This window comes from Mesoplodon mirus (assembly GCF_964341445.2).
Source record: "Mesoplodon mirus genome assembly, chromosome: 2".
NCBI classification, from domain to species: domain Eukaryota; kingdom Metazoa; phylum Chordata; class Mammalia; order Artiodactyla; family Ziphiidae; genus Mesoplodon; species Mesoplodon mirus.
Genome location: NC_138977.1, coordinates 123,799,709 through 123,869,554, shown reverse-complemented (window position 1 = coordinate 123,869,554; position 69,846 = coordinate 123,799,709). Strand labels below are relative to the sequence as shown.

Genomic DNA, 69,846 nt, shown 5'->3' with positions numbered 1-69,846 from the left:
CAGACTGCGGCCTAAGGTCCCAGCAGCTGACCCGCTGGCCAGGGAGTGTCTGGGGGCTCTGCGGCCCGACAGGGTCGCACTCCCAGGCGGGCAAGACAGGGCTCCCAAGGGACTTTTCCACCCGAATTGGAGGTCGAGAGGCTGAGTCTCATGCCGCCACCGGCCGATCTGTCCTGCACGGTCACTGGCCTCAGCTCTGGGCACCTGCTCCTGGGACAGAGGCATTCCCACCACACAGTGCCCCACCCTGAGCCGTGCCCAGGGGGACCCCGTTTCCCCTGGCGGGAGGTCTGCATAAGCCTCAGAGAAGAGGAGACGCCCAGCAAGGGCTGCAGGGCCTCAGAGGGGGCCGGTCGGGGCTGCACTGGACATGCAGGCGGATGTGGAGGGCACCTCCTGATCTGTGTGCAGTTAAGCCCAAGGTGAAGAGGGCTTGGCCAGCACTGGGGTTCTCAGGAGGATACCCAGGGACAGCCCCCTCAGCCAATACCCAGGGGTCCAGAGCAGGAGAGTCAGAGTGGAAGAGAGGAGAGGTGGGCAGGAGGGGTAGGTAATGCCTCGGGACCGAGGTTCTACTTGACCGAGAAGCCGCCGGCTTCGATTGATTCTGAGGCATCAATTCTCTGCAGCAGCGGGTGGTCTGGGAGCCGCTAGTGTTTCTCCCTGTGCAGCAAAGTGCTGCCTTCGGGTCAAGGCCGAGGTCAATGGGCCCTAAACTGCCCTCAGGCACCAGGCCAGGCCTGAGTGTGCACGCTTGGCAGGTCAGAGCCTGTGCCCCACTCTGTCCTCCTCAGGGCCCTGCTGGGTGTGAGCAGCCTTCTGGCTGGGCTGCCAGGACCGTCTGATGGTGGGGGTCCAGGTGCTCTGGGGTATCCGTGCTGACATGGCCCTGGGTCAGGCTGGGCCCAACTCAGCGGCTGCATTCCCTGGGGGCTCCTGCTGCCCCCCTTTGTGACTGCGGCCGTGCGCTTGGCTTTCTCCCATCACCCCCGCACCCCCCACCCCCCCAGCCCTCTCCTGTCTCCTGTCTCCTGCACACTTCCTAGGCAGGCCTTCTTCCTGGGCTCCAGGCCCGTCCACCCACTGCCCACTGGGGCCCAGCCCCACCCACCAACAGACCCCTGAGCCCACAGACACCCCTGAGCACAGCCCTGTTCACCAGAGGGCCCAGGACCTGGCTTTACACACCAGTGCACCACCCTGGGACCAGCCTTACCCACCAGTGGGCAAGCACCAATCCCAGGATTTCCTGGATCCTAGCACTGCCCACCAGCAGGACAACACCAGCTCTGGGACACATTGGGCCCTCGGCCTGCCACTACGGAAAGACCCACACAGCCCACATAGGGGGCACCCCTAGAGCATATATCTCTAGTGATCAGAGGCGAGGGTCCTGTTGAACCCCAGAGGAATCTCCTACAAAAGGCCACTCTTCCAAGGTTGGGAAATGAACCAACCTACCAAATACATAGAAATAAAAAGAGCAAATTAGGCAAAATGAGGCAACAGAGGAACATGTTCCAAATGAAAGAACAGATAAAACCCCAGAAGAAAAACTAAGTGAATTGGAGATAAGCAATCTACCTAAGAAAAAATTCAAGGTAATTGTTGTAAAGATGCTCAAAGAACTTGGGAGAAGATTGGATGAATAGAGTGAGAAGATAGAAGTTTTTAACAAAGAGTTAGAAAATAGAAGAACCAAACAGAGATGAAGAATAAAATAACTAAAATAAAAAATACACTAGAAGGAACCAACAGTAGATTAGATGATACAGAGGAATAGATCAGTGAGCTGGAAGACAGAGTAGTGGAAATCACTGAGGCAAACAGAAAAAAGAAAAAATAATAATAAATGAGGACAGTTTAAAATACCTCTGGGACAACATCAAGTGTACTAATATTTGCATTATAGGAGGAGAGAGAAAGGGACAGAGAACGTATTTGAAGGCATAATATCAGAAAACTTCCCTAACCTGGGAAAGAAAACAGACATCCAAGTCCAGGAAGCACAGAGAGTCCCAAACAAGATGAACACAAACACATTCACACCAAGACACATTGTAGTTAAAATGACAAAACTTAACAATAAAGAGAGAATATTAAAAGCAGCAAGGGAGGGGCTTCCCTGGTGGCGCAGTGGTTGAGAGTCCGCCTGCCGATGCAGGGGACACGGGTTCGTGCCCCGGTCTGGGAGGATCCCACATGCCGCGGAGCGGCTTGGCCCATGAGCCATGGCCGTTGAGCCTGCGTGTCCGGAGCCTGTGCTCCGCAGCGGGAGAGGCCACAACAGTGAGAGGCCCACATACCGCAAAAAAAAAAAAAAAAAAAAAAAAAAAAAAGCAGCAAGGGAAAAGCAACAAGTTACATACAAGGGAACTCCCATTAGGCTATAAGCTGACTTTTCAGCTGAAACTCTGCAGAACAGAAAGGAGTGACATAATATATTTAAAGTGATGAAAGGGAAAACATACAACCAAGAATATTCTACCTGGCAGGCTTTCACTCAGACTTGATGGAGAGATGAAAAGTTTTACAGATAAGCAAAAGTTAAAGAGTTCAGTACCATAAAACCAGCTTTACAAGAAATGTTAATGGGACTTCTCTAAGCAGAAAAGAAAAAGCCACAATTAGAAATATGAAAGTTATGAAAGGAAAAATCTCATTGGTAAAGGCAAATATACAGTAAAAGCAATAGATCAACCAGTTACAAAGCTAGTAAGAAGGTTAAAAGACAAAAGCAGTAAAAATCATCTATATCCACAACAAGTAGTTAAGGGATACATAAAATAAAATAATGTAAAATATGATGTAAAAACATTAAATGGGTGGGGGGAGTAAAAATTATATATATATATATAATTATTTTTTGTTCCTTTTTTCTTTTGCTCTCTGCCTTTGTGATTTGATGACTATCATTAGTTTTATGTTTGGACTCCTTTTTTTCTTTTTTGTGTGTATATCTATTATAGACTTTTGGTTTGTGGTTTCCATGAGGTGTATATATATATATATATATATATATATATATCCAACATAGGAGCACCTAAATACATAAAGCAAATACTAACAAATATGAAGGGAGAAATTGACAGTAACACAATAAGAATAGTGGACTTTTACTTCCCACTTACATCAATGGACAGATCATCCACACAGAAAATCTATAAGGAAACACTGGCCTTAAATGTCACATTAGATTAAATGAACTTAATAGAGATATACAAAACATTCCATCCAAAGCAGCAGAATACACTTTTTTTTTTTTTTTTTTTTTTGTGGTACGCGGGCCTCTCACTGTTGTGGCCTCTCCCGTTGCGGAGCACAAGCTCCAAACGCTCAGCGGCCATGGCTCACAGGCCCAGCTGCTCCGCGGCATGTGGAATCCTCCCAGACCGGGGCATGAACCCGTGTCCCCTGCATTGGCAGGCGGACCCTCAACCACTGCGCCACCAGGGAAGCCCGAATACATATTCTTTTTAAGCACACATGGAACATTCTCTAGGACACATCACATCGTAGGCCACAAAACAAATCTCAACAAATTTAAGAAGACTGAAATCATAGCAATCATATCAAATCATATATTTTCTGACCACAATGCTATGAGACTAGAAATCGACTCCAGGAGGAAAAAAAACCAACAAAAACACAAGCACGTGGAGGTTAAACAACATGCTAGTAAACAACAAGTGGATCACTGAAGAAATCAGAGAAGAAATAAAAAATACCTGGAGACAAATGAAAACCAAAACACAACGATCCAAAATCTGGAATTCCCTGGTGGTCCAGTAGTTAGGACTCTTTGCTTCCACTGCAGGGGGCACAGGTTTGATCCCTGGTTGGGGAACTAAGATCCCACATGTTGTGTGGCATGGCCAAAAATAACCCCCAAAAAACAAAAAGCAAAAATAAAATCTAAGGGCATGGCAAAAGCAGTTCAATGAGGGAAGTTTATAGTAATAAAATCTCACCTCAGGAAATAAGAAAAATCTCAAATAAACAACCTAATCTTACACCTAAAGGAACTAGAAAGAGAATAAGCAAAACCCAAAGTTAGTAGAAGGAAAGAAATCATAAAGATCAGGGCAGAAATAAATGAAATAAAGACTACAAAATATAGAAAAGGTCAATGAAATGAAGAGCTGTTTCTTGAAAAGATAAACAAAATTGATAAATCTTTAGCTAGACTCATTAAGAGAAAAATAGGGCTCAAATCAATAAAATCAGAAATGAAAAGGGAGGTACTTCCCTGGCGGTACAGTGGTTAAGACTTCACACTTCCAGTGCAGGTGGTGTGGGTTCGATTGATCCCTGGTCAGGGAAGTAGGATCTCACAAGCCGTGCAGCACAGCCAAGAAAAAGAAGTTACAATTAACACCGCAGAAATACAGAGGATCATAAAAGATTACTATGAACAATTATATGTCAATGAAATGGACAGCCAAGAAGAAATGGACAAATTCCTAGAAACGCACAATCTCCCAAGACTGAACAGGAAGAAATAGAAAACATGAAAAGACTAATTACCAGTAATGAAACTGAATCAGTAGTTTTTTGTTTTTGTTTTTGTTTTTTTTTGCGGTATGCGGGCCTCTCACTGTTGTGGCCTCTCCCATTGCGGAGCACAGGCTCCGGACGCGCAGGCTCAGTGGCCATAGCTCACGGGCCCAGCCGCTTCGCGGCATGTGGGATCTTCCCGCACTGGGGCACGAACCCGTGTCCCCTGCATCGGCAGGCAGACTCTCAACCGCTGCGCCACCAGGGAAGCCCTGAATCAGTAGTTTTTAAAAAATTCCAACAAACAAAAGTTTAGGACAAAATGGCTTCACAGGTGAATTATACAATCATTTAGAGAAGAGTTAGTACCTGTACTTCTCAAACTATTCCAAAACACTGCACAGGATGGAATGCTTCCAAACTCATTCTATGACTAGCATCACCCTGCTACCAAAATCAGACAAAGATATCAAAAAAAGAAAATTACAGGCCAATACCACTGATGAACATAGATGCCAAAATCCTCAACAAAATATTAGCAATCCAAATTCAACAATGTATTAAAAGGATCACATTCCATGATCAAGTGGGATATATCCCAGGGATGTAAGGATTGTTCAATATCAATCAGTGTGATACACCACATTAACAAATAAGGGAATAAGAATCGCATGATAATCTCAATAGATGCAGAAAAAGCTTTTGAAAAAAATTCAACATTCATTTATGATTTTAAAAAACCTCTCAAAAAAGTGGTTATAGAGGGAACATACCTCAACATAATAAAGATCACATGGAGGGCTTCCCTGGTGGCGCAGTGGTTGAGGTTCTGCCTGCCAATGCAGGGGACACGGGTTCGAACCCTGGTCTGGGAGGATCCCACATGCCGCGGAGCGGCTAGGCCCGTGTGCCACAACTACTGAGCCTGCGCGTCTGGAGCCTGTGCTCCACAACAAGAGAGGCCGCGACAGTGAGAGGCCCACACACTGCGATGAAGAGTGGCCCCCACTCGCTGCAACTAGAGAAAGCCCACATACAGAAACGAAGACCCATCACAGCCATAAATAAATAAATAAATAAATAAATAAATAAATAAATAAATAAATAAATAAAAAAGATCCCATGGAAACAGTAATGAAGAAAGCTGAAGTGGCTATAATAATTTTAGATGAAGGAAAACTATTAGGGGTAAATAGAAATATTACATAATGATAAAAGGACCAATTAATCAAGAAGACATAAAAGCCTAAATGTGTATTCACTTAACAACATAACCAACATGACCTTCAAAACACATGAAGCAAAAACTCACAGAACTGGAAGGAGAAATTGCAAACCCATAACTATGCAGGGACGTCAACGGTCCTCTTTCAGTATCAGTGGAACAAGCAGACAGATCATCAGCAAGGAAGTAGAAGAACTGAACAACACCATCAACCAATGTTCCTAAATGACATTATAGAACAACACTCCATCCAGCGACATGAGAATACATATTCTTTTTAAGTGCACATGGAACACTCTCCAGAGATACCACATCCTGGGCTATGAAACCAACCTAAGAGATTTGAAAGAATTCAACTTACATAAAAATATGTTCTTGACCACAATGGAATTAAACTAGATATCAATAACAGTAAGATATCTTTAAAACCCCAGATGCTTAGTGGTTAACAAACTTCTAAATAATTCATGGATCAGAGAAGAAGTCTCAGGGGAAATTAGAAAACATTTTTGAACTAAATGAAAAAGAAAAATTTTAAGTATCAAAATTATTTGTGGATTGCAGTTAAAGCAGTGCTTAGAGGAAAAGTTATAGTATTAAGTGTTTCTATTGGAAAAGAGGAAGACTGCATCAATGATCTAAGTTTCCCTCTTATAAAACTAGAAAAATAAGAGCAAAAGAAACCCAAAGCAACCAGAAGAAAGGAAATAATAAAGATGAAGCCCAGATCATTGAAATTAAAAACAGAGAAACTTTAGATAAAATCAATGAAATCAACAATTGGTTCTTTGGAAAAGTCAATTAAATTGATTAATCTTTAGCTAGACTGAAAAGGAAAAAAAGAAAAAGAGAGAGAGAAGATACAAACTACCAATAACAGGGGTAAAAGACAGCCATCACTACGGAGCCCACAGACATTAAAAGGACGATTAGAGATGACTCCACACACTCAGATTCAACAGTTTCAATGAATGGACCAATTTCTTGAAATCCACAAACCATCAAAACTTACCCAAGAACTAATAACCTGAATATCCCTCTATCTACTAAAGCAATTGAATCCGTAGCTAATGACCTTTCAAAAGAGAAAACTCCAAACCCAGATAGTTTCACTGGCAAATTCTACACAATATCTAAAGATAAAAGTAACCCCAATTCTACCTAATCTCTTTGAGAAATAGAAGAGATAACACTTTCCCATTTTATGAGGCCAGCATTATCCCAAATCCAACAGCGGACAGAGACAGAACCAGATAAGAAGCTACAGAACAATACCTCTCATGAACAACCATGCAAAAATCTTCAGCAAAATACTAGCAAGTCAAGTCTAGCAGCATATAAAAAGAACAAAAATGTTATGACCAAGTGGGGTTTATCCCAAGAATGCAAGACTGGTTCAACATTGCAACACCAATTATCACCATTGACCACAGGAACAGACCAAAGAAACCACATGATCACATCAGTAGATGCAGAAAAGCATTTGATAAAATGCAACATCCATTCATGATAAAAACTCAGAAAACTAGGAATAGGAAGGAACTCCTAAGCCCATGGTTATCGTAAATTTTTTAAATTTCAGTTTCCAGTGGTCGATTGCTAGTAGATAGAAATGTGATTGACTTTTTGAGGTCATATCTTCTGAGCCTCCTAGTTTCTGAGTCCCGGGAAGTCAGTCTTTGGGATTTTCTGTGTGGGTAATGGTGTCATCTGTACGTGGGGTAGTTTCGTTTTTCCTTCCCAATCTGGATACCCTGTTTTGGCTTGTTTTTCTTGCCTGAAATATTTACAGGTGAAGGGACTTGATATCTGATACACTTTAAAATATTCCAGAAAGAAAAGTGTGGCTGTGAATGGATGAACTCACAGTGACAAAATGTCGATAATTGTTGAATCTGAGTGACAGTACAGGGGAGCTGATTGTACTCTTCTCTGTTTTTCTGCATGTGTTTGAAATATTTTATAATACAGGATTTTTTAAAATCTATTACAACACAATAACCCCAACAGCTGAACAAATAGAAAAAGGCAAAAGGCAGTTCATGAAAGACGAACACAGGACCAGTGTCCTCACCAGCGTCCGCAGAACAAAAATCACAGCAAGACAGCAGATCTGCCCGCCTCAAGCCTGGGAGCTCCGGCCAAGTGGGGCCTTGCTGGAGGCATCGTCCAGTTCCTTCCCTTTAACCCAGCAGCTCGTGTCTGTTTCCTCTTACAGAGGGGATCACCTAAACCAGGGCCCCCACCACCGTGCACAGAGCACCCCGAGGCGACCCAGTGATGACGAACTCTGGCCTTGGGATGGAGTGGGCCCGGCAGTGGCTGCAGATGGTGCCGTCTTGGCTTGTGATGTAATGTGGGGTAGAAGAGCGGCTGCCACAGCTGGACACACAGCACCAACGTGTGTGTTTCCAAAAAGCAGAAAACAGGATAAGAGAGAAACAGGTGAGATGTGAGCGGGGCCACGGCTGTGCTGTGGGATCATGGGAGACGTTTTGGCTTTTCTGCACTGTTGTCAGCACGTGTTCCCTCTACAGTCAGAGAAGAACGCGGCAAGGCCAGGCTGGGTCAGCAGGGAGCCATGGGGCTCCCTTCTTCAGCTGGGAGCCGTGGCCCCCAAACCATCGCTCCTGGCCCTTGGTCCCCACTGGCCTCCACCTTGCAGGCCTGGGTATGCCACCTACCCCCTTCTCTGCTTACAGTGCCCTGAGCTGTTCCCACATCTGCAGCATCAAGGGTGGCGGGAGGGGACCCAAACGCTCACCTGTGCCATGGGTGCGGTGACAGAGGGCGCCTGGAAGAGGTGCGGGGAGGAGTCCCGGGGGGCACAACAGGGGCATCTGCCCTGGGGCTCAAAGAGGCAGCCACCGGGCTCCACCTCTAGTACTGGGTGGGCCAGAAAGCTCATTCGGGTTTTTCCGTTAAGATATCACAGAAAAACCCAAATGAAGTTTTTGGCTAACCCAATATTTGAGACCAGGAGCACGTGGACAGAGCTCTTTCCAGCAATCCTTGGGAAACGAAGCAACCAACAGACAGTAAATGCCGATGGTGAGAATTTTCTTTTATTGAATTTTTTATATCGTCGGTAAGAAATTAACCAATTTAATACTACCATGCAAAAAAGGAAAAGGTAATGGGTTGGTACTTTTAGATCATATTAACGTATTTAGTAAACTGTTAATCTGGGAATAATTTTAGGTCCAAAGAAGAGTTGCAAAGTAGGGCAAAGAGCTCTGATTTCCTCCTACTCACCCCCCGGGGTCAGCACCTCCCCGCCGCCCACTGCATGCCTGTCCCTGGAGACATCAGGGCTGGGAACCTATTAAGGAAAACCCAGATGGGGTTTCATCAACTTTCTCCCACTGACGTCCTTTCCCTGCTCCAGGATCTGGGCCAGGACATCACCCGGCACCAGAGGGCGCCGTGGGGTCCGCTCCAGGAGCCGTGGGGATGGCGCCTAGAAAGACATAGTGAGGTCACCACGTCCTGCATCTCCGTCTCTGTGTCTTTTTATTTGTGGCCTGCTGTTTACACGTGGTCACGGGTAGAACACAAGGATGGAGACAGGCGTGGCCTGAAGCAAGGTGGTGCTCAGTCCTGGCCAGTCTGGGGCCTGGAGACCCTGGATTCCTAACTGGCTTCGTGTGAGATGATGCTTACAAAGCGCAAGGTGATAATGTGGAGTCGGAGGGTTACAGGCATCCCTACAAGCTGTACAGTTGCCGCAGCTGCTGTCTAGAACTTGGGCCGACAAAACACTTTTTTCTGGGTAGGAGTATTTATCACTGACATTGTTCAGAATCACTGCGCTGGTGACAGCAGGAAGAGGACAGCCTGCTAGCTGGCTTTATTTGTGTTTTAAAATCCCTGCAGACGGTGCCCTCCTCCCACCATCCCACACAGCAGCAGTCCAGCAGTGAGGAAGGGGCAGGAGAGGGCCAGCTGGGCAGAGGCCTGGGGGCTGACAGGGAAGGGGAGGCCCCAGCCGTGAAGGGTAACAGCGTTGCAGAGGTCCTTGCCCCCTCAGGGCATCCACAGAGGGTCCGGTCCCCGGGCTCCTCTGAGGCCCAGGGCCGCCCCGCCCCTCCAGCGGCCCATCCTCTTGGGGCCCGACTCCTGAGAAGCAGCTGACACCACAGTTTTAGGGGAGGATCCCAGGGAGAGCAGGGTGGCCTCCTGCAGCGGGAGGATGGGCCAGGGAAGGAGCAGCATCGCTGAGCACACCTGTGGGCGATGCACCTGCACGTGGCCCTCGTCCAGACCGCTGTGTCCTGGTTTTGCTCAAGGACAACTGTGCTCACCGAAGGCCACCCCGCTCAGAGGCAGCAGCACCAGCCCGTCGTCCCTCCGTCCACCAGCGCACAAAGAACCATCATTTTGGGCAGACACGGCGCAGTAGCTGAGACAGGGCCTTCAGGCAGGGGCCACTCGACATGAGTGTCAACGAGAAGATGGGGGGCTGGGCGACGGAACAAGGGAACAGCCAGTGCAAAGACCCTGGAGCAGCAGCAGGAAGGCCTCCTGGCAGGGGTGTGGGAGCCCACGGAAGGGAGACGAGAGGGGGTGGGCTGGGCAGGTGGAGCAGGCCCCTCAGACCAAGGTAGCAGGCTTGGGTTTTGTTCTCTGTGCTGGGAAGAGGTTGGCTGAGCATGAGGTGAGGCCCGCGAGCCGTGCTCCGAGCACCTCGGTGGCAGGAGCCCTCTGGTCCAGGCTGTCACTTCCGGAGAGAGATGGGGAAGCAGTGGGGGTGGGCGGGGACCAGGACATCCCTGCAGGGCCTGCAGACCCTCCCTCTCCCCCAGCTGCTCAGAGGCAGAGACCCTCTTCACAGCAGCCCCACAGCCCGTGACCCCGCAGACACCTGGTTCGAGGGAGCCAGCTGTGTTGGGCTGGGTTCGGGGCCCGGGCAGCCGGGGGAGGCCAGCGCGGCGGGCGGCAGTGTCCTCGGCCTGCACGCGGCCCTCCTGCACCTGTCCCCAGATTAGATTCCTCCTTTCTCATTACCACCGTAATAGGTCCTTCAGACCTCATTCCAGCCCGAGATATTATCTGACCCGTATAATTAATTAATTATAGCCCAAATATTATAGATTATTAAAAATAGCATAACTAATAGTGTAATATCTCAAGCTGTCGACTTTAATAGTCAACATTGTCTTGGCGGCGCTTATCAGCCCGGGACACCCGGTGAGAATATTGATTCCGGGTAATTTTAGCCGTCATCTGCCATCCTGACAGCGAATTGTCAGGTCCTCACCCAAGCCGGCGCTCATTTGAAATCGTTAAACCACTGTGCGGCTCACAGTGGATCTTAATGTTTCCTTTTTCTCCCCCTTCAATATGTTTCAGCAACAGAGGAAAATAAATAGAGAAGTGGAGAGAGAGGGAGAGAGAGGGCGGGGGAGGGGGGAGGGAGGGGGAGGGCGCTCTCAGGACAGGGAGGGAGGACCGATTTGTCTCTTCCCCTGGGGACCCCTGGCTCCCCCCACCCTTCCCCAGCACATCTTCTCAGGGATTCTCCTGGCTGAGCTGTGCAGGGGGAGGGGGCTGAAGGACAGGGCTGAGGGGTTAGAATCAAACACACGGACAAGACGTGCTGCAGCTTGGCCTGGAGAGGGAGAGCCCACCAGGGCCCCTCAGGGTGGCCTCCGCCTGGTCTGCACCCCAAAGAGCTCCCCAAACCCACACAGGTTACAGAGATGGAGAGTCAGACCCACACCACACACACGTATACACCCAGACACACACACACACACACACACACACACACAGATCCACTCTGGGCACATACACATAGTCACACAACATGGATGGACACACACAAACACGTGGACACCCAAACACACACACGCAGAGCCACACGTGTGAATGGACACACTGGCACCGGTGCGTGGACCACAGGGACACATCCTCAACCGTGTCGACTCACTGCGGGCCCTCTGGCCTCCTGGGAGCGGACACAGAATGGAGGGAGGGATGAATCTCACCCGTGAGGGGACCGTGGAGGGGGGAGGGGAGGGGGGCCTCGGGAGAGGAGGGATGGAGAAGCGTGAGCTCCTCCCGGCCTGTCACCCCGAAGCCTCCCCCTCCCCCCTCGCCGGCTTCGGGCCAGGAGGGCAGCTGCGCGTGGGGAAGCCGAAGGCGGGGCCGCGGGGGCCCCTTCTCCCCAGCCCCCCCCCACCCGCGTCTCCGGTCCCGTCCTGCGGCTCAGCGGCCCAGGGGCGCGCACGTAGTCCTGTGGTGATCGCGCAGCCGTCCTCGGACACACGCCCATCCCACCCCCGCAGACAAGGTTCCCCAGCCCGCGGACACTTCCTCTTGGGCGCGCAGTCTCCCCTCCTCCCCGGCCGGCCGCCAACAACTCCCCACGTGCACACGCCCCTCCTCACCGCGGACCCCGGCCCCGGGACTCCAGGAGGCCGCTGCGCAGCGCCAGAGTCGCTGCTCTGAGGCTTCCCGGAGCCTTACTCAAACTTCTAATTATGATTCATGCGTGTGATAATAATAATTTAATAATCAGGGAGCCTCGCAGGGGGCATTAACCTCAATTAAGCTCATTACGCCGCCTAACTGCCCCCCCCCCACGTGCCCTCCTGACCCGGGGCCGCAGGCCCCGTGAGTGTGGTAGGGCCGCTGGGCACCTACGACTCCTGTGCATTCATTTCCTGAGCGCCTCCTATGTATCCGGCCTTCGCGCCCTCCCCGCACCCTCAGACCCCGCTGGACGCTCCCTACCCACCCCACCCCTTCCTCCCAGCACCCACCCAGCTCCCTGCTCCTCTTCTCTGGGCCAGAAAGGGCACCTTCTCACCTCCCTGACCTTCACCTCCCACCCTCCCTCCCTCAGGTGGTGTCGGGTGGGTGGTCTCCACCTGCCCTCCCCCCTGGTGGCTGGGTGACTGCCCAGGCTCCTCGAGGACAGACCTGCCCATCTTGCTCTCTGCTGCCTCCAGACCCAGCCAGGACTCACCCTGTCAGGCCTGTGGGGAGTGCAGAAGCATGGGCATACGGGAGGGACACACTGTGACCGTGGTGGCTGAGCCAGCTGGTGGACAGGTGGAGGTCTGGTCACAGAGGGAGAAATGGATGGGAGAGCCACGTGAGCCGGGAACCGAACAGACAAGTGAGTGGGTGCTGACAAGGCCACGTTTTCTCAGCCCTGCTGCGTGGACTGTATCAGTCAGGGTTCTGCTGCAATCCTGCTGTGTAACAAACGGCCCCAAAGCTCTCAGTGGTCTATAGCAATGGTCATTCCTTTCCTGTTGGCCGACCAGGATCAGTTGCCAATTGGCACCCCCTCCCCTGCCGGATTCATCAGGTGGGGTTCAGGCAGCCTCCACACCTTCATTCCCATTCCCAGCTGAGGGACTATCAGCGCTCTGGAGCAGGTTCTGATGGAAGAGATTGGAAGCTGCAAGGGGCAGAAACTCAGAGGCCCCTGAAGGCCTGAATGTAGAAGACCTGGTCACTCCTGCCCGTGCAGGTCACGTGGTCAAGCCCAGCTTCAGCAGGTGGGAAGCATCCTTTCCCCGTTGGAAGGCCTTGGCGGGGAGGGACAATGAAGGGAAGGGAAAGCTGGGGCTAAATTATCCAATCGATGACATTTCTGATTTAACTGGAGCTTTTCCAGTTGCATGGGGCTGGGGGTAGGGGAGACGTATTACTGTAAATGTCCACACACGCATTCGGCACAGCAGGGGTGGAATTCCTCCCTGTACAAAGACTCCCCAGGTCGGTCTCCTGACCACTGACCCCCGGGGAGGCCCGAGCAGAGCCAGCGGCAGCGATTCAGGCGCCGGGGATTCACTGAGGCAGGAGAAATCCAGGAGGGAGTGCAGGAAAGGCAGGGACAGAACAGAGCAAGGATGCCCTCTTGTAGCCCTGCCCCTGGAGGAAGGGTGGTCCCTGCGGACAGGTACCGCCTGTTAGCCAGGGCCAGTTCTCCCAAGCAGCTCATGGTGTGAGCTTGACCCACCATACTCAGCAGCTAAAACTGGGGGTCTGGGCAGGGCACCACCTGCATCCACTGCACCAGGCAGAAAACTGATCAGTGCCAGGTCACACTGTCAGTGGAGGACAGAGCCAAGGTGGCTAGGGCAGGACAGACAGACAAGGGAGTCAGAGCGCTACGGTGGTGGACATGCGATGCACGGCCACAGGCTCCGCCCCCTACGTCCCTCCTCCGATCTTCCTCATCAGTGTAAACATGCTTTTGCATTCTGCATCCTGCATCTGCTTTGATGGGGGACACGGAGTTGAGTGAGACACACACATAATGTCCAAGAGCCCACAGTCTGGGTCCAGAGCCAAAAGTGAACACATAAAGCTCTCACGACATGTTAAGACATGACGGAGTGAAGCTCGGGGTTTGGATGGGCACCCAAGATGGTGCCTCCCTCCATGTGGTGCTGCCACCAAGGTGGGTAGGAAGCATCTGTGTAGACAACAGCCAAGGGCACCGCCCATGGAGGCACTGGGCAGCCAGACCATCCAGGCTCATCGGTAACTCTGGGCACAGGATGCAGACTTTGGAGCCAGGCAGCACATCCCACAGGACCCGGTCAGGAAGCCCTTGATGCCAGGCTGCAGAGCCCAGAGTCGGCCCTGGGCCGTGGCAGCCTTAAGGAGTTTCCGGAAGAGGAGGAGTGTGACTGGATTTGTGTTTTAGAATGATGGGGATAGGCTGGAGGGCTGGGCTCTGGCAGGGGCAGGAGAGGCGGTCACCAGCAGAAGATCCTGATACCCAGGGCCAAAGGCACCCCAGACCCTCCACTCGGGAGGGTCTTCTCACCATTCACCTCCAGACAGAGGGGTCTTGGGCATTACCCTGGGAAAAAAACATCCATAGAAACCCCAAATAACTCTAGAGACCACTGACAGTGAAAATGCCTAAGCTTGGAGCTCTGGGTACTGGCAGGACCCTGAGGGACAGGAGGGAAGGTGGCCATGCTGGGCAGGGTCAAACCTGGACACCTCTTCTGCCTCTCAGAGATGGACAGCGATAGGCAAAGAGGCTGGAGAGGACAGAGGCCACAAGGGGGACAAGGAGGGACAAGGCCTGCAGAGGCAGGGACCTCCCCCACCACACCGGGCACCCCACCTGAACTATCTTCCCTGTGGCACCTGTTTGTGCATGTTAAAGATGCTGGCACCAGAAGGACCCAGCATTCACATCAAAGCTCCACCACCTGCCAGCTGGCTGAGCGTGAGCACATCACCCATCCTCTCCAGCCTCAGTTTGCCCGTCTGCAAGGTGGTGACTCCCACCCTTGGCCTGCCCTCTGGTCAGAAAGCCTGTTGAAGCCAGGGTACCCTCTGAGGCTGGAAGAGGGAGCTGGCCGCTGCCTCTACAGCCCGGGTGCCGAAGCCAGGTGACCCTGCCCTCCACACCAGCACCCTTGGTCCTCCACAGCCTGAAATCACTCCCAGTTGTTGATTTTTGTTTGTTTTTGGTTTTATTTAAAGGGTTTATGGATCTTTTTTTTAAAATTTGTTGTATTTTTGGCTGCATTGGGTCTTCATTGCTGCACGCAGGCTTGGGCAAGCGAGGGCTACTCTTCGTTGTGGTGCGCAGGCTTATTGCGGCGGCTTCTCTTGTTGCGGAGCACGGGCTCTAGGCACGCGGGCCTCAGCAGCTGTGGCACTCGGGTTCAGTAGTTGTGGCTCGCGGGCCTAGTTGCTCCGTGGCATCTTCCCGGACCAGGGCTCGAAGCTGTGTCCCCTGCACTGGCAGGCGGATTCTTAAGCACTGCGCCACCAGGGAAGCCCTGTTTAAAGGGTTTAAACCTCACCTTTGTATCTGATTCCTTGCCTCCAACCAGGCCCAGCGCTACATGCTTTCTCTGAACTCATGCAGCTTACAAGCAGGCGGATTCAATTCAAACCCAGGCAGTGAAAACTCCTGCCCTTTGGTAGGTCGTGGTTTGGCCTTGGTGAATGGGCTGCTGACAGCGCGTTGACAGTGCCGGGAGGCGAAGGCGCCTGGGGCGCTGTCCGCGGTGTTGAACATGGGCTCCGCACGCACTGCCCATGGTTCTGAAGACGCCCCGATGCCCGGGCTGCGCAGGGCTGGGGCCCTCTTGTCCCCAGATCTGCAGGGCAGCAGCCCGTATGCTCTCCCTTCTCTGGTGTTCTGAGTGTGGGGTACACTTTCTCGAGTAGTCAGGAGACCCCAGGAGAGGTATACCTTAGAGAAGATGAGGACACAAATAAGCAGAAAGTTCCCCTTTCACTTGCCAAACTCCAGGTGAGAAAGCGGTTGTGTGGGTCATTTGGGGGTGGAGAGGCAGGAGGAGGGAGCATGGGGGCTTCTGTCTCCAGGCTCTGCCTCCACCTTCTGCCCCCTCCCACACGTGCACAGGACAGCAGCCCATTCAGAGAGAGCACAGCGTTAGCCGCGGGACCCAGGCGGACTGGAGGAGCCGAAGCATTAATTTGCAGAGGGGATGGTAACCCCTGCCCTGCATATTTCACAGCGATGTTGAGAGGACCCTGGGCGGTCTGGAGTGGGGTGAGCTTTGCATGAATCAAACTTCAAATTGGGCGTTACTTATCCATGCGCCCTGAGGACACCTAAGCACTGCTGCCCTTCCAGGTGCAAGACGAGAAGGGAGGCCCCTCACCCCACCACCATGTACAATGAAGGCTGTAATCTTGTCACCCTTCGACCTTCGAGCTGAGGATATGGGGACCTTAGAGGTCATATGGAATCCAACCCCCATAATTCACAGATGAAAAATTGAGGAGGAGGTTCACAAACACATGGTGAGTTAATGGCAGAGATGGTGGGTCTCCCTCCTGCTCCAAAACCTCCCAAAACTCCGTTGCTGAGGAGAGGATACTGACGACGGGTTGAAAAGATTGAGTGCTCCGCTCTCCCCCTTCCCTCCCCTTCCAACACCTCCCTTCCCTCCCCTCTTCTGCATAGTCTCAGCCCCCACTCACTCATGTTCCCGGGTCCACTTTGAAGGCCTTTTATCACCAGTCTCTCCCCAGATTTCTACCCTTGTCCATGTCGGTTCCTGCATTGACACCCTCCCCCCGCCAGCCCGCCAATGACCCCATCTGGCCCTGACCGATGTGCAGTGTGTGTGGGCTTAGCAGCGAAGGCAGCTTCCTGTCCACTGGGTGGGTGGAGGCATCCCCAACTTAAGCACTGATTTCACCTGTCATTGCCCACCTGGGGCCCCACAAGTGAAGCTGGTGGCTTGGAGATAACCTGATATGGCAGATGGGCAGAGATTGCACAAATGACGGTCTAATTGACAATCAATTGTGATTAGGAGCAAAAGGACGTCTTTATAGACCCAGATGCTCTAGGTTGAAGTCGGGGAGATGGGAGGTTGTTTCCAGGTATCTGGGAGAGGAGGAGGGGTGTGTGCCTCTCCACGACAGGTTGCTCCTTAGAGATGGGGGAGAGGTGGGGCAGTAGAGGATGCCACAATCTTCCTGACCCTTGTCCATGCACAGCAGCCCCCCTCCCTATGGGAAAGCGCCCTGAGGTCTCCTGTGTAGCTCTGGAGGTCCCCCTAACACCCCACTGCCCTGCCCCTGCTCCAGACTGCAGACTGCAGACTTTGCAATTCACTCCCTGCCTGCCAAGCTCCCAGTAGAATGTTTAGGGGCAGGGAAGAAAGGGGAGGGAAGGACCTCCAAACTCCAGGACAGGCACAGTGCTTTCATCCAAGTAGCACTCAGCCCTGGATCAGCCCACACCTCTCGGCAGGGAGAGCACTTTGCTATGCTGAGTGTGGGCATGTGCTTTGAAGAGGAGCACAGTGTGGTTGTATATTACAGTATAGTATTCCATTATGCTTATTACATATCGTACTTAACATTGTATTCTACTTACTATGCTTTAGTGGTAATCACCATACATTATACTACATCCACATTATATAAAACATCATTTTATGTGTGTTTGTGTTCATGTTGAATGAAAGTTGTACCAAGAGAGCTCACGTTTCTCTTCCTCACGTGTGCGTATAACGGGGGTGAAAGCAGACCCCTGCCCGCCCCCTGCCCACCCAGCAAGGTGTGGCAGTTTGGACTGCTGTATTTGTGCCTCGCCTGGTGACCTGCGGAGGGACAGGCATGGAGTTTGAGCATGCCTTTGAGGAGCTTGTGACACTATGTCACACTGAGACTCAGCCACCCAGAGCCAGGTCAGGGCCCAGCCCTTGGGACTTGGCCCCTTAGGATGCCTAGTAGCCGTGCCTCATGGGGGATCAGGCAGCAGCTCAGGGGACAGGGGACCTTGTGTGCCCCTCCTCCAAGACCAGCCCCGAGCTGGTGGGTGCATTTATGAGCCACAAGCTCCACACGGTGTGCCCGGGTGCTCATGAATGGATTTGCGCTCGTGTGTGGCACGTGCTGGAGAATGCGTGTTTGTGTGAGTGCGTGTGAATGCGTGTGCACATCTATATTCAAACTTTGCTGGGGGAGGGGTGGAGAGAGCCTAAGAGTCCCTCCAGGAAGGTGGGGGTGGGAAGGAGATAATTACCTCTCTGTGATGAGAGATTATCCACCCTCCTTCCCCCAGAGGTGATTTATAATTTAAAGATAAAGAATAATCAAGTCCTGGCAAGGAAGGACACAGTGTTGTGGGTCTGATTAGAATCTCGGGACCGACCAGCACGTGGTGGTGGGGAACCGGCTGGGGGAGGGGAGGTCTTGCCTGCCCCCCCCTGCCGCCCCCTCCCCCCCCCCCGTCTCCTCGAGGCTAAGCATGTCCGAGCTTGGCCCAAATTACAGCCAATCGGTCCCCCATTATTTCTCCCAACTTTTAATTTCTGCTTCCAAAGGATCATTGCCCGCGGTAATTGCAAAGGACCCGTCCTTGTGCGCAGAGCAGGCTCCGGGGACCACAGTGTGAGGCGGCGCACACCGCTCGTGCACACGCCCGCGCGCACACAGCCGCACACCCTGAAGACACTCGCACGCGCACTCCCACTGCCGGCTCCCGCCTGGGTCCCGCGGTCGGCCGGTGTGCCCGTTGGCGGGCGCAGTGCAGAGGGAACAGCGGCGGTTCCGCCCTCGGACGGCAGCCGGTCCCTCCACCCCGAGGGCCAGGGCCCTGGGGTGCAAACCTCGCCGCTGTAGACAAATGTACACACATAAAGATCCGGACCGAAGGACTTATTTCTCCGGGCGTGGGAAGGGGGAGTTTGCTGCGACGTTTCTCCTTCCTTGAGGCTATCGATTTCTGTGTAGGCCTCCTGCCGTCTGTACGATTTTTTCGGTCCCCATTTGGGGGGGGGCGGGGACGGGAGGGCCCTCCAGCCGTCCCCATTTTCGATTCCACGTCTAATGAGCGACCCTGGGGGCCGCCGGCCCCGCCCCCGGCGGGGACTCGAGGCCAGGCCCTAATTTGACGACGCGAAGGGGCCGGGGCGGGAGGGGACAGAGGGCCGGAGACCCTGAGCGAGGGAGACCCCGAGACACGAGAGGAGACCTCGAGCGGAGCGACGGAGAGAGGCAGGACCGAGGTCCACGGAACGCCTGGGAGGGGGCTTACGACGCGGCGAAGACCCCGAGAGTCGGCCCGCGAGGACCCCACTCCTCGCCCCAGCCGCCGAGGGGCGCCGAAGCCTCGGGAGCCGCCAGGGCGCCAGGGCCCCGAGCGCCGGGAGCCGGGGGAAAGGCCGGCCGGCCGCCGGGATGCCCCAGCCAACTCTTAAGTCGCGCCCGGGGACCTCCGCGGCCCGTCCGCAGACGGATCCCGCAATTATTTAAAAGCCGGGGCTGTCCCCTCCCCCTCCGCCCAGGAGGCCGGCGCGCCGTTTCCGGACCAGCGGAGGCGCAGCGGCACGCCGCGAACCGCGACAGCTGCTCGCGGACCGCACTCCGGCTCCGGGCTGTGGGTCTGTCGGTCGGGCCCGGGGCGCAGTCCGTGTGTCCCGCGCGGGACCCGCCTCCTCCGCCCGGGACCCTTCTCAGCCAATTAGGCGCGCGCGCTAACGAGGGCGGCGGAGCCCGCGGCAGCCTGCGGGCGCACGTGTGTGCAGCGAGTGGGCGCGTGGGCGCCGCCGGCGGGGCCGCCATAAATGAGCGGGCCGGGCGCGGCGGGCTCCTGAGCCGGCGGCGGCGGCGCCAGGCAGCACCGGCCGAGCGCGGGGCGGCACGGGGAGCGAGCCGAGCCGCGGCCGCGGCCGCCGGCGCGAGACCGTGCAGCGGCGCCTGGGCCGCCGGGGATGGGAGCCCAGTAGCCGGAGGGGCCCGAGCGGCCGGAGCGGCGGGAGGCCGGCATGAGCGCGAGCGGCCCGGCGGCTACCGGGGACGGCCCCGCGCTGCCGCCGCCGCCCGGGCCCAGTCCGGGGTCCGCACCGCCCGCGCCCGCCGCCGCCGCCCGGGACGCCATGGACGGGCGCGCTGAGGTGCCCGCCTTCCCGCGGGCCGGAGCCCCGCCGCTCGCCGCCAGCGACACGGTGCCCGCGGCGCCCGAGGGGGCTGGGGCGGCCCGGCCCGGCCCGCCGCCGCGCCCCACCTCCTTCTCGGTGCTGGACATCCTGGACCCCAACAAGTTCAACAGCAGAAGACGCCGCTGTGTGCTGCTGAGCCCCGTGGCGCCCGCGGCGTGCGCCCCGTGCGCCCCGGCCCCCGCCGCCCCGGGACGCCCGCCGCGCTCGGAGGAGCTGGAGCGCCGTGCCCTCGCCGCCGCCGGAGGAGCTGGAGCCGGTACCGGAGCTGAGCCGCCGCGTAAGTAGGGCACGGCCGGCGCCGGGTCGCGGGGGTAGAGGAACGGGCCGCATCTACGCGTTTGCGCTCCCGGGACCCCTCGGCGAACCTGACCGGCCCGGCGCCAAGGCTCGGTGGAAAGTTCGCAGCGCGCGGGGCCCGCACCAGCCCACCCGCCGCCTGCGTCCGGCCCGGACTCCAGGGCCCGCACCGCCCGGTGCCTCCCGGGATGCCTCCCCCAGGCCGGGCCCAGGGTTACGGACTGCATGGCCGGCCCAGGTTTGGCCACCGCGCACCCCCGGCATTGGAGGGCAGTAGGTGGCAGAGGAGGGGGAGTCGTGCGCGACGGCTAGCCCGTGACCTCCCCACTCCCACCGCAGCCTCCGGAGACCTCCCTCCCTCCATTCTTTTATTTCCTTTTTTTTTCCGTTCTCTGTCTCTCTTTTTTTTTTTTTTTGGACAAATCAGACTAATTGTGACAAAACACTGGTTATCTCTGGAAAAACAATTAAATCCCTTCGATTACAGTTAAGGGGAAATGTGCTTAGCGGCGGAAAGCGGCCGGTAATGGGGCGGCCCGCAACCCCGGCCTGGTCGATATCCCATTACGGCTGCATGCATATCTCATTCAAGCACCTTGCAAACTCCCCCCGAACATCTAAATTATAGGGTCAAAATTCGGATAATTACTCGATTAAAACCTATTACACTTATTAGGGGCCGCTATTGATCGAGAATTGCATTCGACCGGCTCCTGATTGCTTTTGGTGCCCCCTCCACCGGCCCTCCTCCCTCCAACGTCCTGGGCCCTCTGCCCCGCGGGGAGAGGCACGCAGGGCCGGCAGGGCTCGGGTGGGCCTTTTCAGGCGAGGGGCCTCCCAGCACCTGCACTGGGCTTCCTCCCGGTTGGGCGGATATGAAGGAGGAACAATCTCGGGAAGGCTGGAGGGGAGCCCCTCAGGCTTTCGGCCTGGCCAGGGTTCTGGGAGTTTCCACTCGGAGCCTTCATCAAATGGGGAAGACATCCCAGTCGGAAGGCCCAGTTTCTTGGTAGTTCAGGGAGGGAGCTGGGTCAGGGCCCCTACTTCCTCAGCCCACCCCAGGACAGAGCAGGAGCTGGATGGCAAAGTGCTGTCAGGGTCACCTGGGGGACCGTCTCTCCTCCTGCTAAGGGGTATGGGTGGGGGCCAGGATATCTGCTCTGCCGGCCTCCGCGCAGCCCGTGGTCACCCTGGAGGAATCTTCCAGGACTGAATTTGTCCCTTATTCTCCAGTTCTCCGTGCCAACCTGACCGGGGCCTGGTGCCCGACGGGGCGGCATGGTGTTGGGCGCCTGCCCTGGCTTCTCTCCTGGTTGTATGACCACCTGTGGGAGCAGGGGCTGCATACAAACACCCCTCCCCTCCCCGCCACCCCTGCCAGGCCCTGACTGGGACAGATGCTTTCTTCCAAATTTCTGAGATTCAGATTGCAGCCGCCGCACGGGCCTCTGCTTGGAGGGTCCGGAGCTGCTGCTCAGACTTGACCTAGTGGGGACTCCCATCCAGGCTGGTCTCAGCACTGACTGCTCTAGACCCCCACTGCCCAGGCCAGGCCCTCCTGGTCGGGACCAGCCTGGACCTGCTGGGGTCTCAGCCGAGGGGCCAAGGGTGGCCAAGTTCCAGGGCCACAAGTCTTGAGGTAGGGATGGATCCAGGGCAACTTTTTTGGTCCCCGGAAATCGCCTCCCCACAGCGGGCTCCAACCTCACCCCAGGACTCTGGCCCGGCCCACTCTTAAATGCCCAGTAATTGGCTGGCTCTGTTGGAGCCTTGTAATTGGAGGGTAATGTACGCTGAAATAAATTAAATGGCCGTTAACTAGTTTGTACATTACGCAAAATGAGTTTAATTAAGTTTGTATCTGCCCCATGGATCGATGGGATCTTTCCCTCCGCCGTAAGCCATGCGGCCCCGTCCTGCCCTGCTGGGGCAAAGGCGCAGGGCTCGGGAGATGGCGGGAAGGGGGGCCTCTGGCGAGAAGGAATGCACAGGGGACGGAGAGAGAAAGCGCGGGAGGGTGAGAAGGAAAGCAGGGGAGAGGGCAGGGAAACGAATGCGCTAAGGGGAAAGGGAGGCAAGAAGAGAAGCAACGCAACAGGAAAAGGGATTCGTTAAGGGGAGCAGGGCGCCGGAGGGGCGAGCAGAAGGGAGGGCGCCGGGTCCTAACTGTGCTGTCCTCCCTCCCCGCCCCGTCCCTGCCCGCAGACGCTGGCGACCCCTGCAAGGCGGACGAGGCCGAGGCCAACGGCTACAGCAGCGGCGGTGGCCGCAGCCCGAGCGCGGACAGCGGGGACGAGGCGCCCGACGACGAGGACGAGGACGAGGCGCCCGAGGCGGGGGCGGCGCACGGCGCGGAGGCGCGGGGAGGCGGCAGCGGCCTCGGGGCCCGCGGGTCGGGCTGCCAGGGCGAGGCCGAGGCGCCCCCAGGCGCTGTCGATGAGGCCGCTGTCCCCGGCCCCCGTGGGAATTCTCCGGGAGCCCCGGGCCCGCCGGGAGCCTCTGCGGCGCCCGGGGACGCGGGGACGACCCCGCAGGGCGCGGCGACGGCGACGAAGCCCAAGCGGAAGCGCACGGGCTCCGACTCCAAGTCCGGGAAGCCGCGGCGCGCGCGCACCGCCTTCACCTACGAGCAGCTCGTGGCGCTGGAGAACAAGTTCAAGGCGACGCGCTACCTGTCGGTGTGCGAGCGCCTCAACCTGGCGCTGTCGTTGAGCCTCACCGAGACGCAGGTGAAGATCTGGTTCCAGAACCGCCGCACCAAGTGGAAGAAGCAGAACCCGGGCGCCGATACCAGTGCGCCGACCGGCGGCGGAGGGGCACCGGGGCCGGGCTCCGGGCCGGGCGCGGGGCTGCCCGGTGGCCTCAGCCCGCTCAGCCCGTCGCCGCCCATGGGCGCGCCGATCGCCATGCACGGCCCGGCCGGGTACCCGGCGCACGGCCCCGGCGGCCTGGTGTGCGCCGCGCAGCTGCCCTTCCTGTCGAGCCCGGCGGTGCTGTCGCCCTTCGTGCTGGGCTCGCAGACCTACGGCGCTCCCGCCTTCTACGCGCCGCACCTCTGAGCACGGCCTCGGGACAGGACGGGACGCCGGGCGGGGCAGCCCCACGCGGCCCTCGCGCCCCTGAGGCCGCGCCCAGGACCCGAGGGCGCCCGCCGGTCGGCCCTTTTGTAAGGCTGCGGTCGCTGACTCTGTATATAGCCGAATGCTACAGAAGAGTTTTAAGTTTATAAACTACTGTCCGCGCGCGTCGGGGCCGAGCCCGGCCCTCTGGGAAGCACTTTGCCGAACTCAATCAATAAACCGCAGGAGGCCGCGCCCAAGCCCCTCAGGCTCCCGCGTCGCCCGCGCCCCGTCGTCCTCGCCGCCCTTCGGTGGGGATTTCGGCGTGACCGAGGCGCTCCGGGGTGCTCGGCCCGGCGCGGGCCTTGGGCCCCAGTTTCCCCGCCGCCCGGCGTCCCGTGGCCAAGCTCGCCCCATCCTGCGTCGCCCGGGTACCCCCACGCGCTTGGGAACAGGCGCGCGGCCTCGGTGCTGTGTGCGCTGAGGCTCCGGTCCAGGAGTCCCGGGTCCCTGCTCTTTCCCTTCCCCTTCCCCCTTCTCCGCCCGGGGCGCTTGGGGGTGAGGGAAGCCCAGCGGGACAGTGCCCGCGCGGTGGAGCCTGAGGGCAGCGCTCGCGCTGGGCGCCGACCCTGCCCCCGCCCCAATGCGCATCCACGCGGCCTTCCCCGAGCACCAGGCCGGCCCAAGGAGGAGGGGGCTCCAGCCGCTTCCCAATGGAGGAAAGCTGGGGCTGGCCGGGATGGAGCAACCTGCCCAACGGCGCCTGAGCCGGACCCCGAGCCCGGCCCGCGGGAGTCCGGCACGGCCACCTCTCCTCCAACAGCCTGCAGCCCGGCCCTGGCCGCGGTCCCCACGCGGGCTCCTGGAGCCCTGGGGAGCGAGGGGAGGCAAGAGGCGGCGGCGCCTGGGCCGGGTGGCCGACTCGAGGCGAGAGCAGAGGCTCGGGGACGCGGGCACTGCCGCGCGGTGAGGGGGTCCCCGCCGCAGCCCCGTCGGCACTCAAGGTGGGTGTCCACTGTCGCTGGACGCCAGCGAGGTGAAGCCGTGCGCCTGCCCCGCCCCGTGGCTGCTCCGCGGCCGAGCCCTGCGCCCGCAGAGGGGACATCCCGCTCCGTGTGCGACTAGCGAACTCTCAGAGGGACTCTTCCCTGCGCTGTTCAGCCCATCACCCACCACCGTGGGCAGGGTTGGGGAGAAGGACGACACTGCGGCGTGTGAGTGACAGCCACCGCCGTCCAGGCCCAAGTCCGGGAAGCGGCGGCGCGCACGCACCGCCTTCACCTACGAGAGGGCGCCCCCCGTTGTCCTCTCCATCACCAGTGGGCAAAGGGTGGGGGAGAAGCAGCCCCCGACCACCGCGCAGCGGGGAGGGGCGGAGGCAGCTGGAACCGCCCTGCCCACTGCTGCAGCCCCCGCCGCCTGGGCCTCTGGCCTCCCGCAGGCGGCTCCACCCCTGCCTCAGACCCGAGTCCCCCCGCCCCCCCCATGCAACACTCCGCCTCTGCCCTCCCCGTCAGCTCGGGGCTGGTGCTGCTGAAATTCTCGGAGTATCCTCGCTCCTGGTGGTTAGCCGCCATCCGAATCCTCCACCCAACCTGCGGGCAGCCGGAATGTCCCCGAATCCAACCGGCCGGGGTGCAGAAGGGTGAGGACACCCCTGGTTTCACTGCTGAGGCCTGGGCCTCCAGGGTGTAGACAGCTGACAGAGCAGCCCCAGAAAGCTCCAGAAGGTTCCAGAAGGCTCTTGGCCTCAAATCATCAGCATTACTGTGCACTTAGCCCAAACAGGATGCCAGGGGGCTGCCAAGCAAGAAGCCACAGCCTCCACTTCCAGGAGCTGAGGGGAGAGGCCAGAGGAGGGCAAACCATCAGGACCTTGCAGGAGCTGGACCTGTCCCTCAGGGGTCCCCTGCCTCCCCTAAGCCCACCTTGCTGGGCCGGAACCTGCTGGAACAGAGGGAGAGGTCAGGGAAGACCAGTGCCCCCGACCCTCCACGAGGCCTGGCCCTGCAGTGTTGTCCACGGTGGGGCAGGAGGGGAGGAAGAGGGAGGGAGTTTCAGACTCGAGACGACAGCTCCGGTCTCCTTCCTCTCCCCATCCCACATCCTGCCCTCACTCACCAAGGTCGCCCAGAAACAAGGCGGCCACACCGCTGGACCCTTCAACATCAGTAAACCATGGCTCAGGACACCGGTGCAGGGGGGCGTTGGAAGCCATGAGGCAGGGAATCAACGCCCCCCACCCGCCCGGCTCCACCTCTGGGATCGCAGACTCAGCCCTGAGCTGATACCACAGCCGTGATTGGCCCACAGGCTAGGCATACACTGGGCTGCTCTGAGCACCTGTGCAGGCCCTGCTGTGGGAGCGGGGACAGCTCCCTGTCACTTCCCTGGGTCCCTCCAGTCTCTCTTTGGTGCATGCCTACCATGTGCTGGGCCCTGTGTCAGCCCATCTGAGCCTCCCCACACCCGAGTGGCATCCGAGCTGCGGGTATCTGCACATGGTCACATGGGAAGAAACAGGCCCTGGACCCGGCCTGGGTGCCCTTGCCCCTCCTGGGTGCAGGCCCAGCTCCCACCCCAGCCCTCCCACTCACTCTCCTATCAGGTGCTCAGAATCCGCCACGGACCTGGGTAACTTGGGGGTGCAGGCTCCTCTGGCTGCTTCCCCAGGGACCCTCCAGCTGGCCCTACCACCCTTGCTCCCAATAGGCTATGGGGGGCCCCTGCCTGCCCAGTTCTCAGCCTGGGGTTCCTGAGCTGGAAGCAGAGGGGAGTGGCGGCCCTGCTGGTACCTGATCCCTGTCCCCGCCATGGTCCCACTTTGTTGTCAGTGCCATGAGGACGGGCACAGCCCCAGGATCTTCATGTGCTCTGGGAAGGCCCTCCTCCAGCCCCTAGGACCAGCCCTGGCCCCAGACAGCATACACCCCCAATCCCAGAATGGTACTCAAGTAGTTTCCATCATGTGGAAGGAGCAAGCAAGACACAGGCCCTGTAGGGATGAGCCTGGACAAGCACAGGCACCCAGAGCCCGCCCTGGGGGGCTCCCCTCCCCACACTGCCCCCCAGTCTCCTGCCCAGGGACTGCTGAGCCCCACCCTCCTCCCCTGCTTGTGCCCAGCCCACAGCTGGCTGGCTGTGGTCCCTTGCTGTGTGTTAGGCTTTGGTTGCATGAAACAGAAAAACTGAATGAACAGAAGTTGAAAGGAGATTGTTTATTTTCTCTTGTGTGAGGGAATGCTGGCCTTTGGCAGCCCTGGGCACCTAGGACACCTTCCCAGGGTCCTTGGAGAACCAGCTCTGTCCAGCTCTCCACTGCCTCATCCTGGCTGGGCTGGGCCCTCATCCTCATGGACCCCTATAGAGGGTGAGGCTCCAGCCATCACATCCACGTTCTAGGCAGCAAACAGGAAGAGAGAAGAGGGGCAAAACTGCCTCCTTTTAAGGTGATTTCCAGAAGCCCATGTAACAGCTGCTCACATCTCAATTGGCCAGAACTTGGTCACATGACCACTCCTAGCCAAGGGAGGTTGGGAAATGTAGTTTTTCTAGAGGATGCGCTCTCATTCCTGGTAAAAAGGGGAGCGGTTGTGGGGGCTGCTAACGGACCTGCCACCCTTGCAGAGCACCCTAGCAGCTGCACCCATTTCCCTGCCTGCCTGCCCCACTTAACTTTAACCAGCTTTGTTCCGTTTGGGCATGTTGGGGACCCTCAGCCTTACCCAGTCACAGCCACACCCTCAGGGGACACTCACCTGGACTGCAGCCTGCCCCTGGCCCACTGTGCTCACTTCCCCGCTCAGGACCCCCAGTGCCCACCGCCCCACCCTCACGGCAGGCTCATGCCACCTGCCCGTCCTGCCGCAGCCCTCCCCTCCCCCTTCAACGGTGGCCCTGCTGGCACCTCATCCCTGTCCCCACCAAGGTCCCACTTTGGTGTCAGTGCCATGAGGACTGGAACAGCCCCAGGACCTCCACCCCTCCTTGCCGGGCTGTACTGGAGTCCAAATACGCTCTAGTGTCTCCACTCGACCCGGGATTGCTTCTTCCGGCTGCCTGCAGTGTGGCCCCCTTTCAGAGCCGAGCCGAAGTTACTAAAGAGCTGTCTACGATGGCTTCCCTTCCCCCGCCCATCACGCCACCCTCTTGCCCGCCCACAGCCCATCCTGCGCCCTTGCCGGGTCTGCTGCTGCTCCTTCCTGCTGCGGATGCTGCCGATTCCTTCTCAAAGCTCAGGGGAACCCATTGTGCCCACCCCTGTCCTGCAGAGGCAAGGATGAGCCCCAGGGGCCAAGCCCAGCTCTGCCCCATCTCAGACGTGCCCCCAGCCGCACTTCACTCCCCTCCCAGGACCCACTGAACTCCCGCTCCGTCCCCCCTCCACAGGGCAGCTCTCCTGTGGCCCCCTCTCCAGGCCCCCCAGCCCTCCCCAGGCCAGTGGTGCTGGCCCATCACTCAGCCTCCTGTGCCCCTCCCCACTTCCCACCCCTTGCTCCAGGTCAGCCAGCGTGACCTACCACGTCCCCCATCCCAGGGTGGCACCCAGGTCTCCATCCTGGACCACTTAAGTGTCACTCAGCTGGGGGACCTTCCCCAGCTATGTGTGGCTTCCTGGAGGGTGCGGTGTTTCCATGGTGAAGGGCAAGACTGGACAGACAACTCGGGGCACCTGGGGCAGGCAGGGTAGTAGTAGCAGGGAGGGGGTGGGGAGGAATCAAACAGGTCATTCTCAGGGACGCAGGGACTGTCACTCAAGGGGAGGGTGCAGAGCTGAGGCACACAGGTCCACGGGGTAGCAGGGGGAAGTCCCGTCCATTCCACGACCACATCCCCTGTAGGCAGGCCACAATTCCGGGTGCCATGTCTCACCCCATACCCGACAGCTGTGTGGTGGCCCCCTTTGGAGAAGCCCCTGCTGGGCACTGACAGGTTCTTCCTCTTGCCAGGACACAGCTGATGGCAGTGGGCGCCCATCCCCAGAATAAAGACAACTTTTCCTGCTTTCAGGGCAGCTGGACAACGCCATGTGACTAGGTTTGGCCAAGTTGGCATGAGCAGAGTGTATGTTGCTGGAGGGGTTCCCAGGGAGGCTCCTTACAGGAAATGGCTGAGCCCAAGGCACATACCCCTGCCCCCCTTCTGCAGACCCAGTGATGGCTGGAGCTCCAGCAGCCACTTTGGGCCAAGATGTAGCCTTGGGGATACAGGCCCTGTACTCTGATACTGGGAAGGGATGAGGCCCAATGGCTCTGTGCAGCCTCCTCCCCAGCCTGGGCACCACCTTAGAACAGAAGGACATTTAAAGCCTTGTGTTCACAAGCCACTGTTACTCAAGAGTTTTCCATTCTGTGCAGCCAGCTCTGACTGCCGCTGTAACAGCCCTGCCAGTCCTCCCTCCTGCCGTCCCTCTGCCACTCCTTGAGCCCACCCAGCCAGTCTGCCTTGGACCAGGGCACAGCACCATCCCACCCCGCACCCCACGGCAGCCCCCATGCTCCCAGGCTGGAGCCAGAGCCCTCAGTGCCACGTGAGGACCCGCTCCCACCAGCCCTGCCCGCACTGCCCCACAGCACCCGCGCTGACAGGGACTCCCCACTCACTGCTCCCGCCCTCCTGACGAGAACCTGCCTAGCCCAAACGCCAGCACTGACATCCCTCTGCTACACGGCCTTGGGAGGCCCTGGGACCCCATCCCCCAGGAAGTCCCGCTCTTGCTTGCCAGGTCCTCACTGGGGCGCCCTGCTCTCCCACATGCAAGTGGGCTCCTCAAGGCACACGGGGTGCAGCCTTCCCCTGCTGGCTCCACACCCACCTATTGCCCAGGCTCTCCCAGGCCCCCCTGCCCCTCCCTGACTCATGGGGTCCCAAGCAGCATGTGACAAGACAGGTGGGAAGGCGGGACACTGAGGGCACCAAGAGAGGGGGTGCAGCTTCCTCTGCTTCCGCTGGGGCCTCTGAGGAAAGTGGGACCCACCCAGGACCCCCTCAGCATCAAGTCACTTCTTGGGGGGCCCTGGGCTCAGAGTGGTGGAGCCTGCTCCCCGAGGTACAGTCCACTGGGCCCCACTGGCCAGAAGGGCCAGCCCAGCTCCCACTGCTGCTCCCGCCAGCCAGAAACACATGGACCTGTGGGTTTGTCTTAATAAACACTCATGGAGAGTCATTAAAAGATATGATGCAAAGAGCACCAGTCACAAATCAGTCATGAATTAAATTTTATAAAAACATTAGTTATCTAACTTTACCTGAAGTTATACAAAAGAGAACAGAAATATAAGAGGTCTTTGACATAGGCATGTACTACCAAGGCACAGTAATTAAAACAGTATGATGATATATAAATAGGTAGACGAGTTGATGAGATAGAACAAAGTTCAGAAATAGAACCACTGTACGTAGGGACTTTAACAAATGATAAAGGCAGTATTTTAAATTTGCAAAAACAAACGAATTCATTACTAGTGTTGGGACACCTGGATGGGTATCTAAAATAAAAAACTGAATTTCCAGAGCCATATTTTATATCAAAATAAATGGTAAGTAGATCACTGACTTAAACATGAAAATGCAACCTATAAAAGTACTAGAAGAAAAGATGGAAGAATTTTTTAATACAATCTTTGAGTGGGGAAGGAATACAAAACTCAGAAGCCATGAAAGGTTGGCTAAATTCAACTACGTAAAAAATCTACATGGCAAAAAACAAGATAAGCAAAGTCAGAAGATAAAATGAGGAAATATTTGTGACTCATCATGTACAGCTTGTTACTGAATAAAGAGCTCTCACAGTTTAATAAGAAACCAATAAGCTAACAGAAAAATGGGCAAAGGGTATGGAATACAATTCACAGAAAAGGATAAACAATGAATGCTTTAACATTATGAAAAATGCTTGCTCTCACTCCTAAGAGGAACGTCAATTAAAACTATAACATGCTACTTTCTCATGGAGCAAAGACCAAAACACTCATCAAGTGAGAGCCAAGGCAGAGTCAGCAACTGGCTGGAAGAGCGTTGAAGGTGTGCCCAACACACAGACACACGCACACACAGCTAGTCGGAAAACCACCAGACTCACTGGATCAAAGCATTTAAGGAAATCTCTGTCCAATCATTAGCTAATCACTAAGCTGCCTTGAAGACAAGTCAACAGGTACAGTCTGAGACACAGAAAAAAGAATGAAGAAAAATGAACAGGCCTCAGAGGCCAATGGATACCATCAACCAAGTGTGTATACATGATGGGAGTCCTAGGAGAGGAGAGAGGGAACAGGACAGAAAGAATCTTAGGAGAAACAGTGGCCAAGTTTGATGAGAAACAATCTCTATAACCAAGAAGCTCAACAAATTCCAAGTAGGACACACACAAAGAGACCTTAACTAGACACTTCGTGGTTAAAACAGTCAGAGGATAAAGACAAACAGAGCATCTTGAAAGTAGCAATTAAAAACCCAACTCGTGTTCAAGGCTTCTTTCCAAAGACTAACAGCTAGCTTCTCTCCAGAAACCCTGCAGCCCAGGAGGCTGTGGGATGACACACTCAAAGTGTTGCAAGAGGGCTTCCCTGGTGGTGCAGTGGTTGAGAGTCCGCCTGCCGATGCAGGGGACACGGGTTCGTGCCCCGGTCCAGGAAGATCCTGCGTGCCGTGGAGTGGCTGGGCCCGTGAGCCATGGCCGCTGAGCCTGCGCGTCCGGAGCCTGTGCTCCGCAACAGGGGAGGCCACAACAGTGAGAGGCCCACATACCGCATAAAAAAAAAAAAAAAAAAAAAGTGTTGCAAGAAAAAGACTGTTAAACCAAGACTTCTACATCCAGCAAAACTATTCCTCAAAACGAAGGAGAAATGAAGACATTCCCAGAGAGACAAAAATGAAGAGACTTCACTGCTAGCAGACCTGCCCTACAAGAGACACTTGAAGGGAGTGCTTCAGGTTGAAGTGAAAGATACCAGATTCAAATCCTCAAAGAGAAATTAGGGCACTGGGAAAGGGAACTACAGAGCCAGATAAGAGACAGTATAAATGTGCTTATGTTTGTAAACCTCTTCTTTTCCTATCTGATTTAAAAGACAACTACATAAAGCAATAATTACAAAACTATGTTGATGGGCTTACAATCTATTAAGATGCAATTTGTATGACAAAAATAGCAGAAAAGAGCTGGAAGGAAACAGAGCTCTAATGGAGCAGTTTTTGTACATTACTGAAATTAAGTTGTTATTAATCCAAAGTAGATTGTATTAAGTTGTTCATCGTAATCCTCAAAGCAACCACTGAAAAAAAATTACTTAAAAAATAGTGGTAGAGACTCAAGGGAATTAAAGTATTACAAGGGAATTAAACAGCCATTTAACACACAAGAAAAAAGGTAACAGAGGAAGAAAGATTTAAAAAGACATGTAGAAAAACAGAAAAACGGCAGACATAAATCTTACCTTATCAGCAATTACATTAAAGGTAAGTAGATTAAACACTCCACTCAAGCAGCAGAGACTTGGTAGAACAGATATAAAAACATGATCAAATATATGCTGTCCATAAGACTTTAGATTCAGAGATATAATGAAAGTGAAAGGCTGGAAAAGGATATACCATGCAAACCACCAGAAGCTACGCTAACATCATACAAGAGACCTTAAGGCAAAAACTGTTTAGTACTAGAGATAGAGAAGGCTGTGCTATAAAGGGTCAACCCATCGGGAAGAAATAAGAAGTATAAACATCTATGCACTTAACAGAGCCTTCAAATACACAAAGCAAAAACTGACAGACAAGAGAGAAATAGATAATTTAACAATAACAGTTGGAGATTTCAATACCCCACTTTCAATAATGGATTTAACTGCTGGGGTAAAGATCAATAAGGAAAAGAAGACTTAAACAACACTATAAACCAGCTAGACCTAACAGACTCTACAGAACACCCATCAACAGCAGAATACTCATCTTCTCAGCTGCACATAAAACACTCTCCAGCATAGATCATAAGTCTCAAATTTTAAAGAACTGAAATCACACAAAACATGTTCTTTGGTTACACAGAATGACATGAGAAATCAAATAACAGAAGGAAATTTGGGAAATTCACAAGTATGTGGAAATTAAACGACAAACTTCTAAATAAACAATGGGTAAAATAAGAAATCATAAGAGAAGTTAGAAAATACTTTTGAGATAAAGATGGATACACAACATACCAAAACGTATGGGATGAAGCTAAAGCAGTGCTTAGATGAAAATTTATACCTGTAAACACCTACGTTACAAAGAAGATAGATCTCAAATCAATAAGCTAAACTTCCACTTGAGAAACTAGAAAAAGAATGAAAAATACTAAACACAAAGCAACCCAATGGAAATAATGACTCAAGTGGAAATTAAGTAAAAAATGAAAAATAACAGAGAAAAACAACTTTGAATAGATCAGTAAAACTGATAACCCTTTAGCTAGACTAACCAAGAAAATTAATGAGAAGACTCAGACTTCTAAAATCAGGAATGATAGAAGAGACATTACTATCAACCTTACAGAAATAAAAATGACTATAAAGTAATGCTATGAACAACTGTATGTCAACAAACGATAACAAATAACCTAGATGAAATGGACAAATTCCTAGAAATGTACAGACTACTGAAACTGACCATGTGGGATTTATCCCATGAATGTAAGTATGGTTCAACATATGAAAAACACTTAATGTAACACACCATACGAAAAGAATAAAGGACCAAAACCACATGATCATTTCAATAGATGTAGAAAGTGCATTTGACAAAAATTCAACTCCCTTCACGACAAAAGCACTCAACAAACTAAGAACATAAGGAAACTTCCTCAACCTGATACAAGGCCATCTACAAAAAAACCAGCTACCATTACACTCAATGGTAAAAGACTGAAAGCTTTTCCTCTCAGATCAAGGACAAGACGAGGATGTCTGCTCTCTCCAATTCTATCCGGCACTGTACTGAGGCTCTAGCCAGAGCACCCAGGCAAGACAGAAAAATAAAAGAAATCCAAATTGCAAAGAAAGAAATACAACTTTCTCTTGCAGATGACATGATAGTGTATATAGAAAATCCTAAGGAATCTACACACACATACAACTATTAGAACTAATAAGTGAGTTCCGCAAGGTTTCAGGATATAAGACCAACATAAAAAAAGTAGTTGTATTTCTATGCATTAGCAATGAACAATCTAAGAATGAAATTCAGAGAACAGCTGCGTTTGCAATGACATCAAACAGAATAAAACATTTAAGAATAAATTTAACAAAATAAATGCAAAACTTGTATACTGAAAACTACAAAACACAGAGAAAATATAAAGAAAACCTAAATAAATGATAAATAAATATAAAGAAAACCTAAATAAAAGATATTCTAAGTTCACTAATTACAAAATTTAATATTAAAATGACATTACACGTGGCCCTTGAACATCTCAGGGTTTAGGGGACCCTACCGAGCCTACCTCCATGCAGTCAAAAATCCACGTGTAACCGCACCATCAGCCCCTGCATCTGTGGTTCTCCTCCAAGGAGTCAACCAGCCATGGCTCACGGGGCCCTGTGGTATTTACTGCTGAAAAAGTCCTTGTGTAAGTGGACCTGTGTAGTTCAAACCCGTGGTTTTCTAAGGTCAGCTATACTTTCCAAAGTGATCTCTAGGGTCGACACAATCCCTAAAATCTCAGATGCCCTTTTTTTGTTTTTTTTGGTGGCACAAATTCATTCATTCATTCATTCATTTTTGAGATTCCATTACTATTTTTAGCAACAGCGACAGACACGTGAGGTGGCTCAAAAATTTGTTTGGAAATGCAAAAGACCCAGAATGGCCAAAACAATGTTTAAAAAGAACAAAGTTGGAGTATTTCGAAACTTACCACAAAGCTACATTAATCGCTCTAAGCCCCGTAAGGAAGGCAGGCAGGGAGGCTTTGGGCTTCCCCAGGGCCAGCTTAATGAAGACAAATTGAAGGGCAAACCGAGATCTTTGGAAAACCAGCTGTACACCTGTACCCAGATGGAAGACCAGAAAAACAGCTATGAGCAGAAGGCCAAGGAGACACTGCAGAAAGTGCTGGAGGAGAAAATGAGTGCAGAACAGCAACTGCAGAGCAAACAGCGGTCCCTGGCTCTGGCCGAGCAGAAGCGTGAAGAGTGGAAGAGCCAGTACGAGGCTCTGAAGGAGGACTGGAGGACCCTGGGGACCCAGCACAGGGAGCTGGAGAGCCAGCTCCACGTGCTTCAGTCCAAACTGCAGGGAGCAGACAGTAGAGACTTACAGATGAACCAGGCCCTACGGCTTCCGGAGAATGAGTGCCAGGAGCTGCAGGCCAAGACTGAACACCTGCAGGGGGACAGAGACCTGTGCAGCTCGGATACCCAGCACCTACAAGATCAACTAAAGAGGTCAGAGGAGGAGAAACTTGCCCTGGTGACCAAAGTACAGCAGTTGCAGAATCAAGCTTTGCCTGGGTGGAGTCCAAAGCCCTCCCATAACGAAGTGGAGCCTGAGGGTCCAGGGAAGAAGGACTGGAATTTCAGAGACCAGCTCCAAAAGAAAACTTTGCAGCCCCTGGCCAAGGAAAAGGAGGCAATGTGGCCCAAGTTCCTGATGCTGATGGCACTGACGGCTATAGCAGTGGCAGTGTTCCTGGCCAATAAGGACTTCCTGAAGTTCTGAAGAACTGGTGACAGCTGCCCCACGACTATCATCAGGCCCACAGTGGAACCAAGTTCAGACTTTTCTAAATAAAAACTAGCTTTTCTGCAAAAAAAAAAAAAGCTACATTAATCAAGACATTGTAGCAGTAGCATAGGATATATAGGTCAAGGGAATAGAAGTGAGAGTCCAGAAATAAATTCACACATTTATTGTCAACTGATGATCAAGAAAAGTGCACACAATTCAATGGAAGAAAGAATAATCATTTTGACAAATGATGCTGAGACAACTGAATATCTACATGAATGAAGCACAGACAAAAATTAACTCAAAATGGGGCTCCCCTGGTGGTACACTGGTTAAGAATCTGCCTGCCAATACAGGGGACACAGGTTGGAGCCCTGGTCCGGGAAGATCCCACGTGCCACGGAGCAACTAAGCACGTGTGCCACAGCTACCGAGCCTGTGCTCTAGAGCCCGCGAGCCACAACTACCGAGCCTATGCTCTAGAGCCTGTGAGCCAAAACTACTGAAGCCCGTGCGCCTAGAGCCTGTGCTCCGCAACAAGAGAAGCCACCACAATGAGAAGCCCGCGCACTGCAATGAAGAATAGCCCCCGCCTGCCGCAACTAGAGAAAGCCCGTGTGCAGCAACAAAGATCCAACACAGCTAAAAGTAAATAAATAAAAGATAAATAAATAAAATTAAAAAAATAATTAACTCAAAATGGCCCAAAGACCTAAAATGAACAGCTACATCTTAAAACTCTTAGAAGAAAACATAAGAGTATATATTCATGACTTTGGAGTAAGCAACAGCTGCTTGGATATGACACCAAAATCACAAGTGACAAAAGGAAAAATATATTAGGTATCATCAAAATTCATAATTTTTGTGTTTCAAAGAATATAATCAAGAAAGTGAAAACACAGAATGGGAGAAAATATTTGCAAATCATATAAGGATCTAGTATCCAGAATATATAAATTACTCTTACAACTCAAAACAACAATTCAAAATGGGCAAAGAATCTAGATGTTTCACCGAAGAAAATATACAAATGGCCAATAAGTACATGAAAAGATGTTCAATATCCTTAGTCAAATCAAAACCACAATGACACACCACTCCACACCCACTAAGATGGCTAAAATTAAAAAGACTGACAAAAGCAAATGTTGGCAAGAACATGGAGAAACGAGAACCCTAATACACTGCTGGTGGGGACAGAAAACAGTGCAGCTGCTTTGGAAAATGTTTTGGCAATTCAATCAATAAGTTAAACACAGAGTTACCACATGATCCAGCCATTCCACTTCTAGGTATAAACCCAAAAGGAATGAAAATATACACCCACACAAAAACCTGTACACAAATGGTCACAGCAACATCATCCATAATAACCCTGAAGTGCAGACAACCCAAATGTCCACAATGCATGGATAAACAAAGTGCAGTATGTTCATACAGTGGTGAGTTATCCGGTCATAAAAAGGAATGAAGCACGGACAGACGCCCCAGCAGGGAAGAATCTTGAAAACGCTGTGCTAAGTGACGGCAGCCAGACACAAAGGGCCACAGGCTGCTATGACTCCATTCACAGGAAACGTCCAGCAAAGGCAAATCCAGAAACAGGAGACTAGAGGGGGCCGGGGCTGGGGGAGCAGGGTTTCTTTTAGGGTGATGAAAAGTTCTGGAACTAGACAGTGGTGGAGACTGTACAACACTGTGAGTGTATTTAACATCACCAAACTGTACACTTTAAAGGCATGAACATTACGGTACATGAGTTATGTCTCAATAAAGTTGATTTTAGAAGAACAAAGAGTGAGGTAGTTCCCTGCATTCTGATGTGGAACCACCACCAGCATGTCTGTGAGCTGGAAACACCAAGAGCAAACAGCTGGCTCCCCTTCGTGTCAACGTGAAATGTGGGTTTTCCTCCGAGGAGGAGAAGGCTGGGGAGCAGGGCTGGAGGCTGCACACTCGTCCTGGATGTTGAGCGACCCTGAATCACGCCACAAAGGGCACAGGCTGTACAAGACACCCACCTGTGGACACGGCTGCCCGAGTTCACCCCGGGCTACTGGGCAGTCAGACCCGTAAGCGATGGCCGTGGTCCCCCGCAGCAGGGGAGAGTCCACACCTCTGGGGCACTTTAAGGAGAAAGTGCACCATTTCTTCACGTTAAATACACAATATAATTGTGGCTGTTGTTACAGCCCAGACCTGGGTCTGCCTTCCCATCCTAGCTCATCAGCAGAAGAAGAGGAGCTGACGACCAGAGTGAACCCGGCCTGGCGCTCTAATTCAGCGCGTAGTTAAACTGGTTTGCAAACTTCTCATGCTTCTTCTGGTCCATCTGGTTCATGGCTGTGACCACCCTCTGCACAGCGGCCCTGCAGGGAAAGCACAGCGAGATGTGATCAGGGAGGCACCGGCCAGGGCTCCGGGCTGCTCACTGCAGCCTGGCTGGGCTCAGGCATGGGTCCTGGGCCGGCTGCCCGTCCGCTCCCTACGGACGGGCAACACAGCTCGGAAATAGCCAGAGCTTCCCCGTCCAGAGCCGGACGCCACAGTGAGTGGCGCTGCCCCCAAACGTGGCCTTGGCCGTGTCCTGGCATCTCTCCCATCGCTCCCTGAGCCCTGAAGGCAGCCCCCAGGATCCCCAATCCTGCCAGCACCAGGGTGCACCCCAGAACGAGGGTGCAGCCTGCCCAGCAACCGGGCAGGAAGCAGCGTGTGGGCAGAGGCGGTCAAGACACGCTAGATCCACTCAGCCCAGCTTGCTTTTGCCCCACTGTGCAAAGAGCTCGACGTCCGGCGAGGAACGTGCGTCTCGCGGCCAGCCTGGCTGCCGTGATGAGGTAGCGCCTGTGCCTGGGAGGAAGCCGCTGGGGCCTGGCAGCGAGGAGGCCCAGACACGGCCACCACTCCAGGGGTCAGGCACGACCTCCCTCACAGATCACAGAGGCTCTGGCCACAGCTCCAGGCCCCTTGAAGGACACCCCCGGTCCCCGCTCCTCCGGGCGCCAGCACCCATGGCACCATCACCCCTGGCTGAGCCACGGGGAGCCAGCCTTGTGCCCGGAGCCCAGGGGCCAAGCCCTCCCCTGGATGCAGACACACAAGGCAGGCTGGCGGCGAGGAGCTGTGGGGGCTCCGCGGGGGTGCTCAGGAAGCCACCCTCCTGCTCACCTGACTCGGGCAGGGCCCTGGCGCCGCCTCCTCTGCCCGGGGTGGACGGCGCCCATGGGGCCTGGGCACGGACACCCTTGTGCCTTCTAGGGCACCTGGCAGCACCGTGAGGAGCGCCTCTGGCCGCCAGAGCGGCGGGGTGGGGGCGCAGGCTGGCGGCCTCTCCACTCTCGCTGCCAGCAACACCGGGCCTGGGGCGGAGGGTGGGACCCCGCGAGGAGCTCTTACTTGGCGAAGACCTTCTTGGCGATGCGTGCACGCGCTGTGTCCGCCTGCCGCTTGAGGTCGGTGAGGCCGGACCGCCGCCGCCTGCCCTTCCCACGGGGCCTGGATGAGCCAAGATCCACCCCAGTGGCTGCCTCCACGTCCCTCATGAGCTCAGGGTCCTGCCAAGCTGCAAACACACCCGACACTGCAGAAAACTCCCGGAGCCGACCTCACCTGAGCCCTGAGCCCTCCCTGACACGGGGGCAGGGAGGGCCACCGGCTGCCCGAGGAGTGGGCACAAGGCCCCCGTAGGCCAAGGTGGGTGCCTCCACTGACCCCTTAGGCAGGAAGGCAACCGAGGCTGGCGGCCAGGGGCAGTGCCACGCGCAGGCTGCTTCGGCTTCCAGGCTGACGGTGCCCCGCCAGAACCCAGGCGTGGCCGGCCTCCGGACCCGTCTGCTGGCCAGAGGGTGTGCACAGCAGGGTGGCCACGGCCTCTTTACTAGTCCAAAGATAACTTGGTTCCAGGCTCCAGCGATGAGGGTGTCGGGTTCACGCACGCAGCCCTGCTCCTCCCGCCACGACCCAGCCCCTTCAGGTCAGAAGACGGTGCTCCGCAGGGAAACAAACGTCACCCAGCCCCAAGGCCTGGTCTCACCAGACCCGGCTGCAACAGAGACAGGTCAGTGTGCCTGTTTGCCAAGACGGGAAGCGTTAACTGTCTAAATAGGGGGTCCCAACGCAGCAGGCACAGGCATTGGAGTCAGGGGCCAGCGTCCCAACTCCACGCACCACTGCCCTGGCAGCGACTTCCACCTCAGTCTCCTTCTGCTGTGTCGGGGGCAGGGCTGGGTCGCGTGGAGGTCCCTGAGATTCAGGCTCCATCTAGCCCGCTGGCTCGGGAAGGCCGCCCTGGTCAGGAGTGTGACAGCACAGCCCCCCAACGTGCCCAGACCTACGGACCCAGGCCCTGGCTGGCAGAAGGGGGCTGGACACCCCAAACCCCGATGGCGCCCACCATGCAAACAAGAGCCCCACGGGGAGCTGCAGCAGAGGGGCCGGGTGGCAAGCAGGGCACGTCCAGTGGGGGGAGAAGCCACGCGCCCAGACAGATAGCGAGGCCTCCCCAAGTTGATTTTTGAAGTGAAGGAATACGGGGTGGCACAATCCAGATACAGGAACGATTAATCCAAGATTAAGGAAAACTGTCCAAACAGTTTATCTCCCAGTAATGAGAAGGCGTCACAGTTTAGGAACCCGGTGAATGGAGCAATTGTTTAAACACAACGGAAAAACGCCGGCACCCAGTAGAGATGGAATGAGCATCCCAGTAAAATGAAGGAGCAATTTAAAAGCCTTTGAAAAAAATCAATAAGAGCCGGGCCACGGGGCCGTCCTGCGTGCTGACGGGCCCTGGAGCTCCGCGCGCATTGTCACCGAGGTTAACGCCAGGGAAAAGAAAATTGCCCGGCGTGTGAGGGAGGCGGGGATCGATACTGTAGTTAGTAAAGAGATGCTATTTCACATCTGACTGGCCAGCGCTGGCCCACGGCCCCGGCATGATACCTGTTGTTAACAAGTCACCGAGGGCTGCAGATCCTGATACTCTTCAGGGCTGACACAAAAATAGGCACTTAATTTGCTCCCGAGCGTGGGCCACCAGGGAAGGCCTCGCCCGCGGATTAATGGGTCAGGGCCCCTCCCCGCCGCCCGCCAGGGCTCCAGGCGCCAACCCTGGGTGTGAGGCCGAAATCTAACATTTGTCTCTCGTGACAAAGGGAAAAACCCTGCTAAAGAGGACACACGGCCCAGCTGAGACCCACACTAGCACCACCCCTACAGACACAGCCGCCTTCTGCCTCGGGGGGCTCTGCACCGTGGGCCTGGCCTTTCTTTTAAGAAAAGGGGCCCAAGGCGGGACGGCCTCCAGACCCCAGCCCAGATCTGACAAACCACGGGACGTCGACATGGGTCAGGGCGGCCCCAGTGGGCCCACCACCCCCACCCCAAGCATGCCCGGGTGCTGCCCTGCCAAGGATGCCGCTTCTGCGGGTCACCATCCTGCCCAGCTGTTCAGGGCCCTCTGGGGGCCAGACAGCCGCCACCCCACAGCTCGTGCCAGAACACAGCACCGGCTCACGTGCTAGGATGAGATGAGCTCCCTGAATGGCGGAGAACAGCGTCTCGGTGGCTTTGGCACGAAAGCCCCTCTCTGTTTGGCATGAAATAGGCCTACAGGCCGGGAAACAGGGGCCCTGAGTAGGACCCCAAGAGAGCGCCCCAGGCTCAGAGGCTCAGCAAGGATGCCTGGGACCACCGGGCAGGACCCTCACCTTCTGCCCACACACACGCACACACAGTCCACGTGCACGCAAATCGCACACCACACACACCACAGCCCTCCTGCCCGGCCCCTCGTGCATGGCTCTGCAAGACAGCAGGTGACGGAGGGGGGCAGCTGGCGTCCTGGAAGCAGCTCGGGGCTCAGCCAGTTAACTTTTCATGCCCCGGTTTTTCCATTTGCTTAAAAACAGGTTTAAGAACCCAGAACCCAGACAAACGAGGACAAGGTGGTTTCTGGCCGTGAGTGTGTATCCACGTCGCCCATCAGGAGCCGTGTGAAAATGTGGTCAGGCTGGTGCTCAGGGTCCTGCTAGCCCCGAGGACAGTGTGTCCCGGCCACGCTTGTGAGTTATGACTGAGTGGGAGGTGGCAGGCGACCACATGTGGAAACCACGGGTCACCCTGTAGGTTGCCGGGGTCCAGGGTGCTCCCCACACCGTGGCTGCCCCTACCCTGTCCCCCGGACCTACCTGGGCGCCCCGCCGCCCTCTGCAGCTGCTGCTTCTGCTCGCGGACCCTGTCCTCCGGATGGAGGGGCCGTCCCGTGTCATCTCTTGGGATGATCTTCCCATGGAAAGGGCACTGAGGCAGAGAACAGAGCAATTCTGAGGCGGGAGTGGGCCACTGGCCATCCCTACCTTCACGGCTCTCGGGGACGGCCAGCCCACACCACCCTCTGCTCACACACCCCTCAAAGGAGGCGCCCTCCGGTGCAGCCGCGACAGAGCCAGGCAGCGGAGGGAGATCTGGTGTCAGTCTGGCCAAAGCCCTGCTTGGCGCACAGTGCCGCCTCCGTGGACCCCCAGCCCAGCACAGAGCGCGCTCAGGAGACACACGTGGGGAGGGACGCAGGGGCCAGGACAGAGCAACCCAGCCCTGTGCCTGCATGTCAGACCACCCACCCAGGGGAAGGTCCTGGCACCAGCAGCCTGGAGCCCAGCGCCCCCTCCGGCCCCATCCTGGCCTGGCCGAGGTGGCCACCCCACTGCCCAGCCCCCCACCCTCCTCACCTTCAGGCGGTCTTGGCGCTCACAGAGCCGGCCGTCAGGCCGGGGGGCACGGCACCGGTGCTGCACAGGCTCAAATCGCCCCGCAAAGGTGATTTGGCGGCTCCGGAGAGACTCAGAGACAGCGGCGCTCTCTACTTCCGCGTCCACCTCGCGGGGCTTCCAGAAGCGGTGCTCCGAGTCGGACCTGCACACGGACTGGATGCTCAGCGCCGTCATGCGGTGGCCACCGCAGCACCCGCAGCAAGGCTGGCCTGGGCGGCTGAGCAGGGGCCACCCCTGGGCCTGTGAGCCCATCCAGGACAAGCAGAGACGCATAGCATGGCAGGGGCACCAGCAGGCACCCCACCCCGGTGGCCTGCCGCCCTAGCCTGGTCTGGACTCGGGGCAGGGGCTCCCTGACGGAGGTTAACAGAGGACAGATCCGCCCACCCCCACCCCCGTGTCCACTCTGGAGAGAAAGTGTCCAGCGCAGCAACGGGGGCGGCGGCTTCCCAGAAACTCTCTGCGGAGCCCCAGGCCGGGCCCGCGGAGATCCGAGTCAGAGGACCAGAGGGTGGTCGTGACGAGGGCCTGGGCAGAGAGCCTGGAGCAGTGGGCTGGGCTGGGCCGGACCCCAGTCCTAGGCAGACAAGCCTTCATGCCGTCTGTCATGATGGCCAACCATCAGGGTGGACAACAGGGGACATCCCCCCAGGGAGTAACGAGGTTCAAAGAAGGTCCACAGGCCTCTGGGCAGGGCTGTACGACCCCGGACACCATGCCTATGAGAGCCCGAGAGCTGCGCTCAGTGGGACGTGTGAGGGCCTGCGCGGCAGAGCTGGGCCCTGCGTTGGCTGTGTCCCCTGCGCCCAGGCTGGGGGCAGGCTGGGTGGCCCACAGGACCCATGGGACGCCCGCACTCACTTGAGGATCTTCCCGGCCATCGGCTCCTCTCGGCCCCAGTAGCACAAGTCCACCCCGAAGGGCACGACAGGCGCCCGGGCCCGCTCTGCCGCCAGCTTCTCAGCCTCCTCTGGACCCAGCGGCACCCTGGAGACAGCAGAGGAGGATTCAGTGATGTGCTGCCGGGAGCCGGCCTCAGCCACCTGCCTCTCCACAAGCCCCGGAGCTCCTGGTCACACGCCTGGGCTGCAACCATTGCCACCTCGGGCCTGGAACCCAGGGCAGCCCCTGAAGCCCTACGAAAAGGCTGGCCATCCCAAGACCATACGGGGAGCTGGCCTCAGATTTGCGGTCCTCACGCTGGGCCCAGGGGTGTCCTGACGCCTGCCCCCTTGAACCCCCGAGCCTTGGCTCGCCCCCATGGCCTGGCCTACACACCAGTGCTGAGGACCCCCGGCCCCTGCAGCCCCTGCCCCAGTACAGATGTTGGCAGGTGCTTGCCCGGCCAGGGGTGCACACACGGGGCTGCCTGGGCAGGGGCAGGTGTCTGGGCATCACCTGGGGCTCGGGGGCGAGGCTGGGGGCAAGTGGCGCTGGAGCCAATGCAGCTGGGCGGCCGCAGAGGTGGGGTCGCAGGCCTCCTCGCTGCTCCCCGTCCTCTTCCTCGCCTGCGAGGCCAGCGTGGCCGGGTCTTTCTCCAGCCCTGTGACAGAGACATATCTGCTCTTGACCACCATCCCCATGACCCCGGACAGACCCCTGGAGGGCGCCGTGTCCCCATCCTACAGTGACGGCACAGCATGTGTGAGGGCGCCGAACCCTCCATCAGCACAGCACCTGCCCCGCCAGCCAGATGAGGCCCCAATGCCAGCATCTCACCGGCAAGGCCACCAGGCCACCTCTGCAGGCCAGGGTCCGTGCCCAGGTCCCCAGGGCAGGGGGAGGGCAGCTTCTCTGACACTACTGGGCCCCACTGGCCCACCTGTGCCGATTCCCGGGCTGTCCCTGACCCCTGCCAGCCCCTCCCAGCTGGGCACCTGGGCCAAGGGCTGCCCAGGAGGCACGGGGCAGGGTGTGGGTTAGGACCTCAGAGGCACTCCATCCCGAGAGCAAGGGCAGCGCCTCCCTCCCCAAACTCTCCTCCAGACAGGGAACCACTGCCAAGAAAGAAGTGAACAAGAAACAAAATATTTGGAAGGTGAGAAAGAAAGAGGAGCTGGAGACCCACCAGGGCCCCACAAAGAGGGAGCCAGGAAGACGAAGACAGCGGGCAAGCGGAGGAGAGGACGAGTCCAGGCCGTGCTGAAGGATAGGAGGGTGGCTGCACACCCATGGGCAGCTCTCTCTGGTCAGAGATGTGAAGGGCATTCACATAGGCATCAGCTTCCACATTACTGGACCCCGGAAAGAGAAAAGATAACTGGAGTGGATGAAATAAAGAGCCCAATCTTCCTGGAATCAGAGCAAGACCGAGGGGCTCACTGAGTATCAGGAAGGAGACAAAAGGAAGAACGTGCAAGGCTCTTACAAGGACGTTTAGGAACGCGAGAGATGAATAGAAAGGTCTGAGCAGCTTTCCTTCGGAAGCCACAAGCCTCCCACAGGCAACAGTGAGTGTAAGGTCTCGGAAACAACAGTCAAACTCAGAATTTTATACCCAGCTACGCTAGGTTTCAACATGCAGGTCAAGGACACAGCCCCACCTGGAGGTTCAGGAGGGTTTGCGGGACATGGAGAGAAAAGGCCAAGAAATGACTTGGTAAGATTCACTCCCACCTCCCCCGAAACCTGAGTACCCGCAACTGTCAGAAGTAAGTTGGTACTTGGACAACCCAATGTGCCGGGTTGGGGGGCCTGAGCGAGCGGGAGCCAGCATGTCCCCCATCTTGTGCAGGACGTGGGGACAGGGACGTGCTGGGAGGTGCATGGCGAGGGGAAGTGTGAGTGCAACTCTCCCGAGCAGGCGTCACCATCAGAAGCGAAAATACTCGTATCGTTTTATTTATACTGGATGAACACTTTCAAAACCAGCAGAAAAAAAGTTTACCCAGCAAATAAAAGGTAGGAAAAGAAAAAAATAAAACAGTAGCAACAACAGCAAACTAAAGAGGAAGGCTGGCAAAGAGATGTGCAGCAAACTGGTAACCCCAGCTGAGAACACAGTAGTAACTCAATGGATTCAAGTCAACGAAAAGACACACTGATGAAATTAAAAACAATCAGCAATTTACCACTTTGGCGAGAACCACTTAAAACAAAAGGTTAACAGAGACTAAAACTAAAAGAAAAGGATGAAAAGACACTCGCTGTGCCAAAGGGAACTAGAAGGAAGCTCAGCCAATGTCACCACAAAAAAAACTGGGTTTTACATCAAAAAGCTGTGTAAGTAGAGTGTGTGAAGGTGTTAACAGACGTGAATGGCTCTGCCTCATGAGCGCCCTGGGAGTGCCGGCCGGACCCTGGCCAGTGGGGGTTGGACGAAGGGTCAGTGAGGTAGGTCGTGGCTTCTATGACAGACCCTGGGGCCTCACGTCTGAGAAGTCCTTCCCAGGACACATGGAAAACTGACAAGAGCCAGGCAGGCAGCTCCAGGGGCCAAAGAGCCGCCCGCCACGGGAGCAGAGCAGCACCAACATTGACACGAAGCGCTGCCCGCGACGCCACGAGCCTGGCCTTCCTGATGGCGTCTCCATCCCTCCATCCACGTGCACAGACTCGAGAACATCCCCCGCTTAGAGAGAGAAACCAGACAGGAAATGACACAGCACTGAGAGCTGGACGCCAGGGGAAGTGCTTCCTGGGGGAGGAAGGGGAAGTGGGAGGGGGTGGGAGGGGAGAAAGGCGAAAAGGACGGGTTGGGAAGGCTGGCTCAGGCCACCATCAGCTCCGGGCTCTCTGCAGCAGGGCGGGCAGACCTTGCAGCCAAGTCCTCCCGGTGTCTGCACGTGGCCTCCCCGCGGGCACAGCCGGCATGCTGTCTGGTGCTTTTGTAGACGATAGCAGGTGAGTAGCTGCAACAGAGGCCGCATACTGCCCACGAATCCGAAAACGTTTACCCCAGGCCCTTCACGAAAAACGCCTGCCCTGCCTGCTCCAGACGCCCTCCAAGTTTGTGCACGGCCCTGAGAGTACAGGGTCCACCCCTGCTTCTCAGGTGCCCGTGGCTGAGAGTGGAGGACATGGGGCAGAGCCACTTGGCGTGGCAGGGTCCACCTTGGTCACCCGGCAGCACCATGAGCTCTGAGACCTGGGTGCTCTCAGAAGGCCGGCGGGGACCCGGCCCCATCACCAACACATCCCGGATCCATTCACAAAGCCTTCCAGATGCCCCCCACTCGGGATGCCAACAATGCAGCGTTACCAACTGGTGCAGACCCCGACACGGGCATGCGCACACACGGGGAGGTGGGACTGATAAGTGGCCGCTGTGGCACTCATGTAGGTGGCTACAATCACAACCCAAAGATCGATACGAGAATTCCTAAGAGTTACAAGAATGAAATATATTTTTCATCGATTTGTTGTTTTAAACCATTAAAAAGATGGGTGAGCATGTTGAAGCAGGGTAAACACTCAGAGCACTAAAAAAACACTACCGTTCTCACACTGCTGTAGAAAATCAATCTCCCTGACATACTTTCAAGGTAAAAGTCCGAAAAGCAGACGTGTCCCCCGGCCCCGGGTGCTGTGCTTTCGGGGAGAAAGTCACTGAGTCCGGGGAGACCAGAGGTCGCAGGTCACGGCGAACCCCGCCAGCCCCACCCACCCGCGCAGGGGCGTCTGCCTCAAACACAGATCTCAGTTCAAATGTGCTCCCTCGGCGGCTCTGAGGAAGAGTCATGAGAATGCCCAAACCCCCTGGGCTGGTTTAAACTGACCAAGTGGCACCTCCGTGCCTGCAGCGCTAAAGCAGATGGGGCGGGCAGGATCGATGGCAGGAAATGGAGGGGTGGGGGCTCCGCGTGGAGTTCGGCTGCGAGCCTGACACTATTGATTTTACCTAGTTCAGCTGGCCTTGTAATTAAAATGTAAATTTGAGAAAGAGATTACGTCCTGACAGAAATCGTAGGATTAACGGGAAGATAAAAGCCCCTCAGTGAAAATTCAGAGAAAGAAATGAGAAAGAAAACGGGCACCCGTCTCCTCAGCTGTGGATTCAGGCCGAATCTACTGCAGAGTCACCTGAGTTTAACTGAAAAACCAGTGATGAACTATCAACTACAGTTACGAACTGGCGCGCCCAGCACTTCCTGCAGGGGCCCCGTGGCCCCAAACTCTGTGCTCCAGACCAGGCCCCAGACCCCTCCAGGGAACGGGGGGACGGCACCCAGTCCCCCACTGCCGCAGGACAGACCCAGAGTTCAGCAGGTCCTGTCGTGCAAGGGCTCCCAGGCTGCCCGGCCCACAAACCACCAGGGGATGGCTCAGCTCCGCTCTGTCACACCTGCGGCCCCGCTGGGAAGACAAACGTCGGGTCGGTGACACCTGGAGGTGGTCACCCACAGTGGTGCCTGGAGACCTGGGAGCCTCTTGGCGGGGCTGGAGCTCCCTCGAGGTGGGGTAGCCCGGGGAGACCTGGGAGGGCAGTCATGGCACCCCAGGGCCTTCAGCACCCGTGGCAGCCTCACTGGTGTGGGACGAGGCCTCGCGGGGGGTGGGCCAGGCACCTGGAGGACGAGGCAGAACAGAGAGCACAGGGAGTGGCCCAGTGGTCAGAGGAGCCCCACTGCTGGGATGGCGTGGTCAGTCGGCGTGGTCGGTGAGGTCAGCGCAGCCGGGACCAAGGGCGGGGCGGGGGCCAGGAGGGCAGGAGGCGGGCGGAGGGTGCACCCTCAGGCACCCAGGGAGGGTCACGTGGCGCAGACGGCAGGACCCAAACACTGGAGAGCTGTGAAGCTGGTATGGTAACTTGGTGTGACACACCTAACGGGTCATGTCCTCACACTCCAACTGCCTGAGCGTCTAAACTAACAAATTCACATCTCATCTCACACACTCCGATTCAAATCAATTTGTCCACTTCGCCACAACCCCACATGCGATCTTGGTTTTATTAGCTTCCTCTGGAAAAGAGATGCCTCCTGTGCAGACGAGGCTTTTGGAAATTTTCTGGAAAAGAAAAGAATGCTACACGGGAAAGACAGGTCGTGGGTAGCACGCCTTCTCAAGGTGTGTCATTGCTCCTGGACCAGACATCAGGCTGCGACTCCATCAACGGGAAGGAGGACACCGCCTGACCCGTGACGCCCCTGAGAAACGGAGACTGGGCAGCAAGGGAGCCCAGAGAATGTGGGGTGGTTGCCCCCCACCCACCAAGGCAGTGGCGTCCCCCCCCAACTCCCTCCCAGCCCAAAGGGCCCTACCGCCGTGGAAACCACACCGCGTGCCCCCAACACCCTCCCCCAAGCCCAGGAGGTGCTCTCTGCTCTGAGGGTGCCCTTCCAACCCTGGACTCACTCCCGACGGCTGAGACTTCTGTGACCCCAAGCAGGGCTGCCCCTCACTGTGGTGGGAACTGAAGCTGCAGGGCGGGGGGGGGGGTCAGCATGGGCCTGTGGGGGTGGGTCGGAGGCCTCCGTGTGTGGACAGCCTGGCCGCACCCACAGGAACTGGCAGCAGGGCCTGCCCACCAAGTGGACCGCGGGAACCCAGGCCGGGCCTCAGGGAGGGGCCCAGGCCAGTGAGCGCCCCGATCAGGAAATGAGAGTCACACGGTTTTCAATGAAAGTGGCTCCGCGGGGTCGACGGGTGGGGTCCAGTGAACCTCAGGACCAGGTGGCACAGACTCGGGGTGCCTACCACGGCCAGCTCCCTGCTTGGCGGGCCCCAGGCCGGACGTGAGGTCTGCCCTGAAGGGCAGCGTCCTGAGCGGGACCTCCTCCCGGCCCCAACCTGGCCACTCACCATACTCAGGATGCAGGTGCTCAGGGATGCAGGCCTCATACCCTTCCTTCTCCGGGACCTCCACAAAGTCCTTGTCGTCCTCATCCTCGTCCTCGTCCCTGTCCCCCGGGGCTGCCGCCTGTGGACACACCCCCAGACCTGTGAGTGGACACCACAGGCAGAGACCCGGACAACCCCAGTCCTGCTTCTGTGGACTTTCTCCAAGTCAGGGTTTACTGTTGACCGTGATGGCCGTGTTTGAGGTCCGCTCCTGTCCCTAAACTACACGAGCCGCATGTGCTCCTCCACCGGCCGGCCCTCTGAGATGCACGGATGGGCACTGCTTCAGCCCACAGAGCCCCCACGAGCGGCAGGTCTCACCCGCACAGCCAGGGCCTGGATGACGGCCCTCCATCCAGCTCCAGCCAGGCCAAAGCACCTCATCCTGCCCCGAGCTGGCTCCCCACCTGGGCGTCCAGTGGTGCCAGTGTGACCACAGCACTTCTGGAATACTCTACCCTCAAGATGGCTTGTTAAAAAACCACCGGGGTTTCCCTGGTGGCGCACTGGTTGAGCGTCCGCCTGCCGATGCAGGGGACACGGGTTCGTGCCCTGGTCCGGGAAGATGCTGGGGAGCGGCTAGGCCCGTGAGCAATGGCCACTGAGCCTGAGCATCCGGAGCCTGTGCTCCGCAACGGGAGAGGCCACAGCAGTGAGAGGCCCACATACTGCAAAAAAAAAAAAAAACCACCGAAGAGGAAGCTTCCTCTGGACAAGGCCAACCTCCCCGCCTGCTCTGGCCAGGGACCCAAGAACCACCCAGGGCGTTCTTTTCAAGACCCGTCCCCTCCGCCTCTGCCCCCACCCCCTCCTGGGCAGTGCCCAGATGGGTAGGAGCGGCAGGGACACTGAGCACAGAGGGCTCACCTCTTGGGGACCAGAGGGCCCTCCAAAAAGCAGGACGACCGACGGCCTCGCACACGTGCCAATGTGCTGGGGCCACGTGCAGCATGAATGACATGTTGGCAGCCCATGCTGCTCAGACCGGGAGGCACAGCCCCTCCAAGGCCAGAGCAGCCTCCTGCTCCCCTTCTCCCTCACCCATCCTCAACGACCCCCCCGCACTCCAGGACAGGGCGTGGGGGCCTGTCCTTCCTGAGAGGGTCATGGCAGGAAGGCGCCCAGAAGCCCGGCCCCGCTGCCAGCGCCATCCTGAAACACTCGCGGGGCGCTGCCTGCTTCCAGCCTCTCAGGCCAGGAGGGGCTGCTGCCCCCACGCCTACCTGAAGGAAACGTCCAGAGAGGTAGCCCGCTGCCGGGGTGATAGCAACCAATGGTTGTATTCATCAGACTTGCCCTCCCCTCCAGAGCCCATCTCGACAGCAACGCCTCAAGGGCACACAGGCACATCGGAAGAAGGACGGAGGGCCCAGCCCGCCGACCCCCAGGGCAGGAGGCCAGCCAGGCCGCAGCTGCCCTTGGCACTGCCAGGCCGGGGACGCCCCACGCCCTGCGGACCCGAAATCCACGGAGGAGCTGCCCGCGAGGCCTAATCAGATGCAAATGCACTGAGCTTGGGCACACCCCGCGGCGTGCGTATGGGAAGCACGGAGACATTAATCACTGGAAACTGTAATTTTTGTTATCGGTCTAACACTGATCAAAAGGGAAGCCTGTCTCCGCCGCTGACCTGTGAAACGTCCCAATTATACTCTTTGGAAATGACAGGGGCACTTAACTCCAGAGCTGAGCAAATGACGACGATCAATCACGTTTGAATAACAATGAGCCGCGGACCTGAAAATTATTTTTGTATAGAATCTACCCAGGAATTTATGAAAGGTGGAAAGCAGCCCAAGGTTTTAGGGCATTACGGTCCCGGCTAGTGCAGTGCGTATCAAACACTAAACAGAATTTATGTGTTTTAATTTTCTAAAAGGTAGATGGGGACCGGGTGCTACAATGCATAACACATAGTGCCAGACTTTAAATATGGGGCTCATTTTCATAAAATATTATGCTTATTGCTCACACCCTTGAATTTCACCTGAGACTTTTATTAAATTTTCATTTCCTAAAAAATAATTAGCTGCTTAGCTAACTATTAGGAATTATACCTTCTTTCTCCCCAACTAAAGTTGTTTATCCCCATGATTAAACACTAAGCTCTGGCTCCCCCTGTTCTTAAATTCTCACTGACGAGGCCATGAGGCTGTATGGCACCCAGGAAGACCGTCTGGCCCTCAAGAGCTGCCTCCTTAGGGCCCCCGGCCAGGTCCTCGGGCACAGCTTTGCCGTGAGCGGCCCCGGGGCCCTCGTACGAGAGCTACCTTGGCCATTGCTGCCACGCTCACGTCCTAAACCCCTTAGCAGCTGGGGTGACCCTCAAACCACGGCCCTGCAGAAGGAAGCAGGGGCTTCGCTGCTGATACTGAACTCAAGCTTGAATGAACCCATTCTCGAGTTCTAGTTCATATGGGCTGGGCTGGGCTCTGCTGTCCTGAGCACACAGCGGGACCCTCTGCATCCGGCTCTGGGCACACTACCCGCACGGGAGAACAGCAGTGCAGATGTCCCAAGGCACAATCCCTGTGGCCGGAACACCTGGGGCCAAGGGCCTGTTCAGAGGAAGGAAACCCCCTGCCCGCAGGCTGGACAGTCCTCTCCAGGCCTCCGAAAAGCACATGGCTGGGGACACCGAGGCCCATGAGAAAGCATCCCCCTGTGCTCGAGGGGCCAGCCCAGGGGTCCCAGGCAGTCGCGGTGGCAACCTCCCCTCAAGGTTAAAGGTCACAGATCAGGTCAGACGCCACACTGGGTGCTGGTAGAGGCACTACGGGCAGAGGAGGGGTGAGGAGAGGCCCGAGGATCCTAGGAGGAGGTCACGCCCTAGGGAGGAATCGGTTGAGGGTGGGTGGCCTTCAAAACGGGGCCAGACTCACCAGTGGTTCTCAAGAGCAGTTTGCTGGAGCTGAGCTTCCCAATCGGGAAGAAAGACTACCAGACATGCTTAAGAAAGCAGCCCGCCCTCGTCTGGGGGCCAGGAGACCATGCCAGGCCGCCCCGGGGGGTGCGCCCACCCTCCCTAACAGGTCAAGTCCCAGGGCCTCGGAGGCCCGGGCAGGCGGTCTGAGCCCTGCGGTCAACCGTCTGGGTGAGGGCCAGGCCCCAAAATGAACCCTCCCAAGGCCGCAGGGAGGTGTGGAGGATGCCCTGGGCTTTCCTCTGGTTTCACACAAATTGATTCTCGCCCACAGTTAAAAGGATTTAGAAAAATGAGGCTCCCCGATCATAATTAAACAAGCAATAAAAACAGCTAAGATATACAACGTAATCTGTTTACAGAAGTAGGGCAGCAGGCTGCTAATTACTTGAGAAGGACAAGAAGAGCCACCTCCCAGGTCTGCCCGCCCAAGGCACGCCCGAGATATAGCTGGACCATTAAATAAATTTTGTGCGATCTAATTAACTCGGGGCACCATCTCCATTACTTTTCACCCAAGAAATCACTTTTGTTCAGTTTCATGTGTGTCTGTTTCCCTTTTTTTAAAAAAAAAAAATGATGTAAGGCCTCGTCAGACAAGTGAGCTCCAAGCTGCATTTGTCTCCGCGGCTTGATGGCAACGCATTTAAAACCCCATTCTATCTTATAAACTAAAAATTAAACGTGCTCAGCTGTGATGGTCGTCATCACATCGCTATTTATATGCTAATGCCCTCCCTGGACGCGGTGCAAATTGCCCAGCCAGGCCAATATCTCACGCGCATCTCCACTGCCAGGATGCACCTCAGAGGACAGAGGACGCGCGGTGACCACCACGGGCCCGCGAACAGGAGGCAGACGGGGCGTGGAGCATGTGCTCACCTCCTGCACAGGGGCCTGAGAGCCAACAGTCAGACTGACTGTCCCTTTCTCACCCGCTCCCATGCGGCCGAGCCCTGGGAGCTGCTCCGGCACCCTGGCCAGCCTGCCGGGGGTGCGCAAGGAGGCCACCAAACGCCTGGACATCCATTTCCAAGCCGAGGCCAGGTGGCCTGAGTCTGTTCTGCATCCAGATGAGCAGCGCTCTCCTCCCGAGAGCCCCGACGCAGCCCTGATGCTCGCTCTCCTCCCTCAGTGCGACCTCCTAGAAAGAGCGAGGTGCTTGCTGTGCCGCCTCGGCCTTGGTGAGAAGACCCATGCGGCTACGCCTAGACTCAATCTTCCCATCTGTAAGAGGACGGTGAAAATGGAATCGACCTCAAAGGGCTGATTTTGGAATTAACGGGACCACATGTGAAAAGTGTGTGGAAGACAGCGGCCACCCTGGAGGGTGCTGGGGAGGCTGGGCTGCAGGGCAGGGAGGGCCCAGGGGCTGCGGGGGGAGACGGCCGACCCCAGCCCCGCCAGCAGCTAACACGCTCCTGGTCCCAGTCCTCGTGAGAACATGTGCAGCCCCCTCCCCCGGCTCCAGCCCTCACGCAGCAGCCTTCAGCGCAGTGGTGATGGAGAGGGCGGTGGTGATGGAGAGGGCGCGTCACCAGGAAGGTTGTTTACTGGCCCTGCAGAACACAAGGTCCTGACTGCCGGCTGATTTAGTTCCCCTGCTTCCCTGGGGCACCCAACGCGGTCAACATTTCACTCCCCTTGTTCCCTGCTCCTTCCTTTTCACCTACAGGAAGCCAGCACTCAGCTCCGGCAGCAGAGAAACGCCTCCAGCGCATAGCACAGCCACAGCACAGCCGTGACAGCAGCCTGGCCGCGGCCCGCGCACCTGCCTGGGCGACCAAAACAGGAAGAAAACCTCACCCAGAGTTAAGAGGAGCGATCTCCACTTTTGCAATGAGAGGGGGTGTGTCTGAGTTAAAACCCTGTGGCTGCCACTTCAGACCACCAATGGGTGAGAACGAGAGCATCCGCGTGGGCATTCCAGCCGTGGAAGCGAGGAACCCGACAACTGAGAAGACACCCACACTGTCCACAGCTTAAACAGACTGATGCTTGGAATTATTTTTCTCTGGCTTACTGGTGGGGGGAAGATTAATATTTTGTTAATTACACAATACAAAGTTAAGTGGTGATCGTAGCTACATAGTTAAACAGCAGGCAATTTAAAAGTTTTCGAAGGATTTTTATCAGTTTAACAGACGTAGCAGCCACGGATTATTAGACCTCTCCTCTAGCAGCAGAACTGGAAACTAAATCTACCAAACGATGCTCCATATTGATCTAGTTAAGATTTATCCCCGGCCCGCTTCCACAAGAAACTGGGACAGACACTCTATAAAACAAACGGTTAAACGTATTTAAGCTGGCTTAAGTATTCTTTAAAGACAGAACGTCTACATCAAAAGGAAAACAATACGGCAACACACAGACTGAAACAGGAAATCTGAAAAAAAGGCCCTTGGCCTGGCTGCAGTCAGGCTGCCCAGGAGAAGCCCCTGCACGACCCACACTTTCCAAGGCCGAAACCATCGTCTAAGCTCCAGCACGACCTTCACATCAGCTTCGGTCTCTTCCACATTTGTTAAAATTCTCAAATATTTAACCACACGCTCCCAGCTCAGCTCATGCTAAATGGGGAAACACCAGGCAAAGGATTTAGGCCCCAGACATTCTATGTGAAAACGAGCGAGAAACACTGGTCCGTAATTCTAATCACCGCTAGGTCGCATGGAGAGGGCGCAGATGTGCAGATACTGCAGCCGCGTCTATTCTGGGAAGCAGGCTGCCCGAGCGAGCGGGGCGCTGCCACTCAGCGGCCGAGCCCCAATCACTCCATCAGCAGGCCCGCCGCCACTGCTAGTGAACCAGCGAGCACGCTCTCCAAGGATTCAGGGCCTTTGGAATCAACTCCTGCAGGAGCCTGACAAGGCAGCGCCACTGCCACAGCCGACCACGCACCCACCCCGACAGACCCTGGCCACCCCAGCCTGTGCCCTCTGACCTGACCGTGTCATCACGTGCCTCCCGGGCTTTGGGGCTGCCCGGCCACCGTCAAGGATGCGTTGATGTTCAAGCTGGAACCAGACCCAGTGGGCCGCTCAGGGCTCGCTCCCAGTAGCTGGCCTCACCTAGTGGCCCTCAAGGGAGCCGTGTCAAGACATCCAGAAGGTTCTGCTACCAGTTCAGGGCTCCGAGTCTTGCCGGCCCGGGCAGTGCATGCTGGCCCCAGACCTGGAGGGACCAGATTGTGCTGCCTGGTCTCTCCTTGAGGCTCTCCCCCAAAGCCCTGGCTGCTTCAGGGCGCCTGCTGCTCGGAAGAGGGGGGAGCTGCCCCAGCCCCGCCAGACACAGTGAGGGAAAGGCGGCCTTCGAGCAAGATAGGCCGGCCTCACGTGCCTGTGAAGGGGGCACACGGTGTCAACCCCTGATCCCCACACCCCTCACTGCTCTCGGCCCGGCCTTCCACACTGATGCCGCGCCGGGAGTCCGCTGAGGCTCAGAAACACGCCCCCCCCAGACCTGAGAGGATGCACAGACCAGACGAATTCCTCCCCCAGGCCCAGAAAGCACCCTTTCTCATTGTGAAACAAGTATCTCGGTCAAAATTCACAGAACTTATTTCCTGTTCAGTTATGCACCGAGTAAAGCCCTAGCGGCCACGGAAGCAGGGCCAGGCCCCCAGCTGACGACCAGGCCTCATGCCCACGTGCCGCGGGAGAAGGTCAAGATCGCCCTCTGCCGGTCCCCGGGGGCTGCACACCCGCAAAGAGGAGGGCAGACGACGGCCCTCGGCTCGGAAACTCTCAGAAACTCTCGCAGGGCCCATCCCCGCGGGCCCCTGGGGGCAAGGACGAGGCACCAAGGCCCAGGGTGCTGGTCCCTCTCCCCTCTAAGTCTGAGGGGCTTCAAACTTGACCTTTTCCTCAGCAAGGAACAGCACTCTCCCTACCCCAGGGCTTCCTCAGGAAATGGGAGAGGGACCTGCCCCTGCCCGTTCCCTCCCCCTTCAGGTGCCACGGCTCAACCCTGTGGGGTTCGGGCTCTGGGTGCCCCTGGGGTGCAGTGCACTCTGCTGCCTGTTTTCTCGTTGGTTCTGACCAGAGGCTTCTTGGCTCTGACCGCTGACGACGTCCAGCTGTGGCTGTCACCTCCCCCCCCCCACACCCTCCAGCTGTAGCGGCTCCCTGCCCACCCCCCACGGCCCCCTGGGACACCCTCAGAGGACCCAGCTCTCTTGGTCCCTTTCAGGCACGAAGGTCCAGCTCCTGGTGCAAGCCTACGGGAGGGGGCCTGGACGCCACCACCTCTGAGGCTCGGGGTCACCACACGGGGGCCTGGTGTCCGGAAGCAGGTGGTTTTACCCCTGCCCAGTCCCTAGGGCCCCTGGACCAGGGCCACACACCTGACCCCGCCCCACAAGCCTTGCTGGGGACACAGCCATCGAAGATCAGCTCCCCGCTCCCGAACCACGTGGCACCTGGGAGGTGGCGCCATATGCCCAGCAGATGGCGGGCCTTGAGCACCCTCCCAAAACCGGGCACCAGTCCCCACATCCACCCCACTTGGCTGCCCTAGGCTGGGACACTGCTCTCTACGTAAGAGACATCCTGGTTTTCCGGGTCCTGCAGCCACCCTCGGCTCCAGTGCACAGACGGGAGAAACACCCGAGGCTGGAAGTTGCTACCGAGTTCACGGGAAGGGGCCTACTAGGTGTTCGGGCAGGGCGGCAGCCTAGTCTCAGCGAGACCGCCTCCCGCACATCCCTGCCTGGGCCCTGGGAGTCCCCTCCCCAACTAGAGCCTTCGGCCCGCTGCCCAGCCCACCTCCCTCGCCCTTCTGCCAAGACCCGGTCCCAGTCCCTCCACGTGTGGCAAAGGCCTGGCTGTGGCCTCTGGTGCTCAGTCCAGGGCTCCCGCTCCAGGAAGTCGGTTCCCAGAGAGGAAGAGAAGGAACAACGCTGGGGCCCCAGGGATGCTTGCTTGCTTAGGAGGCCGAGCTGGTATCAGAGGAAGGTCCCCTGGCTATCCTCACGGGTGGACGGGCCGGCGGCACTCACCTCCCTCCTGCAGCCCTCCTCGGGCATGACGTCCAGCTCCCGAGATCGCCTCAGGGCAGTTTCCAGCTCGGCCTTCAGGTCGATAGCACCCTCCAAGTGCCCGCCGTGCAACCCTGCGCGGGTGAACAGCTGCGAGGACGGGGAATCACTCAGCAGGCCAGGCACCCTCCCTCCCTCCCCTGGGGTCACCCTGGCACCCTCTGCCCACACGCCTGGCCCACCTGGACCCAGGAGCACACGGCCGGCAGGAACTTGTTCTGGATGAGCCTGAGCGTGTCCCGGACCACGTGGATGATAACCAAGTTGTCCTCGTCCTTATGCACCTTCAGGCTGTCTGCAGCAAGCACATGGGTCATCAGAGGGACCACCGTCCGGGCAGGTCACTGGGCACCCCAGACGGGCCACCTGCACTGCCACCCACCCTGCCCCAGCCACGCATCACCCGGGACCCCAAACCTGACTCCCTAAGGAGACTCACTGCCTTGTGATCTCGGCCACGATGGATTCAGCCTGACCCCAACGCCTCCCTCCGCGCCAGGCGGTCGGGACACCCCTCCCCGCACTACTCGCAGGATGGAGGCCGCACCCGCCCCTGGGCCCCAGGGTCCTCCCTCTGAGCTCTGCCACGCCTACAAGCCTCAGCCAGGCACCCCAACCTCCAGCACGCCCCTGCCTCCATGGCCCCGGCCAGAGGGCGTCGGTTCCTTGGGGCTTGCAGGGCTCTTCCTGCAGCCCGGCTATCCTCCAGCTCCGCCCGAGGGGCCTGGGCCACATGGGGTCGGACAGGGGGTCAGTGCCCCTGCCCCACCGGTGGCTGGAAAGCAGGAGCCACGTGAGGCCAGCCTGTCACCACCTGTGTTGTCACAAACGTGGTGACAAGCTGTTTCTCAATGACTTCTTTCTCCCAGCCACCCTCCGACCCCTCTGCAGAGGCGCCCCATCACTGGCGCGTCAGGCCCACCCTCACCGTCGGGCCTGCGTGTCGCAATGAGGGCCGCGGGGTGGGGGCCACAGGACCCACAAGCCTGAGTCACCCCTGACCCCACAGCTTGAGAAGCCCAAGCTCTGGGACGCGCCGGGGCTGTGGCCAAGGCGGCCGGGCGTGAGCGCAGCCCGTACCTGAGGAGAACTCCACCTCGAGCGTGTACTCGCGGGAGCCCAGGCCGTGGTGCCGCACAAACCCCTCTGGGTCGCTGTCCTCCGAGGGCAGCCCCTCCGCCCCCGCGGCTCCCGGGCAGCGGGCGCAGGTGGCCAGAGTCTTGCTGCAGCAGGGCTGCTCCTCGTCCCTGCCACCCTCCTCGGCCGTGGCGGGCAAGGCAGCCCCCGGGGTCGGGTCAAGGTCAAAGGGCACCAGCAGTCGGAAGCAGCTCTCCAGCTCCATGAGGCAGCTCCGGATCTCCCCAGACATTTCTGGGAGGACGAGACGGGGCTCGCTGGGTCCCATCAGGACTTCGCCGTCGAGGGTGGGGATGCAGCCAGCTGCCCGCCCCGCCCCCCACTTCCTCCACAGGGGCAGACAGGCGCCCTGCTCCAGAGACCACCCGGCCGGCCGCGGCAAGGCCATACTTCAGGACGTCCCGGGTACCACCCTCAGCCCTGACTCATGCTGCGACGGCGCCTGGCGGCGTCTATGGACACCCAGCGAGAGCCTCTGTGGCCAGTACTTCTGGAAGACAGCAGCCAGCCGAGGGGGCACACCGCTACCGTCCCACTCTGGCCGCCCCCCACCCTCCCGGCATCTCCCCCGGGGCCGACCACCTCTCCCTGCTCTGCGGCTGTCCTGAGGCCAGGCCTCCTGCCCAGGTGCTCCCACCCTGGCTGCCCTTCACGGGAAGGGCTGGCCAATGAAGGAGATCTGGGGAGAAGGCCGGCAAGACCACAGCTGGCGGGTAGGGGAGCGTCAAACGCATGGGGTGCGCAGACCACCGCAGGGTACACGTCTCAAGCACAGCCGCCGGGGCCGCGGGGGAGGCGTGGATGGCCTGCAGGGTGCCTCCTGCTGCCCGGCCTCCAGAGGGGAAGGCTAGGGTCTGTCGCTGAGTGCCTCCCCCAGCCTTCAACCTGAGCCAGCTCCGCCCAGCCAGCCTGCCCACTTGCCTCCACCCACCCCCCCACCCTGTCGGGGACCAGGCCCTGGGACGGGAGAACAGAGAGCTAGGCGGAGACCCGAGACCTCCTGGGAAGGTGCAGCGGGTGGGCACGGGGGCACCCCCGGTCCCCACAGCTCACCTTCCATCTCCCGCACAGCCTGCTCAGACCTCTCCTTGTAGATTCTATCCAAGCGCTTCTGTTTCTCATCTGCTCGCTTTCTCTCTGCCAGAGTCCTAGCGTCCACATCTTGGAAATCTACCTGAGAAGTTGAGGTAAAGATCAGATCTGCCCGTGATGAACCCAAGTAAAACAAGAATAAAAAACGGCCCTAAGGGGACTTCCCTGGTGGCGCAGAGATTAAGAATCCGCCTGCCAATGCAGGGCACACGGGTTCAAGCCCTGGTCTGGGAGGATCCCACATGCCGCAGAGTAACTAAGCCTGTGCGTCACAACTACTGAGCCTGTGCTCTAGAACTCGTGAGGCCACAACCACTGAGCACGCGTGCTACAACTACTGAAGCCTGCAAGCCTAGAGCCCGTGCTCCACAGCAAGAGAAGCCCACGCACCGCAACGAAGAGTAGCCCCCGTCACCGCAACTAGAGAAAAGCCCGCGCACAACAACGAAGACCCAACACAACCAAAGATAAATAAAATAACTAAATTAAAAAAAAACTGGCGTTAGGGAAGACGCAGCCGCGCCAGCTACAGCCATGAGCTCTACGGATCTCAAGTTCACATGCGCTCTTTTAACACACACAGCGACACGCTCAGCTGCGATACTTAACCCCCGGGAAGAACACAGCCAGCGGTGTCTCCTAGTAAAATAAGACGTAAAAGACTTGCAGCCCCACGCGTGCTGCAGGCAGGCAGGCAGCAAGCTCGCTCCAATTAGTGGGAAGGAAGGCTGCTGGCTGGACCGAGGGACCTGAGAACAATGCTCGAGTGGACCCCTAGGGAGCGGCAGGAAAGGCAGCAGCCACAGGCCGGGAGCATGGGCACGGGAGAGGCTGGCACTACCGGTACTCGTAGGTACCACCCAGCCGGGCCGGCCAGAGCCTGTGGCAGCCCAGGCAGCAACTCACAGTGAAAGCAGGGGACAGCCCAAGCGCAGAGCCCAGCACAGAAAAGGGCTACGTCTGAACAGCTCAATCTCCCTCCTCCTTTTCTTCTTTCCTAGAAACCAGGTCCAAAGGCTCAGCACCACCTACACGTGGGGACGAGCTGCGGCTCTTCCCCCAAAGCTGCTCCTCCTGTCTTGGGAGCCCCTGAGGCCCGCCCCTTTCAGTACCCCCGGGGGCCAGGGAGGGCTCCCCGCGAGGAGGGGCAGTGCAGCTTGGGGCCTGCCTACCTGTTTGTTGTGCATTAAGAAGTGGAAGCCCAGGGCCAGCTTCTTATAGGCTGTGCCATACTTCTCATTCCAGCCGCGGATGGCCCGGGTGGCGGCCTGCCTCAGCTTCTGTGCCACCTCCCTGGGGGGAGGCAGGGGCCGCTCATGGTCGGTGCCCAGTGTGAGCTCCAGGAACTCCTGGAAGTTGGAAACGACTAGCATCCTGAAATGGTGAGACCTGGCAAAGAGCTGGTCCAGGACCTGGAAAGCGGAGAGGCGGGCCTCGGCGTGCTCCTGGCTCAGCTGGGCCATCAGCAGGTGGTAGGTGTGGCCAAGCTGCTCCTCTGAAGACCTGAGGACACAGCCATCCTCAGCAGGCGCCTGACGCACCCACAGGTGGCAGGGACGCGGGCCCTCCCACAGCCCTCTGCCCTTCCTCCAGAGCAAAGTGGACAAACTACTGCCCGTGGGCCAAACCCAGCCCCTGTCTATTTCTGCATAGCCCACAAGCCAAGAACAGTTTTTCCTTTTATTGGTTAAGACAAGTCAAAAGAGTAACACTTCCTGATGTGTGAGATTCAGCGTGGGTGCCCAGTTTTATTGGGACCCAGCCAGGCTCATTCATTCATTCAGCGGCTGACCGCCCGTCCACAGCCCAGTGCCCATAGCAGACTTGACCGCCTGCGGAGCCTGAAGGACTCCCCGCCCGGCTGGCCCGCGGGTAGAGATCTGCCGGCCCTGCACTCGCGTAGCAGAGACCCCACCCCAAGGGGAGACCACACGTCCCAGCACCCCCAGAAAGCTCTGTGGGCCTCTGGGAGCCGCCCTGGCGGGGCCGGCACACACCCTGACCCCTCGTTGCTCCTCCTCCCGGCTATCCCCGCCCCTCCACACACCCTGCTGTTTGGGGGGATTCTGGGGTGTGCGACAAAACCTGATCTGAGACACTATTTTTTATCAAAACATAAATCACTAACACGATCACTTAAGTTCTCCTGTTTTGTAAACACAGGATAAGAATGATCAGTAAATCTCCTCGGCTTACGTTCCCAGCATCTGAGAGGCCCTCGGCAGTGGGAGAAAAGAAGGGGTGGTGCTGAAGAACAGGTCCTGCAGAGCCTGCCTGCTATGACCTCTAACCTTCCTCCCATCCTTTGTTCCAACAGTAACTAATCCATAAGTCACACACGTGCGCTCAGGGACACGGACGGACACACACACACACACACACACGAGAGTAAACAGACACCAACCACAGCCCTGCTGTGTTCTCCCCCATACCACACAGCCCCACCTGGGACCGCTACCCAGAACACGACCAGGCGCTGCAGGGCCCTGGGGAGACGTCCCGGGCGTGTCCCTTTGCTGCTTCTTTCCTGGCAGAGGGTCGATCGTGGGGACAGGCAGGGGAGGGTGGACCCCGGGGGAGTCCCACAATCTCCCAGGGCTGTCACGGGCTTGCTGAGACAGCCGTCACCTAAAACGTGAACGCTTATGACGTACTTGCAAATTTTCTTCAGCTCCTTCATTTTCTCGGGATTCACTTGGGGCTCTCCTGAAGTTGTGAGCTCTTCCACCAACTCTGAAAGTTTCTGATCCATATGTAGAAACCTGGAACGCAGACACGCGAAATGACCACCTAGTACTTCAGGGCTCTGGGTTTCAACAGCAAATGTTTGCTGGGCTCCACTGTGCGCTGGGAATCGGGGTGTGGGCGCAAGGCTGGGTCCTCGCTCCCTGGCCTCGGGGAGGTGAACCCCGATGCTGAAATACAACAATTCAAGCTGACGTTCCAAATCAGACCAACAAAACCTTTTTGGTGGAAATTAGGAAAAGAGCAACAACAGCACGTGAGCTCTGGAGATCTACGGTCCGACCCCACCAGCGCGGCAGAGGCTGCAGCCCCGGCTGTTCTCCGCCTCTGCCCACGCACTGCGGTAAGGCAAGGATCAGAACGGTCTAAGATGCACTTAATTAAATTAGCTTTCCCACAGGACCGCCGCCGCTCCTCTTCCCTCGCCAACACGACTATCCATCCAAAGGCCACAAGGCGGCCTCTACACCCGGAGCGAGCTGCTGCGACTCGACCTGCGCGCGGGGAGCCGCCTGGAAGCCGGGTGCGGAGGAGGCCGGGGCGCCCGCGCAGCACTTGCGCAGGAAGGAAGGGGCCGGGGTCGCCCTGAGCCTGGGGCACCGAGGACGCCTGGCTGGCTGCAGGGCTCGGCTTCATCAGTGGAACGAAGGGCCGGGAAGGTGGGCGCAGCCTCTCCCGTCGCGCCCGCCAACAGTAACGTTTATCGTCGCCGACCCTCGGCGGTCGGGGCGGGAGCCGCTCTCCAGAGCACACGCCAGCACCCGGCTGCCCACGGCCTTGTCAGGGCCAACTCCGCCCCCGTCTTGAAGTCCGGGGAGCGGCTGGACTGAGGAGGGGGCGTCCGGGGAGGAGTGCGGTAGGGGCATCACGGGGGGACGCAGGGGGCGTCCCCGAGAGAGGGCTCGCCCTCCGGCCCCCCGCCCCCGCCCCCGCCCCCGCCCCCGCCCCGTCGCCCCTGCCGGGCGGCGCAACACCACAGTACCTACCGCCCGACCCGGCCGCTCGCCTCACCTCACCCTTCCGGCGAAGGACCCGCCCCCTGTCACATGCCCCAGATCGCGACAGTCATTGGCTCGCCCTGGCCCGGGCGGCGCGGGGGCTAAGGTCGGCCTGGCCAAGTTAGCATCTACGCCGCGATGCGGCTGCTCTCAAGTTAGCCCGCCCCTTCCGGAGGAGGCCCCGCCCACCTCCTGTCACGCGTCCCCGAGCTCGGCAAGCAATGGCTCGCCCTGACCTCCGAGGCGCGGACGTGGGGTCAGGGCTGAGGTCTGCGCAGTGACGAAGGCGCGCTCCCGGCAGGGGCGGGGCGGCCGAAGAGGGCGACGCGCGAGAAAAAGGAGGCGGGCGGGCGCAGCAAGTTCTTAAAGGAGCCGCGTGCGCGGGGGACGGGGCGGGGCCGGGGCGGGGCCGGGCTGAGGGGTGCGAGCTCGGCGTTCACGGCGTCGCCGCCGGGAGGACTGCGGTCCCCCGGCCCGGCCCCGCCCCTGCAACGGGACGCCCGGGTGGGCGCCGCTGCGCGTTTCTCCGGGAGCGCCGGAGACCTTCCCCAGGCGCCACTCGGAGGGCCTGGGAGGGGGCGCGGGCTCCCCGGGGCTGGGGGCCTCGGCAGATGACCCCCCCAACCCTCCCCAAGGAGTGGCCCTCCCGCTGTCGGCACTAGCCTCGCCTGGGCGGCTACACTTCCCGGGTCCGATGGCAGCGCTGGGAGCCGTGTCCGGGGGACCCTCCCCGGCAGACCCTCCCTGGTTCGTCTCCCGCCCGCTCGGTGGCCGAACGTCCCGGAGGCGGGGACACCCCGGGCTGGGCGTTGGGTCCTCACGCGGCCGGGGACCCCAGGTGCCAGATGACACCCCCAGCCAGGTGGCCCCGCACCCCAGCCGCCCTCCCCGGCGGCCCCGGCGTCCTCGGACCCCCGCCGCAGCCAGGCCCTCGGGAGGCGCTCGCCCGCTCACCGGCCCCGGGCGCCCGGCCCTCCCTCCGCAGCGCCGCGGCCTCCCCAGCTCTTGCCCGCCTCACTCGGGCTCTGGGTGCCGCGGCGCCGGCACAGAGCGGCGTCAGGGGGCAGCTGGGATTTGCCGCGACCCGGGGTGGGGGCCGAAGTGGGTGACGGCGCTAGAGGCCGCGGCCTTAGCGCACAGCCCAGGCAGGGCTCCTCCCTGGCCGACGGTGACCAGACGCCTGTCTCCAGGCTCAAGACGGCGTGAAGCGCTGAGACGCCACACGAGGGACCTTAAACACAGGACGCTGAGTGAAAGGAGGCCGTCAAAAAGAGCAAATGTGTGATGCCACTTAGACAAAATGTCCAGAAGAGGCAAGCCCACAGCAGAGGGAAGGGAAGGGAAGCGCCTGCAGATGGGCACAGGGTTTCTTTCTTGGGGTGACAGACGTGACCTAGAATTAGAGGTGGTGGTTGCCCAACCTCCTTACTGTATTAAAACGTTGAGTTGTACATTTTGAAAGGGTGGCTCTTGTGGTATGTGAATCACATCTCAATAAGTAGCCATTAAAAGAAAGGAAAAGAAAGAAGGAAAAAGACAAAAATGAATTAAAAAACGACACAAAAAAGAGAGAGGAAGTGGCTGCCTGCCCTCTCTGTGCCCAGACCTCAGGCCTCTGGTTTGCTCCAAGCAACCAAGAGCTGTTTCCCTTCTGTGGCTACGGGGTAACTGTTTCCTGACCTAACGAGGCCCGAGTCTTTCCAGCTCCTCCCCAGCCCTTTGCGGGCCCAACTCCTAAGAGCTGTCCCTGCCCTGACCCAGGTTGCCCAAGATGCTTGTGTGGCCCAGTCCAGCCTTGTGCCCGCACCACCTGAGCCACCTGCCCACCGCCCTCTGGTGTCAGCTGATGGATGGTCATCTGTCCTTCCACTCGCTCGAGCCAATGACCTTGGAGTCCCCCTGGACCCCTCTTCCTCTCACCCGACTTGGAAGTCCAGACAGGCCCACTTTCAGAACGTATTCAGAATCCAAGCACTTTCCGTCACCCACGGCCACCAGCAGGTCCCTGCCACCCTCCCCCTCCGCGGGTCACTGCAGTCACCTCTGCCCACTCCCCTCAGACCCCTAGGGTCCATTCACCTTGCAGCAGCCAGAGGGACCCTCTAGAGGCTAAGGTCAGATCATGTCACCCCTTCGCCCCTGCAGTGGCTCCCATCCCAGAGCAAAGCAAAAGCCTTTATCAGCCCACGGGGCCTTCCTGGTCTGTGCCGGCCGCCCCACCTCCTCCCTCCTGCTCTCCCCTCATCCCTGCAGCCACGTCAGGCTTCCTGGAGCCACCCTGTGCCTGGAAGTCTGTGCATCCCACCCCAGCACTTTCTCCTGCAGCCTCTCACCTCCCTTGCTGTGACAAGCCTCCCCTCACCCCGCCCCCGGCCCAGCCTTCCTGCCCTTTCTTAACCTCCTGTACTTTGTCTCACAGTTCTTACAGCTCTATCTCACACTCACAAGATTACAGGCTTGTAATCTTATTACTAGGTTATTGGGCTTTTTCCTCTTCTGCTCTCAGGACATATGCTCCATGAAAACAGGGATCTTTGTCTTTGTATCATGATGCCAGGCACATAGTAGGTGTTCCATACTTGTTGAATGTTGAATCAATAAATAAAATTAGCCAAGCTGAATTGTGGTGAGAACTAAAAAGATATTGTAAAACAACCAAATGGGATTTTTCAGGATGATAAACCCCAAGCAGTGTGAACATGAAGAAAACCACTCAAGGCACGTCATAATCAAATTGTGGAAAACCAGTGGCAAAGAAGCACCTTAAAAGCATTCTGAGAGAAAAGGCGTGTTGCAAAGATAAGAGAGCAGCAGACTTCTTGCCTGAAACAACACAAGCTCCAAGACAATGGAACAAAACCCTTGCATCAGTAAAAAAAAAAAAAGACACTGTTAACCTTGAATTGTATGTACAGTGAAATGTCCCCCCAAAACTAAACTAAGGTGAAATAAAATCATTTTCAGACAAATAAAAGCTGAGGGAATTCATCACCAGCAGATCTGTGGTGGAAGAAATGTTACAGGAAGGTCTTCAGAATTAAATCAGAATTTAATAACAAAAATATCTGGAAAATCTCCACGTATTTGGAAATTAGCCAACAGACACCTAAATAGTCCATGGGTCACAGAAAAAATCACAAGGGAAACTAAAATGTTTTGAACTGCATGAAAATGAAAACAATATTAAAATGTATGGGATGTTTATGTTAGAAATGAAAGCCCCCAAATCAGTAATGTAATCTCCCCCTCAAGAGCTGGAAAAAGAACACTTAAACCCAAAATCAGTGGAAGGAAGAAAACAATAAAGAGCAGAAATCAAACACAGAAAACAGTCAAACAACGGGAAAATAATCCAAAAGGTGCTTCTTTGTAATAATCTATAAAATTGATAGAAATTCTGATTGATAGAAAACTGACTCTAGCTAGACTGATCAAGGAAAAAATAAGGAGAAGCAAATGACCAACAACGGGCATGAGAGGGCACATCACTACATGTCCTACAGACATTACAAAATAATAGAGTACATTATAGATCATGTGCTTAACAAAGGCCTAGCAGAACAAATCCAGCAATACATTAAGAATATAACATACCAAGTGGGATTTATCTCAGGGATGCAAGGTTTGTTTAACCACTCAAGATCTAAGAATGTAATTCTCCATGACAACAGAATAAAGAAGAAATATCATATGGTAATTTCCTTAGACAAACTAAAGAACATTTGACAAAATTCAACATCAGTTTATGGTAATAATTTTCAGGAGACCTCCTCAACCTGATAAAGAACACCCAGGATAACCTACAGCAAACATCACCCTTAACAGTGAAAGAGAACGCTTTCCACCCAAGATTGGAAACAAGGCAACGATGTCCACCCTTCTGTTTGGCCCTGAGCTGGCGGCTCTGGCTGGTACAAGAAGGGAAGAAAAGAGAAGCAAGGCATGCGATTAGGAAGAAAGAAGTAAACTGTCTTTATTTACAGATGATACAATTGTGTACATAGAAAATTCCTTAAAATTCACCAAAAGGCTACTAAGATTAATGAGGGAGTTTAGCAAGGTCACAGGATACAAGGTCAATATACAAAATCACTCTATGTCTGTCTGTTACCATATTGGAAATGTTGGAAAGGTAAATTTAAAGATTAAGTTTACAATAGCGTTAAAGATCATGAGATAATTAGGGTTAACTTAACAAAATATGTGCAAGGTATGTACACTGAAAACTATAAAACGTAAATGAGAGAAATGAAGGTAGATCTGAATAAACATGTGGAGAGACAGCCTGTGTTCACGGGTTAGAAGGCTCAGGACTGCCGATTTTCAAGTCCCTGTTACGGACTGAATCAGCACCCCCCCCCCCAAACCCATATCTCCGTGTGACTGTTTGGAGGCAATTAAGATTAAATGAGGTCACAAGGGCGGGGCCCCGATGCAGCAGGACTGGTGTCCTCCTGGGAGGACACAGGGAGAAGGCGCCGGACCGATGGGGTCTCACTAGGACCCAACTGCCAGCACCGTAGTCCTGGACCTCTGGCCTCCAGGACCTTGAGGAAATATCCTCCTGTCTCAGCCGCCCAGCTTGAGCAGACTAAGACTGCCCTCAAATTGATCTTGAGATTCTACGCAATTCCAGTTTAAATCCCAGCAGACTGGGTTTTTTTTCCCGGTAGAATTTTGCGAGCTGATTTTAATATTTACATGTGTGTGCAAGGGAAGTAGAGCAGCTGACACAATCTTGAAAACCTAGAAAATAAGTAGAACAAAAGGGACTCGCACTCCCTGGTTTCAAGAATTCCATTAAAGTTCCAGTGACTGAGATGGAGTGTGGTGTGAGGACATCCAGAAGTGGACCCAGACAGAGAGTCAGGGAATGGTTTTCCCAACAAAGGAGCCACCATCATTCAATGGGGAGAAAGTCTTCTGATATTGGAACAACAGGATAAACACACTGGGGAGAAATGATCCTCAACCTCTCCCTCAGACCACACACACAGGGTAATTTGAGATGCATCACAGACCTAAACATAAAAGTTAACACTAAATCTTCTAGAAGATATAAGAGAATATCATTCTGATGTTGAGATAGGCAAATATTTCGCAGAATACAAAAAGGCATTCACCATAAAAGAAGAAATTGATAAATTGAATTTCACTAAAATTAAAACCTCAGCTGATCAAATGACAGCGTCAATAAAGTGTATATACATATTTCTGACAAAGGGTCGGTAGCCAGACTATGTAATGAATCCCTACTAATTAAGATAACAGGTAATCCAACGAAAAAGGGGCAGAAGGCTTGACAGAGTTATGACTAACCAATCAGTGGGTAGTGAGGCAGACCCAGCCCAGGAAACGCAGAGCACAAACACACATAGAAAAGAATGAGGTGGGGCGAGCGGAGGGGTGTGGACTGTGTGGCCACTCCAGGAAGTCCTTGGCGGCTGCGACGATAAACACGTGACGACATCAGGACACAGGGACTCTACTTCCAGGTTTTTACCCAGGAGAGAAGAAGGAATGTCAGAGACGGGGGTGCCAACGTCCCGGGAACCACCCGCGTGTCCATGGCCGGGTGGACAACCAGGCTGGGTGCGCATAGAGAAGCAGTGGCCCACAGAGACCACAGGAGTTTCTGGGTGAGACAAGTCAGGGATCAAGAGCTCAGTCCGTGATTTGATTTTAGTGAAGGCGAAACTCACCTGAGTTACAAAAACCGGAGCGATGGCTGTGTGCAGGGCAAGCAGACAGTCTGGAGGGGCTGGGGGTGCTGGCCACCTGGGCCCGCTGGCTAATGTGTGTGAACATTTATTTAGCAAAACTCATCCAGCTGTTGACTTAAGATCTGTGTTTCCACACATGCCATTTTCACAACTAAACAAGCCCACAGGGAGCTGGTGCTCACAGCCAACAGCACGTGCAGTCCACATGGAAGGCCGGGCACCGGTGGCAGTGTGAGCAGGGGGCCCATGCCGGCCAGCTGTCTGTCTAGCAAAGGTAACACAAGACCGGCACTCCTCCCACAAAACACGTGTGTGTGTTCAGCAAAAGCCACGTACAAGAGCGCTCGGGGCAGGTTTATCTGGAAACAACTAAGTGTCCACCAGTGTGTGGACGGGAAGTCACCCTCCACACGTCCAGTGGGACGTTGCACACAGTGGAAAGGATGAGCTGCCCCTGTCCGTGGGCAAGCCACCCAGGGAGCCGACAGTAGGGTTCTGTTTTCACCAAGTCTGAGAACCGCTGAGCCACTGTCACCAATAACCACCGCTGCTGGAACACTGGCCTGGGAAGGACCTGGGGGCAGCCCTGAGGGCCCGCTGGCCCTCGGGCCACACGCACGAGCACGCGTGCAGAAATTCATCCTCGTGCATGTGCTCAGTTAAGACCTATTTCTACAGAAAGGAAAGGGCAGGAAGGCAGGCAGAGAGGATTGGGATGGGGCCAGCAGAGACTCCCGCTGCCCCCTCCCTGGGTGCAGGTGGCGGCAAGGAGCCCATCGCCCCGCGGACAGCTCTGCCCCGCACCCCTGCGGAGCCGGGAGCCCACGTGTGCGCTGGGGCCTGATTGGTGGCAGATGGGCACGGGGAGACCCCACTCGGACGGCACTGCCATCCTTGGCCCCCACTAAGCAGAGCACACAGCAACAACCTGGAGACCATGGTCTCTGGGATGTGGACCCAGGGCATAGGGGTCGGTGTGGGTGCCTGGCAGAGGAGCAGAGAGCTGGGACCAAGGCCGGAAGCCACAGTGGCCAGCACCCAGCAAGAAGCCCGGGCGGGTCAAGGGTCGGGGAAGCACAGCAGTGAGGCCAGGAAGGAGGCCAAGGAACCCAGAAAGCTCAGCCAACATGGCAGAGAACAGGCATGAGGGAGTGGTTAGCAGGGGCCACAGAACCCAGCGCCGGTCCTAGCAGGAAATTTCTGCAGGAACGACGGGGACAGAGATTCGCAGCACAGAGCATGCCTGGGGACAGGCGCTGGGGACCTGGTGGAGCAGGTGGCCCTGCCCCGGCCAAGCCGGAGTAGCCTCCAGCTGCTTCTGAGCCCCATTTGGCCACAGTGACAGAAGCTGTGCGAATTAAGAAGAGGAATTTGCCAAAAGGAACTGGGCAGCTCCTGGACTGCAGGGGGCTGAAGCAGCG

General features: G+C 56.6%; 3 protein-coding genes across 5 annotated transcripts; 2 read left to right on the top strand and 1 right to left on the bottom strand.

The window, feature by feature from the left end:
* Positions 1 to 19,971: 19,971 nt before the first annotated feature.
* NKX1-1 (NK1 homeobox 1) lies at positions 19,972 to 23,501 on the top strand (the record flags this gene model as incomplete). Its single annotated transcript, XM_082636394.1, has 2 exons — positions 19,972 to 20,422; positions 22,648 to 23,501. The coding sequence occupies 2 exons, from the start codon at positions 19,972 to 19,974 to the stop codon at positions 23,499 to 23,501; spliced, it is 1,305 nt and encodes a 434-aa protein (XP_082492520.1).
* A 6,210-nt stretch (positions 23,502 to 29,711) lies between these two features.
* LOC309798489 (TRAF3-interacting JNK-activating modulator-like) lies at positions 29,712 to 36,762 on the top strand. The gene has a single exon (XM_082611062.1). The coding sequence runs from the start codon at positions 34,347 to 34,349 to the stop codon at positions 35,199 to 35,201; it is 855 nt and encodes a 284-aa protein (XP_082467188.1). The 5' UTR covers positions 29,712 to 34,346; the 3' UTR covers positions 35,202 to 36,762.
* Positions 36,763 to 37,360: 598 nt separating this feature from the next.
* UVSSA (UV stimulated scaffold protein A) lies at positions 37,361 to 62,781 on the bottom strand. 3 transcript variants are annotated; one of them, XM_082611060.1, is made up of 14 exons: positions 62,716 to 62,781; positions 61,614 to 61,721; positions 60,132 to 60,462; positions 58,921 to 59,041; positions 57,811 to 58,101; positions 56,913 to 57,025; positions 56,692 to 56,820; positions 48,728 to 48,845; positions 43,382 to 43,526; positions 42,845 to 42,970; positions 41,942 to 42,125; positions 41,402 to 41,513; positions 38,610 to 38,775; positions 37,361 to 37,582 (listed from the first exon to the last, which is right to left on the bottom strand). In XM_082611060.1, exons 2-14 carry the CDS (start codon positions 61,709 to 61,711, stop codon positions 37,489 to 37,491), a joined length of 2,028 nt encoding a protein of 675 aa, XP_082467186.1. In that variant the 5' UTR covers positions 61,712 to 61,721; positions 62,716 to 62,781; the 3' UTR covers positions 37,361 to 37,488. The 3 variants fall into 3 exon arrangements, with proteins under 3 accessions (XP_082467186.1, XP_082467185.1, XP_082467187.1); XM_082611059.1 differs by having other exon boundaries at positions 62,691 to 62,737; XM_082611061.1 differs by lacking the exon at positions 62,716 to 62,781 and adding an exon at positions 62,199 to 62,387.
* Positions 62,782 to 69,846: the final 7,065 nt, after the last annotated feature.

Bases quoted from the DNA above. Each gene is read 5' to 3' on its own strand.
- LOC309798489 (XM_082611062.1), top strand. From the start codon at position 34,347: ATGGCCAAAACAATGTTTAAAAAGAACAAAGTTGGAGTATTTCGAAAC.
- UVSSA (XM_082611060.1), bottom strand. From the start codon at position 61,711: ATGGATCAGAAACTTTCAGAGTTGGTGGAAGAGCTCACAACTTCAGGA. The intron at 56,821-56,912 runs GTGGGCCAGGCG...CCGTCCTCGCAG, and splicing joins CCGTGTGCTCCTGGGTCCAG to CTGTTCACCCGCGCAGGGTT. The intron at 37,583-38,609 runs GTAAGAGCTCCT...CTTTCCCTGCAG, and splicing joins GCCAAGAAGGTCTTCGCCAA to GGCCGCTGTGCAGAGGGTGG.